This window comes from Schistocerca cancellata, chromosome 6, assembly GCF_023864275.1.
Source record: "Schistocerca cancellata isolate TAMUIC-IGC-003103 chromosome 6, iqSchCanc2.1, whole genome shotgun sequence".
Lineage (NCBI taxonomy): Eukaryota > Metazoa > Arthropoda > Insecta > Orthoptera > Acrididae > Schistocerca > Schistocerca cancellata.
The window spans coordinates 691,984,563-692,056,651 of record NC_064631.1 but is presented as its reverse complement, the minus strand read 5'-3'; the positions used below and the strand labels follow the sequence as shown (position 1 = coordinate 692,056,651).

At 43.5% G+C, this 72,089-nt stretch overlaps 1 pseudogene; it reads right to left on the bottom strand.

The window, feature by feature from the left end:
* Positions 1 to 38,578: 38,578 nt before the first annotated feature.
* On the bottom strand, positions 38,579 to 38,696 carry LOC126089703 (5S ribosomal RNA; annotated as a pseudogene).
* Positions 38,697 to 72,089: the final 33,393 nt, after the last annotated feature.

Below are 72,089 nucleotides of genomic sequence, written 5' to 3'. Positions count from 1 at the left end.
TCACATTAAACAATTTCTGCAATGTATATTAACAACAATTACCCTCTTGTTGAGACTTTAAATGCTAAACAAATACCACAGTATGATATTTAAACACATACGCCTTTAACCTTGCTACATGTCAGATCTATGTTATCCCTACATTACTAGCATTTGATGTCATAATGCAGGTGCTAAAATGGGTCCATTGTTTTGCTGGCAAAATGCAATAATATAATCACATTATTGTGTTTTTGTAAGCACTGCACAGCATGACCTGCAAATAGTATTCCAAAAACACATATACAGGGTGGTCCATTGATAGTGACGGAGCCAAATATTTCACGAAATTAGCGTCAAACAAAAAAACTACAAAGAACGAAACTTGTCTATCTTGAAGGGGGAAACCAGATGGCGCTATGGTTGGCCCGCTAGATTGCGCTGCCATACGTCAAACGGATGTCAACTGCGTTTTTTAAAAATAGGAACCCCCATTTTTTATTACATATTCGTGTAGTACGTAAAGAAATATGAATGTTTTGGTTGGACCACTTTTTCGCTTTGTGATAGATGGCGCTGTAATAGTCACAAACATATGGCTCCCAATTTTAGACGAACAGTTGGTAACAGACAGGTTTTTTAAATTAAAATACAGAACGTAGGTACGTTTGAACATTTTATTTCGGTTGTTCCAATGTGATACATGTACCTTTGTGAACTTATCATTTCTGAGATCGCATGCTGTTACAGCGTGATTCCCTGTAAATACCACATGAATGCAATCAATGCTCAAAATGATGTCCGTCAACCTCAATGCATTTGGCAATACGTGTAACGACATTCCTCTCAACAGCGAGTAGTTCGCCTTCCGTAATTTTCGCACATGCGTTGACAATGCGCTGACGCATAATGTCAGGCGTTGTCGGTGGATCACGATAGCAAATATCCTTCAACTTTCCCCACAGAAAGAAATACGGGAACGTCAGATCCGGCGAACGTGCGGGACATGGTATGGTGCTTCGACGATCAATCAACCTGTCATGAAATATGCTGTTCAACACCGCTTCAACTGCACGCGAGCTACGTGCCGGACATCCATCATGTTGGAAGTACATCGCCATTCTGTCATGCAGTGAAACATCTTGTAGTAACATCGGTAGAACATTACGTAGGAAATCAGCATACATTGGACCATTTAGATTGCCATCGATAAAATGGGGGCCAATTATCCTTCTTCCCATAGTGTCGCACCATACATTAACCCGCCAAGGTCGCTGATGTTCCACTTGTCGCAGCCCTCGTGGATTTTCCGTTGCCCAGTATTGCATATTATGCCGGTTTACGTTACCGCTGTTGGTGAATGACACTTCGTCCCTAAATAGAACGCGTGCATAAAATCTGTCATCGTCCCGTAATTTCTCTTGTGCCCAGTGACAGAACTGTATGCGACTCTCAAAGTCGACGCCATGCAAATCCTGGTGTATAGAAATACGGTACGGGTGCAATCGATGTTGATGTAGCATTCTCAACACCGACGTTTTTGAGATTCCCGATTCTCGCGCAATTTGTCTGTTACTGATGTGCGGACAGCAGCTAAAACACCTACTTGGGCATCATCATTTGTTGCAGGTCGTGGTTGACGTTTCTCATGTGGCTGAACACTTCCTGTTTCCTTAAATAACGTAACTATCCGGCGAACGGTCGGGATACTTGGATGATGTCGTCCAGGATACCGAGCAGAATACATATCACAAGGCTGTTGGGCATTTTCATCACAATAGCCACACATCAACACTATATCGACCTTTTCCGCAGTTGGTAAACGGTCCATTTTAACACGGGTAATGTATCACGAAGCAAATACCGTCCGCACTGGCGGAATGTTGCGTGATGCCATGTACTTATACGTTTCTGACTATTACAGCGTCATCTATCACAAAGCGAAAAAAGTGGTCCAACTAAAACATTCATATTTCTTTACGTACTGCACGAATATGTGATAAAAATGGGGGCTCCTATTTTAAAAAACGCAGTTGATATCCGTTTGACTTATGGCAGCGCCATCTAGCGGGCCAACCATAGCGCCATCTCGTTTCTTCCATCAAGCTAGACAAGTTTCGTTCTTTGTAGTTTTTTCGTTTTTGAAACGTCCTCTTAGAAAAATTAATGAATTACTGTGCTTAAACTGACACACAATATTTTTTAGCGCAACGCAATCTGACTTTTAATAATCCCTCCAAAAGAATGGCCCTGACTAACAATAACCTATACCTTTCACAAATCACTTACCTCACAAAACTCTTCGTTACTCGAACTACTGCAATACAGCGAGTGCCCGTACTGCTAGCTAAGTAAACACATAAACACATAAAGACAGGAAGAACACAAATACCCAATGGTACACAAACACATAGTGGGATAACACAGGAGGAAAGGACAGGGTTTGTTTTCAGTGTAACATTTGGTACTGCAGTCCAACCCAAAACGTTATTCCATAGACCTTTCCTCTTATTTCAACATTTGTTTCCACCAAAAAAAAAATCCTATCCAAGCATGCTTTCTGTATTCTGTTCACATCCTCTTTCAAAAATAGTTTTTCTCCACTGTACACTCCTTTTTTGCCAAACCATTTTCTTATAGCTTCTCAATGCATTTCTTCCAATTCATCATAACTCATTCTCTTATATAGTCTACCCCCTCTTAAGCTAACTTAAATCTACTGAGCTCAGATGCTAAACTAAGGGACGAGGCAATGCAGCAGCACAAAACAATTAATACAAACAGCAATGACAAAAAAATTCAAATTGGCAAAGCAAGCAGCAGTAAAATAAATTAGCAGAGCAATTGCAATATGACAACTAATATAAGGCAATGTGCAGCAAACAATAAAAATAAATCAGTGGTCAAACTGGCTTAACAGAGTAATACAAAGGCAAATTCAGTAACACTATGCCTGGCAAACAGCAGCAGCAAATGAAATAACTTATACCTAAACATGACATAGCTCAAGCAGAAAAAATATTACACTAAAAATTGCCATGACTAATACCTATGTCACATCTTAACACTAGAGTGATGCATCACAAAAACTTACTCTGCAAGAAAGTTACCAAGTCATTAAAAAAATTATTTATGCAATACCTGTGAGGGGAAATGTCTATTTGTGCTCTCGTTTCGACGAAAGTACATCATAAAATTATTCTTCTGGGTCTGTAGACAGAAAATAGTGATATTAGTACATCTATTAAATTTTATTTTAACCAATGCTGCAGTGCAGTTAGAAACTAGATATTAAACAAAATGAGCAATCTCTCAACTACAAAGTCAATAGATGTAAAATGTTTCTCATCATTTCATTAGACATTTTAGTAAATATCATAGATTAAGAGCTCCACAGTGTAATCATATGTTTTCAAGTTTGAGCATGTCGTATTTGCGATGCTTCCTACAAAGAAATGTCAATAGCAAGGATAATGGCCTCTTTTTTTTTCTCCACCTGTGCCTCTGAAAGGCACACACTAATGGCTTTTTTCCAGGCGACTGTCACGCAGCTGGGTGCCCACCACGCATTACGTGAAGGTGGTCACTTAACTTTTTTACCGAAACATTTAAGACATCAGTTTCTGCTACAGTGACAGTTTGATACAAATAAAATTTCACAGGTCGAAATATTTGCGTTACGAATGTGTAGAAACAAAATCCTATAAATATAACAGCGTCCAAACAATTTTTGCCAGCATGTACACACATTTTACGCATGTACACACATTTCATAACTCTTAAAGTACGATTCTTGGTTTCCAACATCCTTTTTCACAAATCAGAGTCCCTAACCACTACTCATTATTCCTTACCTTATTACACGTATACATATTCGTCGACATTCTTCAATATTTCATCATTATAAATATGCAGCATAATCAAATTCCTCATATAACATCAGCTTATTGATCATAAACATACCTCAACAGCATGATACACATCGTCATCGTAAAAATAACATCATAACACCTCAGTCAAATCTCAAAAACGTCGTAGCTTTCTGCAATAATTTCAAAACCTAAAAAAATTCTCTGCTCATTTCAATAGTGTCATCTAACTCAATCGTACTTTAAAAATCATGATCCCATACCAAACACATCATTCAAAGCTCTCATAGTATCACAATGGTTCTGAAAAAAATATGGACAGTTCACAAAGTACAGACAAAATACAATTTCATAAGTGTGAAGTTATCCAACTGCATAATTGCGTAAACATGTGTCACTGATGTATTAAAAAAGAATATTTGTCTCTCTCAATTCAATGATCAGATAGCTGTGTGATTTATGTGTTACAGAAATATGGTACCGATGTGTATAGTTGTATAAGCAAATACCATATTAGCTAGGGCTCCTTGTGCTAGCCATACACATGATATACAAAGGAAGCATGTACCCCCGTGAGGATTAATGTAATTATACTCTCAGGTGTTACAGATTACAGCAATGGAATGAAATGTATCACGGAAAACCTTTGTATCATTGTAATTCAAAAATCTTTAAAAATAAATGTTGTAAGTACAAAATTAATCACTCAAATACGTGTCCTGTAGCGCTAAATGTGCGTCTTGCTGTAAGATAATTCTGTGGAAGTGTCGTAGTTACCGTCCTCCGAAATCTAAGTTCTGCAGAAGTCAATGTACTTACCTCATCATAAACAAAAGTGAAATGCTATGCATATAGATATCGTAGTTATTACGTACATTAGGCATGATCAAGAAAGTACTACACTGAAACGAAGTGGAAGTGTCGTAGTTACCGTCCTCCGAAATCTAAGTTCTGCAGAAGTCAATGTACTTACCTCATCATAAACAAAAGTGAAATGCTATGCATATAGATATCGTAGTTATTACGTACATTAGGCATGATCAAGAAAGTACTACACTGAAACGAAGTGGAAGTGTCGTAGTTACCGTCCTCCGAAATCTAAGTTCTGCAGAAGTCAATGTACTTACCTCATCATAAACAAAAGTGAAATGCTATGCATATAGATATCGTAGTTATTACGTACATTAGGCATGATCAAGAAAGTACTACACTGAAACGCATTGTTGTGCTACAAAAAAGGCTGTCTCACTGTAGCTATACCACAAACATTACTACTAAAACATGCTTTCCTTTCCAGAAGAACTCAGAAAAACTGTGCAGATATAAAACAGGTACAACATAAAAGCAACAATGTAAATTTTGTCACACATTAGTAGCGTCGTGATATAATCGTGTAGCTGTCAAAGAAACCAAATACTAAGTCATCTTTAATCTCACAGAAAGTACTTCAAATAAAGAATGTCTTTTCAAGTAAACCAAAATGTTGCATTAAAATCTCATTAGCAGTATATGTTCTAAGTATGTAAGCCCTATAGCCGTTATGTAATTGTGCAACTAACAAGCAAGAATGTACACATGCAGTAACGCTGTGTCCTCTGTTCACTATCACAATGCAGTGGTAATTACTCTCTAAATATGTTCCATAGGTTCTAGATTGGATAGTTAGCTTCAAAACATTGTTGCATGTTAACAGTTTCTCAGAGTGACAAATTGTACTAGTAGTGTGAAGTGAAAAGTTTTATGGCAAAGACTAAGTTAAAAAACAGATTATCTTTCAATAAACGGTTTTACATGTGAAATGTGGTGTAAACTTTTACTCTTCCTAGTGCGCAGAGTTTCAGCTTCAAAGTAATTTTCATGTTGTACACGTCGGTAAGGAATGCTAAAATTTTTCTCAAAGTTAGCGTCTATGTTATTTTTCTCTGAGCCAGCCGGCGCACGTGGCTGCCTGCGGTGCAAGTCTTGTCTGTCTCTTTGTTGGCGCGCGTCGTTATTGGGATTAGGAGACCTAACTTCTACAAATTCACCTTGTCGAAAGGGCCCTGCCCTGTTTGAATCCCGCCAGTTCTGATGAAATTCAGGTCTGTCGTTATGATTATATCGTCTGTCATTACGTCGGTAATTCCTGTAGTTTCTTTCTTGTCGGTTACGTGGTGGAGAATTTCTCCCGGAATCGTAACTGCGCGCTGGACCGTTGCGTCTGAAGTTATTCTGGCTGCCTTGATAATAATTATTTTGGTTTCCATATTCTCTGTTTCTCTGATTGTCTCTGTGATAGTCATCACCGCGGAGAGGTGATCTTTCCCTGTAATTATTACTACTCTGCCAACGGTTGTCATATGGGTGGTGTCTGTTTTGGTCACGATTTATGTTGTAAGAATAGCCTTGTCGTGTATTATTTCTGTCATCGCGGAATTGTGACAGATGTGACCTGTAATTGTTGTGTTCCTGTTTTCGCGTTCTGCGATTGTCAGTGTCAATTTCCAATTCTTGTAACTGTCCCTGAAAAGCTTCAATGTCGTCTTTGCAATGTCCTACTAAAATAATATGTCGTAAATGTTCTGGCTATTTGATTAAACAAATGCGGATGAGTTATGTTGGGCTGTATGGGTTTGAAAGATACTGATTCTTATGCAACATGTCTTCAAAATATTTCACAAGACTGGAAAATTCAGATTGTTCGAAATGTTTCACCATTATGATGCTATGTTTTACTCGGCCTTGTGTAGCTTGAGACCAATACGCTGAGAGGAAGGCATGATAAAATTCTTCTTCACTGTGACAATCTTGAATGACCGATCGCATTCTTACAGCAGGTTCATTCTCTAAACAGCCACACATAAATTCTAATCTGTGCTCCAATGATCAGTTGGGAGGAAAACAATGAGAGAATTGATGAAGCCATGCTTGTGGATGAATGTCGTTGCCAGAATTCTTAAATGTTTTGAATTTACGTGTAGTAATGAACAGCTTATAGTCAAAATCATCGTGTCGGCGAGTCGCACATCGCTCATTGTTATTTCGTTTCGGCGGTTCCATCTCAAAATTCAATGCGCCTTGCCAATTTCTTTCATAATTTCCAAAGTGTCCTGTGTTATTATTTTGTGGTTGTTCCGTATTTCTATATCCCTCTTCCAGTAGTGGAGTGCGAGTGTCCTCTGAAATATGTAATTCTTGTATTACTTGTGCCAAATGATCTTGTACTTCCCGGATTTCTCTTTTGTTCAGTGTATTGATTTGATTTTGATTTTGTTTGAATTTTCTAATTTGTTCATACTCTTCAGTGTCAGTGAAGGCTACAGGTCTTGTGTCATTCAGATCATCATCTACCATTGTAGATAAGTTAGTGAACTGATCTGAAAGTTCGGCTACTTTAGCCGATAGTGAAATTATTTCCTCTGTGTGCTTTTCTGAACCAAGTTTCAGAGTGTCCATTTGTGTTGAAATCGTATCTACTGTGCCCTTTAAGTTTTCCTAAGTTTTTGCAAGTTGCGTAACCAAATTGGTAGATGCAACTGAGTCAATTTTAGCTTGCAAGGTGTCGTGATTTTCATGATCAATAGTTTGCAGTTCTTTTATGGCTGCTTCGTGATTCTGTAATGCATTTTCATGACGCGAAAAAATAGGTTGGAAATGCTCACAAATTTGTGTTTTTACATCATTACAGACTTTTTGACATTTCGATTCGATTTTATGTAACTCAGTAGTTAAATCTTCACGTGTTTGTTCAAGCGTATGTTCCACTGAGTCTAACTTTTGAAGCTTTTGTTCCATTGCGTCTAACTTTTGAAGGTTTTGTCCCATTTGTTTCTGATTTTGTTCAAGCGTTGTGTCTAACTTTTGTAGCCTTTGTCCCATTTGTTGCATTAACTGTAATAACAATGCACTGGTGTCTGAAACATGTTCCTCAGTGCTATTCGGCAGTGCATTTGAACTGGCAATATTTGCATTTTGAAAAGCAGAAAATGTGTCTTGACTTATTTGAGAAAACGGTGAGGACGCAAAACCTGAATCTACAGTATTTGCAATATTGTGTCCTGTCATTTCAGAATCCTGAGGCGAGCTGTTGCCGACCGATCGATCGATAATGGTTCCCTGTTCATTAATTGTTTCACTGTCTACGCCATTATTTGCAGCCCGCTCCATTTCCCTATGCACAATTACCAAATTACTACTTTGAACATTAGTTAAATCATTACATGGTGGCACTAACACACTGCTTTCGTCTTCACTGTCATTTCTGAGTTTACTTTGGAGCCTAGTGTTACGTTTTTCACACGCCATTATTGTCACAATATTTCACACGATAACACAGAAAAGCACAATTTGAAGAGCAAAAATAAGAGAACACATTAACATAGCACTGAAAATAATATCTAGTTAATTGCAAGCGCAGCTGTGAAATACTTGGCGCAAATCTACATGAACGTCACAACTGTTTTACTGTACAACAATGAAAGTCTACAACTACAAAGGAGATTCTCTCTACAATTATGCGCTAGCAATAAATAAAAGCTACACTAATTACACAAACTCCAAGAAAAAAATCAGAAGATTCCAGGTTCGAATCCTGGCAGGGTCGCCATATGAAACGTCCCCTTAGAAAAATTAATGAATTACTATGCTTAAACTGACACACAATATTTTTTAGCGCAACGCAATCTGACTTTTAATAATCCCTCCAAAAGAATGGCCCTGACTAACAATAACCTATACCTTTCACAAATCACTTACCTCACAAAAATCTTCGTTACTCGAACTACTGCAATACAGCGAGTGCCAGTACTGCTAGCTAAGTAAAAGATTCAAACTACTGAAGGCACTAACTACTGATAGGCATAGTTAGAAAATGAAAGATTTTGATAGAGAACAAACAATGTATTTACCTTAATATTGTTCAAAAGTCATATTATATATATCAGTTCATGACATCCAGTCTTACAAATGTACTGTCTCTGATGGACACACGTCCAGATCATCCGCTCTCAAAAATCTGCCATCTCACTTCCCCACATCCACCACTGCTGGCGGCTCACCTCCAACTGCGCAACGCTACGCGCTGTTAACATCCAGCTGCCCAACACTACAATGGCAGACAACAATGCAAACTAGCCACAGACTGCACACAGCACAGCCAGTGAGTTTCATACAGAGCGCTTCGTGGCGTTACCAATAAGAAAACCTAAACAGCCTACTTACACCTCCATCAAGCTAGACAAGTTTCGTTCTTTGTAGTTTTTTCGTTTGACGCTTATTTTGTGAAATATTTGGCCCGGTCACTATCAATGAACCACCCTGTATACATAGAAGACATTTGAAAGTTGAGCAATTTTCACAGTGCTTTATTTAACAACAAGTACACTCTTGCTTAGCATTAGCTTTACATTATCCCTACATTAGTAGTGTTGTGGTGCCATAGTAGACCCATAAAAAACTATGGAAACATCCGAATATGTACACCCCCATCGCCAAATGTACACTGCAAGAAATTGCCACCACAAGTGTCAAAATGATGTAAGACTGGCGATAGAATATGTAAGCACTTTATTTATAACTAACTAAAAATATGGTGTGAAGTACTGTTTTTAATCAGCTCCACAGTCCACACAAATCTCACCAATGCATAGCACTGTGCAGTGACCCCTGGGGAAGTACTAGCACGCTTGAACGCTCTCCACACAGTTGTACCTACGTACCTGACACAGCCTACGCCTCTACACCTAGAATATATGCACCTTCTAGACGGGAAACGTGCCAGCACGCCTGTACCAGCAACTTCTGACCCTCCACTCCTCTTCACATTCGTCAGACATCAGCAAAAACACCCCGTGAGTGCGTTAGCGTCACTTGAATAAATTACTGGAGTTAGGAGTGGACCCTTATTCTATGACAGAGCGCATCGATGTTTAGCTGTACAAAATTTGTTTAATTTCTGTACTATTGTCAAGGAAGCACATGGGTTTACATAGATTGTGACATGACAATTTCAGGACAAATGGTTCAAATGGCTCTGAGCACTATGGGACTTAACATCTATCGTCATCAGTCCCCTAGAACTTAGAACTAATTAAACCTAGTAACCTAAGGACATCACACAACACCCAGTCATCACGAATTTCAGGACAGTTGTCAAGACAACGTATTACGTCCTGATTAGCAGATATAACACTGAACACAACAATATCACATTTAAATAGAAGGTTCCCTACAGGATTTTTCTTACATCAACACAGTGAGGCACTGTCTGAGTTGGCAAATATTATTAGCTATCGGAGCTCAACGACTCTTCAGCTAATTTCTAGCCGAATGTCAGCCAAAGTGAACGCAGTGTTGACACAAAATTCTGTTTTTGCGTCGTACAGAGCGTGTTCTACACTTGAAGCTGTTTCAGAGGAGAGTCCCCGAAGTTTTCGGTATCCTGAAGTTTGCTACAAACTTTCCTCTACGTGTGTCCTTATGTGTTTCACATCACGGCTTTTTCAGACCAATGGGAGCGTTCCTTCCATCTCATGGAAACTACCCCTGCCAATCGCAAAAGGGCTTACCTTTAAACTGAGTCGAAATATCGCCACTTCTACTCCTTCCAAGTTTATTTGCCAGTCAGACATTTTGTGCCCGCTCCTGACGCCTAGAAGTCACACGCATACGTCATGAGAGTACCTCGGACCTTTCACATGATCAGTAACTGTGTTTTTGGTCTGTTTGTATTCATCTGGAAACACCCCAGTGCAGTGTTCTAAAGAATTTCTCCGCCTCAGGCAGCGCTTGGCCGCTACGTGCTCCCCTCGATCTATCGCCCGTCGCGTTCGTTGTCTCTCTCTCTCGCTGCGGGTCACCAACCCCTGTTAGAAGCCTTTCGTTGTACGCGGGCCATGACTGCGCAACTCGTGTCTGTCCCCAAAGTAATGTGTTTCTTCCAGCAGCTTTTTCACCTTTTGCTCACTGACATGCAGGATTTGGGTTCGGTGTGTTGATACCGTCGAATCGGGTGTCATCCCTTTTGGCATTACCTACTGTACCTTTTGATAGGCAAATGTGCTCACTATCACTGAAGTACCGGGTGATCAAAAAGTCAGTATAAATTTTAAAACTTAATAAACCACGGAATAATGTAGATAAAGAGGTAAAAATTGACACACATGCTTGGAATGACAAGGGGTTTCATTAGAACAAAAAAAAAAAGAACAAAGTTCACAAAATGTCCGACAGATGGCGCTGCACAGCAAAACGTCAGTGCCTGTGCATGACAATCGTGTATAAAAGGAGCTGTAATGAGAGAGAGAGAATCAGATGCGCCAGCAGTCGCAGCATGTTGACGTTACCTGAAAAGGCGCTTTTGTGAAGCTATATTATCAAAATGGGGAATGTGCTGGTTCAGCCTTTCGATACTATCGCCATAGGAAGGGGATTCGAACGGGTAAAGGTCCGTTGACAAATGCAGCTGTGGCGAGAATGATTTCAAAGTTCGAAGCCACGGGTTGTTTAAACGATAGACCCCGTAGTGGCCGACCGAGCACAAGGCGTAATGCTGCTGAGACAGTTGAGGAAGAAATGGAGACTGTAGCGGGTTCGTCAATGCACGCGGAAGTCAGCGCTCGTGCAGTCGCACGTCGCACCGGCATTCCATACACTACTGTTTGGTTGGCACTGAGGCGTACCCTCCGATGATATCCGTACAAAATCCATCGGCATCATGAACTGTTAGCTGGCGATTTAGTGAAGCGGAAGGCATTTGCGGTGTGGGGGTTTCAAAAGATGGCGGAAGATGATGATTGGTTCAGTAACGTGTTGTGGACCGACGAAGCTCATTTCACTCTCCGAGGGTCTGTCAACGCCCACAACTGCAGAATTTGGGCTACCGAAAATCCTAGAACTGTCGTGGAAATTCCATTGCACGACGAGAAAGTCACGGTATGGGTTGGATTTGCCGCATCTACCGTTATCGGGCGTTTTTTCTTCGAGGAAATGTGTGATTCTGGTTTTGTAACTGCTACGGTGACGGGTGAGAGGTACGCCGATATGTTACAGAATCGCATCATCCCCAGCCTGACTGATAAACACCTGCTGGAACGTACGATGTTTATGCAGGATGGCGCTCCACCCCATATTGCTAGACGCGTGAAAGATCTCTTGCGCGCGTTGTTTGGTGATGATCGTGTGCTCAGCCGCCACTTTCGTCATGCTTGGCCTCCCAGGTCCCCAGACCTCAGTCCGTGCGATTATTGGCTTTGAGGTTACCTGAAGTCGCAAGTGTATCGTGATCGACCGACATCTCTAGGGATGCTGAAAGACAACATCAGACGCCAATGCCTCACCATAACTCCGGACATGCTTTACAGTGCTGTTCACAACATTATCCCTCGACTACGGCTATTCTTGAGGAATGATGGTGGACATATTGACCATTTCCTGTAATGAACATAATCTTTGCTTTGTCTTACTTTGTTATGCTAATTATTGGTATTCTGATCAGATGAAGCGCCATATATCGGACATTTTTTGAACTTTTGAATTTTTTTGGTTCTAATAAAACCTCATGTCATTCCAAGCATGTGTGTCAATTTGTACCTCTCTATCTACATTATTCCGTGATTTATTCAGTTTTCAAATTTATATTGACTTTTTGATCACCCAGTATGTCAGGTGACATAGCCATTTACTTGTTATGACATATAAAATCTCAAGTAAGGTGTGAAATTAACATTCATTCAAGCTGGCACCTTACAAACTGATAGGTTTCAGCTTGAGAACAACATACAAGTAATGGCCACCAGTAACTACTGAAAAACATCCTATGCATACCTGATAATTGAAAAGTCCCCCACCCGGTGAAAGTCTCAAAAATCGTTGAAATAGCTCGGGGCACTATGGTACTCAACATCTGAGGTCATCAGTTCCCTAGAACTTAGAAGTGCTTAAACCTAAGTAACCTAAGGACATCACACACATTCATGCCCGAGGCAGGATTCGAACATGCGACCGTAGCGGTCGCGCGATTCCAGACTGAAGCGGCCAGAACCGCTCGGCCACTCCGGCCGGCCTAATTCACACAATTAGCAGCAAAGTGCCGGGCTTTTTGGGCACAGTCTGAAAAACGACTATTACTCTTAGCGTCATTTAAGAGATGAAACTCTTTGACATTACAGACTGTGATTGAATTACTAGATAATTTAATGACATTATGATAGATTCTGCAAAATGATGCTAAATATTAATCCTCTAGACGAATTGTGTGACAGTCTTAAAATGGTAGCCAATATTACCATAATATGACCACTTGCAAATTCTGTATCTTAATTAATACTATTAACTGCAAGTTTTTGGGAATTTTATAGATATACTCCACTTCCCACCCCTGTTTAGAAATTTAGCTGATTTTTTTCCACAAATACTCACTCTAAGTACGAGACTGAACAGTTACCATGTACTCGAAGTACGCGACTGAGCAGTTACCACCACGCGATATTTAAACAAATTACATACACTCCTGGAAATGGAAAAAAGAACACATTCACACCGGTGTGTCAGACCCACCATACTTGCTCCGGACACTGCGAGAGGGCTGTACAAGCAATGATCACACGCACGGCACAGCGGACACACCAGGAACCGCGGTGTTGGCCGTCGAATGGCGCTAGCTGCGCAGCATTTGTGCACCGCCGCCGTCAGTGTCAGCCAGTTTGCCGTGGCATACGGAGCTCCATCGCAGTCTTTAACACTGGTAGCATGCCGCGACAGCGTGGACGTGAACCGTACGTGCAGTTGACGGACTTTGAGCGAGGGCGTATAGTGGGCATGCGGGAGGCCGGGTGGACGTACCGCCGAATTGCTCAACACGTGGGGCGTGAGGTCTCCACAGTACATCGATGTTGTCGCCAGTGGTCGGCGGAAGGTGCACATGCCCGTCGACCTGGGACCGGACCGCAGCGACGCACGGATGCACGCCAAGACCGTAGGATCCTACGCAGTGCCGTAGGGGACCGCACCGCCACTTCCCAGTAAATTAGGGACACTGTTGCTCCTGGGGTATCGGCGAGGACCATTCGCAACCGTCTCCACGAAGCTGGGCTACGGTCCCGCACACCGTTAGGCCGTCTTCCGCTCACGCCCCAACATCGTGCAGCCCGCCTCCAGTGGTGTCGCGACAGGCGTGAATGGAGGGACGAATGGAGACGTGTCGTCTTCAGCGATGAGAGTCGCTTCTGCCTTGGTGCCAATGATGGTCGTATGCGTGTTTGGCGCCGTGCAGGTGAGCGCCACAATCAGGACTGCATACGACCGAGGCACACAGGGCCAACACCCGGCATCATGGTGTGGGGAGCGATCTCCTACACTGGCCGTACACCACTGGTGATCGTCGAGGGGACACTGAATAGTGCACGGTACATCCAAACCGTCATCGAACCCATCGTTCTACCATTCCTAGACCGGCAAGGGAACTTGCTGTTCCAACAGGACAATGCACGTCCGCATGTATCCCGTGCCACCCAACGTGCTCTAGAAGGTGTAAGTCAACTACCCTGGCCAGCAAGATCTCCGGATCTGTCCCCCATTGAGCATGTTTGGGACTGGATGAAGCGTCGTCTCACGCGGTCTGCACGTCCAGCACGAACGCTGGTCCAACTGAGGCGCCAGGTGGAAATGGCATGGCAAGCCGTTCCACAGGACTACATCCAGCATCTCTACGATCGTCTCCATGGGAGAATAGCAGCCTGCATTGCTGCGAAAGGTGGATATACACTGTACTAGTGCCGACATTGTGCATGCTCTGTTGCCTGTGTCTATGTGCCTGTGGTTCTGTCAGTGTGATCATGTGATGTATCTGACCCCAGGAATGTGTCAATAAAGTTTCCCCTTCCTGGGACAATGAATTCACGGTGTTCTTATTTCAATTTCCAGGAGTGTATATGTATCTTACTTATAAAACTAGCTCAACGTCATATTTTAACAAATACACCCTGTCCCACATGAAACAAGTAGCACACTTCGACAAATACCTACCAATTCTGTATTATCCTTACATTATTAGTGTGTGACCTCTCTATAAGGATGCCTTAACGGTGCCTGACTCTATAGAAGCCTCGTCCAGACTGTGCCCCTGGGGCGCTAGCGCCCGCGATCGCCCATGGCGGTGGCCGGCCGCTGTGGCCGAGCGCTTCTAGGCGCTTCAGTCTGGAACCGCGCGGCCGCTACGGTAGCAGGTTCGAATCCTGCCTCGGGCATGGGTGTGTGTGATGTCCCTAGGTTAGTTAGGTTTAAGTAGTTCTACGTTCTAGGGGACTTATGACCTAAGATGTTGAGTCCCATAGTGCTCAGAGCCATTTGAACCATTTTTTTTCTGTAATTTGAAAACTATTTGAATATTTTTACTGTTGACTCCCCAAAATATTTATCCATAGGTAATAACAGAGTGGATATAAGAAAAATATACAGATCTGACACATGTAGTATCACACACTGCATTAAATCGCATCGCACAGACATAAGGAAAAGTTTCAGGAGCGTTATTTTTTGCCACTATCTGAAAAGCGGTCACAAACGCTGCCTCGGACAGCAAAGTGTCATTAAGAGTCATTCTTTGTTTTTGTGTATTTGTGTTTTGATGGATGCGAAAACATATGTTGCAGTTTGATCTATGTTTTCAATTAATTAAAACGCATATATTCTAATAGGTAAAAATTTATTTTGTGACCATATTTCGCTGTTCTTGTTAGTGCCTATGACGGCTTTTCAGAGGAACTGGGAGAAAACACATCTAAAACTAATCTTTTTTGTTATGTTTATAAATCAGGCTACCTTCCATTCGGAAAGCGGATGCACTCAGCGACTGATGTGACATAGTGTACAGAGTGCAGCGATCAGTCGTCCTCTTTAGATTTTATTATACAAATCCAGATTTCGGCTAGTAGCCATTCTCAATGCATGTAAGTCCCTGTTGTTCGGGCGTCAGTCACTTTTTTGTTAGTTTTTTATTTGGGCTTCAATGAATGAAACAATTACTCGTTAAAATGATAAAAGTGTTTTAAAAACAGGGTTGTAGAAAATTAATTGTCAGTTTTTTTTTGCCGTGGTAGGAGCAGGAAACAGGTGAGCAGAGCTTGCGCGCAAGTTACAAATGCTCGCTGAAGCAGGGAAATGTGCGGCTGGGAATCTCATCAAGGATTGCCTGGTCGACTCAACGCCTTGTATTTTGTGCAGCAGACCTCACGGAAAAATTTGACAAAATAGCTCTGTCTCCTCAAACTTTGCTCGCCGAGTCGAAGATATGGAGCAGCAATTAATGGAGAGAGCGGCAAACTTAGTTTCATTTTCTATCGCCCTTGACGATTCCACGGACGTTGCGGACATATCTCAGCTCATCGTATTCATACGCGGTGTCGACGACAATCTGCATGTCACCGAAGAATTTCTCGACCTAATAACATTAAAAGATATAACCATCATCATCATCATCATCATCATTTAAGACTGATTATGCCTTTAAGCGTTCAGTCTGGAGCATAGCCCCCCTTATACAGTTCCTCCATGATCCCCTATTCAGTGCTAACATTGGTGCCTCTTCTGATGTTAAACCTATTACTTCAAAATCATTCTTAACCGAATCCAGGTACCTTCTCCTCGGTCTGCCCCGACTCCTCCTACCCTCTACTGCTGAATCCATGAGTCTCTTGGGTAACCTTGCTTCTCCCATGCGTGTAACATGACCCCACCATCTAAGTCTGTTCACCGTGACTGCTACATCTATAGAGTTCATTCCCAGTTTTTCTTTGATTTCCTCATTGTGGACACTCTCATGCCATTGTTCCCATCAACTAGTACCTGCAATCATCCTAGCTACTTTCATATCCGTAACCTCAACCTTGTTGATAAGGTAAACTGAATCCACCCAGCTTTCGCTCCCATACAACAAAGTTGGTCGAAAGATTGAACGGTGCACAGATAACTTAGTCTTGGTACTGACTTCCTTCTTGCAGAAGAGAGTAGATCGTAGCTGAGCGCTCACTGCATTAGCTTTGCCACACCTCGCTTCCAGTTCTTTCACTATGTTGCCATCCTGTGAGAATATGCATCCTAAGTACTTGAAACCGTCCACCTGTTCTAACTTTGTTCCTCCTATTTGGCACTCAATTCGTTTATATTTCTTTCCCACTGACATTACTTTCGTTTTGGAGATGCTAATCTTCATACCATAGTCCTTACATTTCTGATTTAGCTCTGAAATATTACTTTGCAAACTTTCAATCGAATCTGCCATCACAACTAAGTCATCCGCATATGCGAGACTGCTTATTTTGTGTTCACATATCTTAATCTCACCCAGCCAGTCTATTGTTTTCAACATATGATCCATAAATAATATGAACAACAGTGGAGACAGGTTGCAGCCTTGTCTTACCCCTGAAACTACTCTGAACCATGAACTCAATTTACCGTCAGCTCTAACTGCTGCCTGACTATCCATGCAAAGACCTTTAATTGCTTGCAAAAGTTTGCCTCCTATTCCATAATCTTGTAGAACAGACAATAACTTCCTCCTAGGAACCCGGTCATATGCCTTTTCTAGATATATAAAGCATAGATACAATTCCCTGTTCCACTCATAACACTTCTCCATTATTTGCCGTAAGCTAAAGATCTGGTCCTGACAACCTCTAAGAGGCCTAAACCCACACTGATTTTCATCCAATTGGTCCTCAACTAATACTCGCACTTTCCTTTCAACAATACCTGAGAAGATTTTACCCACAACGCTGATTAAAGAGATACCTCTGTAGTTGTTACAATCTTTTCTGTTTCCATGTTTAAAGATTGGTGTGATTACTGCTTTTGTCCAGTCTGATGGAACCTGTCCCGACTCCCAGGCCATTTCAATTATCCTGTGTAGCCATTTAAGACCTGACATTCCACTGTATTTGATGAGTTCCGACTTAATTTCATCCATCCCAGCCGCTTTATTGCACTGCAATCTATTGACCGTTTTTTCCACTTCCTTAAATGTGATCCTATTTCCATCATCATTCCTATCCCATTCTACCTTGAAATCTGAAACATTATTGATCACATTTTCATCTACATTGAGCAACTCTTCAAAATATTCCCTCCATCTGCCGAAGGCATCCACAGGATTCACCAGCAGTTTTCCTGACCTGTCCAAAATACTTGTCATTTCCTTCTTACCTCCCTTTCGAAGACTGCTAATTACACTCCAGAATGGTTTTCCAGCAGCTTGACCCATAGTCTCCAACCTGTTTCCAAAGTCTTTCCACGATTTCTTCTTAAATGCTGCAATGGTTCATGGTTCATGGTGTGGGTTCCTGTAGTCATGTCCTAGTTCATGAACCACGGGCAACGTATGAGTGGCCAAGTAAGTGGTCCCGACAGTCGGGATACCAGTTACTTTGGAATAAGGCTGGGCATCTCGGACATATTCTGATGTGTGGTCACCTTTGTGCTCATACGGCAAAGACTTCCAAATCTACCGGTTAGTCCCTCAGCCGTTAGGGGTAAAACCCAATAGGACTCGGGACAAGTAAGGCTAGCAACCTGCTTCCCTGGTACTTTAAATATGATGCTGGCAATAATCAGATATAACCATGGGTTTGGATATTTTTCCAATCGTGGGAAACGTGTTCGAGTCAATGGCTTTAAAATGGGAACGCGTGACCAGTGTTAACAACGGATGGAGCCCCTGCGCTACGGGGGATACGTACTGGATTCCTGGGTTACGTCAGGCCAAAAATGGCTGACATCGGCTTTTCCTTATTCGCGGTAGTCCATTGTCTGAGACACCAGGAGGCACTTTGTGCCAAGATTGTCGACATAAAAAATGTTATGGACACATTTGTTCGAATGGTTAATTATCTTCGCTCGCATGGACTCAATTTAAACAACTCCTGGCTGATATCGAAGCGGAATACCCGGATATCCCCTACCACGCCGAAGTGAGATGGCTGAGCGGAAGGAAGGTGCTTCACCGATTTTTCTCCTTAAGGGACGATATCAATACCTTTTTGTAAAGTAAAGGATGTCCGAAAGAATTACTTCGTGATCCTAAGTGAGAGTCAAATTTGGCTGTTTTGAGTGATCTAACTGGTCATTTGAATATTTTGAACATTTCACTCCAAGGCGAAAATCACTCTGTCATTGATTTAGTGTAGACGATTCAAGCATTTGAAAAAAACTTACTTTGCGAGAAAAACAGTAGCGTGAGGAGAATTGTGGACACTTCCCTGCATTAGACAGTGTTAAATAAGATGAGGATTTTTCAGATTATGTTCAAATCATTTGTGAATCACAAGAAGAGTTTGAAAACAGATTTTTGGAGATAAATGAGCTTCAACCGGTCTTAGATATACTTGTTCTCCCGTTTTCCCTTCGGGCCAAGTACTTCTCACAAGTTTTTCAACCAGAGCTGATTGACCTGCAGTGCGATATCCGCCTGAAGGACCGCCTTCTTATGTGTAAAACTTTGGATGACTTTTACAGCAATTTTCCACGATGGAAGTATCTTCTTTTGCACAAGCATGCGGCCAAAGTTCTCTTAATGTTTGGTTCCACGCACATTTGTGAGCGCTTTTTCTCTCTTTTAAAGCTTGCGAAAACGAAGAACTGTTCACTACTTAGCGGTTAAAATTTGACTAATTCTTTGAGGTTAGCAGTCTCGCGGAATATTGTACCAAACATAGACAAAATCATTTCCTCGAAAAAGAAAAACGTGTAAAATTTTAATTGTCTTCTTTAACAATGCTTATTGTAAGGATTAAAGATCTTTATAACTTTAATTCTATTTTTAATAAGTTTTCAAACTGGGTCAATTAAAATTATTGCGTACAAAACAGCAAACTAAGAATCTGATGTCTAAACTCTGAAAAGGGATACAAAAAGCTGTAGCATGAAGTAAAATAAATATATGTACTTGTAACTACTAACAATAAGAATGAGGCCATACATCCTTTACGTAAAATTATTTCTAAATAGAATATTTATGACAATGGTTCATATAGGAAAGTGTTATATCTTTCAGAGGACCCCTACTGTACATATGACGAGTCTGCATGTGCAATACCAATAGAATCAACCTGTGGGAAAGAAAACTTCTAAGTTGTTCCTCGATTCTTGTTTTGGATATTGTTTTCTAAGACTTTGCGTAGTAATTATGTCACACGAACACTAATTGTTACCTGATAAGTAAATGGTTTGCTTGTTTTACCGCTCATCGACCACTTTTACAGAGCTGCGCTTCCTCTGTTGTTTTGCTTACGTTGGATCTGACCGCGGGACGGTCCAGCGCAGAGCAGTGCTGTGCGGTCTCACTCGCTCCGCAGCGATTCCTGTCAGTCATATGCCGACACTAGCGACACACGGTGGCGTATGGGAGCACTGAACTACACTGCCTTGATGAGCCTGCTCTATAGGATTACTACGTACTTGTAAATATTGACAAAAAGCCAAGTACGAACAACCACAACACATCCCTAAACTCACACTGTAAGCAAGTTGCCCATGGCTATGGGGTGGGATAGGATAGACAAACACATTATTTTAAAAAAGAAATTACCTAAATATTGCAAGATAAAGTCTCATTTGTAGCCATCCACGTGCGAAGTCACTGGAGTCTTGGATGGCTGAGACATTTCCATGTTCTGACGTACTGCGCCAGGTTCCTCCCAATCATAAGAATCCACGGTGTATTGAACTCACTCATTACAGACAATTTTTGACGAGTTGTGCCACCAGGATGAGAGAAAGTTGGGGAGGAGGGAGTGATTCTGTCTCCATAGGTTTCCAAATCGTGATCCCGTCACCCACCTGCATGCAAGTGGGGGTACGACAGTGGAGGCCATAACATAGCACAGAAGGCAAGGGCGAAGGGTGACCCTTGCATCTGTCCATGAGGCAAGCAAGGGGTTGACAACCGCAATGGCAGTTGCGGCCAGAGTTAGCGCTGGTTTTGTTTACTGTGCAAGTGAACACCACCAGCCTCAACGTCGAACAGCTGGCGACCCCTTTAGTCCACCTGACGTGCTGCCCGAGCGTGCAGGCCCATACACAGGAACCCTCATATAGAAGAAGAAGACGCTACACTGGCTGCAGGAGGTCTAACAGGATGGAAGGAGTGTGTCATGTAGAATTTATGCCAGACTAACCCCATTTGCAGGGGTCGACCGAGATGTCGCAAGAAATGTGTGCAAGCCATCCTCAATTGACATTGTCTGCAAGGTTTTCTACATTTCAGTCGTGAAGGAACGCACAATTTATTCAGCCTCCGTATTGGAGGAGGGATGGAAAGGTCAGAGGGTCGATGCCTTTGCAGTGACAGAAGGCCTGTAACTGAGTCGACGTAAATTGGGGCACATTTTACAAGGTGCCCACTCAGAGGTGAAAATGCTATCAAGGGCACAGGTGGTGGCTAAGGAGGTAGTAGACACTACATGTGGGAAATTGAAAACTCGATGAAATGGCCCAGCAAACGATGTGGACCATGTCTCATGGGTGGTTATTGTGGAGCCATGGCGAGAAACGTTGTGCTGGGGACACCTGGTTGAGGAAGCAGACACAGCAGGACTGGAAATGTCGACACTGGCAGAGGGAAGAAAACCAGAAGAGGGAATGCCATACAGCAGTGGTCTCGTTGATGGCATCCAGTTTGTTAGTAGTTGCAGTAGCCTACTATTTGTTGCTCAAATTGCAATAGATTGCTACTCTCATATGCACTGGTGTCCGTCCCTGGTAGCTGAGTGGTCAGCGTGACAGAATGTCAATCCTAAAGGCCCTGGTTCGATTCCTCGCTGAGGCCGGAGATTTTCTCCGCTCAGGGACTGGGTGTTGTGTTGTCCTAATCATCATCATTTCATCCCCATCGACGCGCATGTCGCCGAAGTGGCGTCAAATAGAAAGACTTCCACCCGGCGAACGGTCTACCCGATGGGAGGCCCTCATCAGATGACATCTGTACTGGTGAATCATTTCACTGAGCATGCAGTACAGCTGAATCCATAAAGGAGGTAACCGATAGCGGACACTAGTTTGTGGAGGGGTAGCATCATCATAGCCTCCATATTGTCCACTGCATACCAAAAATTGCTCGTGAATTTTCTTCTTATTTGAACGAAACACTGTACCAGTGGCCTCCAGTGTCATAGCAAAGTCACTTAAGACCTCTGGTAATGAATTTCTTTTATTGCTTTAAGAAATATAGCAATCAGCCACATACCCACAGCCACGGAGCTCAACAAACACTAAAATGGATAACTTAAAGAGTGTTCTTCATTAGGGACGGAGAGAAGTTGGATTGGTCAAGGAAATCGGAAGTGTCCTTTTCATATGAACCATCCAGACTGCATTATCGATTTACAATAACTACGGGAAAGCTAAATCTAGATTGTCAGGTGGTTTTTTGACCCACCGTCCTCTCGAAACAGAGTCCAGTGTTCTACCACTACGTGTGGATCTTTGCTTGCTGTCTGGTCACATCAAACCGAGCAAAGAGGTGCAACGGCTAATGCGCTACACTTGAAGCGTCTGCATTCCCATCTCGTTATTCTGAATTTATTTCTCCGCAGTTTATGTAACTCACTCCACACAAAAACTGGAGTTCCCCAACATACATTTTTGTAATCTGTTTGTACTCTGTTTCAATTGACAACGTCTTTCGTCCTCAAAGATCAACAGTCCTTCCCTCGTCTGGACATACCCTGCGAGACAAGTGAGCTGCTGCCTGTATCAGCCCCAGACGACACACTGATAATTCTGGCTATAGGACACTCAACGGATTGGTTGTCAGCGCCCTAGCTGAATTTGAATATATCCATGTTTTTTTCGGCCTTTTTTTTAGCAGTTGCAGATATACAAATTGTATAGGTTAAATATTGTTTTTTGCAACTGTAATGAGGCTTGTAATGCCGGAAATGCACATCCTCCTATTTCCATCTATTGTACTATAAATTTTTTTTCCTTAGTTTGTTACCTGAAGATATGACATTTCTGTGTCTTTATATATTGTAATTGTTTTACTATATATATATATATATATATATATATATATATATATATATATACATTTATGCATTTATATCGATGTATAATTGGTTTGTTTTGTAAATATTATTTGTATTTTTACGCTGGGTCTGGCCTAGGGAAAACTACGCTATCGGTTACATCGATAGGTCGTGTGGAGAACCAAAGTGTTTAGGATCTTTGGTACTGTTGGCTCTGCCGCGTGGAGCGCGGGCAGAGCAGAGTCTGGCTGGAGTAGGGCGGTGGAGCAGGTGTGTTGTGTGACGCTCCCGCGAGTTGCCGCGCTTTCGGGGTTTGGCAGCATGTAATTGCGCTCGACTTGCTATGATAGTTTCTGATACGGTGTCGCGGACGGGAAGCATTAGCTGGCGTACATCAAGAGCCCCTTTCGCCTGGTGACCGTGTCGAGAAGAAGGCGCGCCAACATCCAGCTTCTGCAACAGCGACGGCCGACAATGAGTGACTGTCGCCACCTCCTCGATCGACGGCTTCAAACCTTCAATCAACCAACAAGGAAGACTGGGAGCACGTAAAGTTTTAGAACTGTATGGCAGACCTCAGCTTTTAAAACTTTTGCATCACAAAAATACAGCAACTTAGCATGAACCTTTGTTGCTCATTGTTCCAATTGCATTACCAAGCAGGGTCCCTTCCTTTTCTGGAATGAACCCGAGTGTCGTAGAAATTCATACGCCATCATTAAAGTAATCTCATTCCATTTCACTGCTTTAATTTCAAAGTTCAGTTAAAGTATTCATAGCTGGCTACAGTATTTAGATTACACAAGCACAAATTAAGAGTGCGAGTTTTGTTACCATATTTTAGCTTACCTGTGACTGCAGCTCAGCTTGGTACGTACTAAATTTTACTATTATTAATTGTTCAGAATCATTTAATTCAAGTTCAAAGTTAAATCTCTTATTTCTAAATTGTGTAGATTCAAGTAGCTTTTGAAATGATTGTTGAGGTAGCCCAAGACTAACCTTATTTTATTGAATTTCGTAGTGCTTCAGAAACAAAGTTCACTATTAATTTCAGTCACTAAATTAACTTTCAATTTTCCGGTTTTATTAATTCTTTTGCTAAATTAAGTCAGAGTGTACCGAAATTTATTACTTCTGACAAACGATCAGTTTTCACACAACACGTGTCAACCTTCAGTTGCCACGCCTTTAGTGCTAATTATATGTGCATTAATCTTTAATTTTCAGTTATTATAGCAGTTGTCCATAGGACTGGCGACCGTAATTTCTCCTAATCTCAAATATCTAATTAACGCCAATTAATTGTTAACGTAACGACCGCACATTTACTTTCTTTATTAATTTTACCCTTTGCTCAAAATTAATTTCCACCAATTTCATTTGCATTTTCCCTTTCATTTAGATGTAACTCTTTCCTCCCTCTTTGCCAACAAATTATCTTCGGTGACGATTGCTTTTCCCAAATTTCCATTAGGTGCCTGCGGTTAATTTTTCACTGTCATTAAGGTCGATAAGTGAGGGGGAGGTTACAGGCTCTTAAGACCAAACGCACTTCGCTTTATTCTAATGCATCTTCAGTTGACACTGTAACAATATGGTTCTTATAGTGCTCAGAGCCATTTGAACCATTCTTTTCTTACTGATTTGTTTGCTAGGATAATGAACAGATAGCATGCTTTAACTTACTACCATAAACCACATTAATTCTCATCGTTATTAATTCTTTTATGTTGTTGACGTCATTCTACCTGTTCTTCCACATATATGTAGAAGTTTTTAGCACACAGCACTTTCACTGCACTAAATATATTATATATGAGAACTTCCAAATTCAAAAAGCAATAGCAGACAAGAAACACGTAATAAATGACAGACATCAACAGTGAGACAAGAAAACTAGTGCAACATTTGTAGAGAAAGAACAACCCCATGGACAACGCAAAATAATACCACAAATTAGGCAGTAGCACCACCTTTGACCAGTCACCGCTGTACCATAGTAAACCAATAATTTACACACACCATACTTAGGACATGTTAAGCTCCCTTTAAACGCGCGCGCGTTGAAAAATAAAAACACCCACACACACAAAGCAACAGTAAACACTCCTACAGTACCAAAACAAAAGACGAATGCACCTCGGAATAGCAAAACAAATCACACGATATGGCGGGATGACAGTGGTTCTTTACAACACAGAAACGTGAATATAGTTAGTGGTAGTGGAAGTGATGTGTGCTAAAATCTAACACAGATACGTGGAAGAAGAGGAAGCATGACGTTAACAACATAGGAGCGCTGGTAGCGATATTAATAAATACTGTTTATGGTAGTAAATTAAAGCATGCGAACTCTTCATGAACCTAGAAAACAAAATTCTAAGAGGAAAAAACCGTAATCTTACAGCGACCACTGAAGATGCTTTAGAATGAAATGAAACGGATTTGGTCTTATTAAGACTCTCTTTATAGTTGCAAAAGACGGAATTTAACCTATACAACTCGTATTATATGAATTCAGCAAAGAAGTCTTTCCTTGCAATATTACAGGACTATGTACCGTAGAAATATATTAGTAGTTTCTTAAGTGCCTGTGATCTGCTCGTGTAGTGTAACGCGCACCGCTCGTTTGTTGCGAGCCAGGCTGAGCCACACCCAGATTGCAACCGTGTGGCAGATTAAGAACGGTGTCTGTTGCACTGGTCAGACCTAGTGTTTTGTTTTGGCTGTTTCTCACGTTCGTTTAGGGAAATGCTGGGCTGGTCCTCACTTTTCGCCTCAGGAGGTGCGTTACACAAAAAATGGTTCAAATGGCTCCGAGCACTATGGGACTTAAACATCGGAGGTCATCAGTTCCCTAGAACTTAGAATTACTTAAACCTAACTAACCTAAGGACATCACACACATCCATGCCCGAGGCAGGATTCGAACCTGCGACCGTAGCGGTCGCGCGGTTCCAGACTGTAGCGCCTAGAACCGCTCGGCCACCTCGGCCGGCTGCGTTACACGGTCAGTTGAAATACCATCTCGTACAGAAAAACGTTTCCACAATTCACAGACGAAAAGCACTCTCGACTTCCCTCCTTTAGGTAAGTGTGGCATCTGGAAGGGCATCCAGCTTCAAAGTTAAATAAAGATACATTTCCCAAATCTTTAAGTACAGCGAGACCTGTACGGAATTCACGCTACGTAAAAGAAAAAGAAGACTTTTCCTTAGGAAAATTTGATAAATTTTTATTTTGACCGTCTCAGTTGCACGAATATAACGGGTGTACAAAAAGTCTCTCCGCAGTGCCGTATGATTGTTCGCCGCGCGTGCCGTACGCCGCAGTGAATATACCGAAATGAAACTCAGTGAAACACAAATTATTAATTTATTGAATATTCATTTTTACTTACAAATTTTCACATTAAATGTCGAAAGTGTCCCCCCCCCCCCCCCTGTTGTTGAAAACACAATTCAATTCGTCTAATAATGTTTCCGAACACAAGCTGTAACATTTCTTCTGTAACAGCAGTGAAAGTGATTACTACAGTTTTCAATTCATCGATGGATTTTGGACGGTTGCCGGCAGCTGTGACGGAGCGGTTCTAGGCGCTTCAGTTCGGAACCGCGCTGCTGCTAAGTTCGTAGGTTCGAATCCTGCCTCGGGCATGGATGTGTGTGATCTCCTTAGGTTAGTTACGTGTAAGTAGTTCTATGTATAGGGGACTGATGACCTCAGTCGTTAAGTGCCATAGTGCTTAGAGCCATCTGAACCATTTTTTTGGACGGTTTTTATAGACAGTTGCTTTCGCTGCACCCCAAAAGAAAAAGTCAGGTGGTGTTAGGTCAGGCGATTGAGGAGGCCAAAGTCGCTGTGAAATTATGCGATCACCAAAAAACATCAGCAAGCAGTGACACTGAAACCCGAGCTGTATGCGCGATTGCACCATCTTGTTGAAAATAACCGTTCAGTATTTCACTTAATCCAAGTTCTATGAATGGGTACACAATATCACTGCAGTATCTTTGTGCGTTTATTGTTTGGTTGAAAAATATGGGACCCACAATCCGACGTATAGAAATTGCAATTAAACTCCTATTTTCACAGAATGAAGTGGTTCCTCATGAATACACAATGGATTTTCAGTACTCCACTTACGAGAATTTTGCGAGTTCATATACCCGGATAAATGAAACCATGCCTCATCAGTGAAAACGTGTCATTAAGAATATTCCTTCCATTTTGCTGAACGAAATTTTTGAACCATTTTTGAACCATGCAGTCTCTTGCCATGTCACTTTGTATGGGAAAAGTTCTAATTTTTTCCTTACAGCTGTGTGGGCCGTTCCGGCACTAACATCGATTTCCTGGGCGTGTTTTCTTACTGACTTATTCGGACTCATGGACATTTTATCGGAAATATCGAGTAGTATGTAGACTGGCAATGGCAAGGAAAGCGTTTCTGAAGATGAGAAATTTGTTAACATCGAGTATAGATTTAAGTATCAGGAAATCACTTCTGAAAGTATTTGTATGGAGTGTAGCCATGTATGGAAGTGAAACATGGACGATAAATAGTTTGGAGAAGAATAGAAGCTTTTGAAATGTGGTGCTACAGAAGAATGCTGAAGATTAGTTGGGTAGATCACATAACTAATGAGAAGGTATTGAATAGAATTGGGGAGAAGAGGAGATTGTGGCACAACTTGGCTAGAAGAAGGGATCGGTTGGTAGGACATGTTCTGAGGCATCAAGGGATCACCAATTTAGTATTGGAGGGCAGCATGGAGGGTAAAAATCGTAGAGCTAGACCAAGAGATGAATGCACTAAGCAGATTCAGAAGGATGTAGGTTGCAGTAGGTACTGGGAGATGAAGCTTACACAGGATAGAGTAGCATGGAGGGCTGCATCAAACCAGTCTCAGGACTGAAGCCCACAACAACATCGAGTAGTTTATCCTCAGACAAAACATTAGGACGTCCACTTCACGGTGCATCTGTCACTGAACCTATACTTCGAAATTTGTTAATCAAATCTCGCACAGTATCGCGATGTGAGAGTATTGTCTCCGGGAAAACTGAATTAAATGTTTGCCGAACTGAAACTGTGTATATACCGCCAGCTTTGAACACTTGTTCGACTAAAAACACACGTTTTTAAATGGTTAGCATTTTAACAGTGACAAAAACGAAACAAACGAACAAAGGAACTAAACTTAAACGTTCACGTCAGCACGTAACGACACACACCAAAGATACTACTGACGCGATAAACGAAACAGTGGAATGTTGGGAGGATCCACTTTAAGGGAAGTAACCCAAGCAGGCGAACAATCATACGGCACTGCGGAAAGACTTTATGAACACCTCGTACTATTATACACTCCTGGAAATTGAAATAAGAACACCGTGAATTCATTGTCCCAGGAAGGGGAAACTTTATTGACACATTCCTGGGGTCAGATACATCACATGATCACACTGACAGAACCACAGGCACATAGACACAGGCAACAGAGCATGCACAATGTCGGCACTAGTACAGTGTATATCCACCTTTCGCAGCAATGCAGGCTGCTATTCTCCCATGGAGACGATCGTAGAGATGCTGGATGTAGTCCTGTGGAACGGCTTGCCATGCCATTTCCACCTGGCGCCTCAGTTGGACCAGCGTTCGTGCTGGACGTGCAGACCGCGTGAGACGACGCTGCATCCAGTCCCAAAAATGGTCAATGGGGACAGATCCGGAGATCTTGCTGGCCAGGGTAGTTGACGTACACCTTCTAGAGCACGTTGGGTGGCACGGGATACATGCGGACGTGCATTGTCCTGTTGGAACAGCAAGTTCCCTTGCCGGTCTAGGAATGGTAGAACGATGGGTTCGATGACGGTTTGGATGTACCGTGCACTATTCAGTGTCCCCTCGACGATCACCAGTGGTGTACGGCCAGTGTAGGAGATCGCTCCCCACACCATGATGCCGGGTGTTGGCCCTGTGTGCCTCGGTCGTATGCAGTCCTGATTGTGGCGCTCACCTGCACGGCGCCAAACACGCATACGACCATCATTGGCACCAAGGCAGAAGCGACTCTCATCGCTGAAGACGACACGTCTCCATTCGTCCCTCCATTCACGCCTGTCGCGACACCACTGGAGGCGGGCTGCACGATGTTGGGGCGTGAGCGGAAGACGGCCTGACGGTGTGCGGGACCGTAGCCCAGCTTCATGGAGACGGTTGCGAATGGTCCTTGCCGATACCCCAGGAGCAACAGTGTCCCTAATTTGCTGGGAAGTGGCGGTGCGGTCCCCTACGGCACTGCGTAGGATCCTACGGTCTTGGCGTGCATCCGTGCGTCGCTCCGGTCCGGTCCCAGGTCGACGGGCACGTGCACCTTCCGCCGACCACTGGCGACAACATCGATGTACTGTGGAGACCTCACGCCCCACGTGTTGAGCAATTCGGCGGTACGTCCACCCGGCCTCCCGCATGCCCACTATACGCCCTCGCTCAAAGTCCGTCAACTGCACATACGGTTCACGTCCACGCTGTCGCGGCACGCTACCAGTGTTAAAGACTGCGATGGAGCTCCGTATGCCACGGCAAACTGGCTGACACTGACGGCGGCGGTGCACAAATGCTGCGCAGCTAGCGCCATTCGACGGCCAACACAGCGGTTCCTGGTGTGTCCGCTGTGCCGTGCGTGTGATCATTGCTTGTACAGCCCTCTCGCAGTGTCCGGAGCAAGTATGGTGGGTCTGACACACCGGTGTCAATGTGTTCTTTTTTCCATTTCCAGGAGTGTAGTTATACAACATGGTGCCAAAAGGCAACAAATACTCTCAGTGGTTAAGACATGCTAGGTGTCTAGTGTTATACCTAAGTCTGGGTGTGTCGATCAGTGTAACACTAGATACGTAGGCTGTATTACCAGTGAGACTTTTTGCTGCTCGCAGTTTAACATTCTTGTGTAAAGCTATTCGTTCCTTTTGCATCATGTGTTATAACTAGTTGCGGTTAATAACAAAGTGTGCGGTTTAAGAAGGCACGAGTCAGTCCGAAATCAGTAGCCACTGCAGCACCATAAATTGAATATTCATGCAACTTTGATGCAAAAAATAAAAAAAATTATCAAATTTTCCTCAGTACTGTACAGTTGCAGACCTATCATGTGAAAACTCTTACACCTTTTTAAATAAAACAGGTGTTATTAACCTTCTACATCTTTGTCCTTCATGTCTACATGTTTGTTTCTCATCATAGTCGCCTTGGCGACGAACACATTTCTCCCAACGAGAGACTAGTTCCTAGATATCGTCACTGTAGAATGTTTGACATTTTTGTCGAAGCCACAACCTCACATCTACTTGCAACACTTCATCTCTATCAAATAAGTTCTCGAAGGTGTTCTTCAAGCTTTGAAAGCAGATTAAAATGGGAAGAGGGCCACGTCGGGACTTATGGTGTGTGATTGTTGACCGTGAAGCCAAGACATCAGATTGTTGCAGACGTCGCAGCCCTCGTCTGTGGTCCGGTATTGTCATGCTGAAGGAAAGAGTGCTCCATGTGTTGACGAACTCTTAGAATTTGAATCTCGATTACAGTGTGCTGTATCGAGCGAGGTGGCGCAGTGGTTAACACACTGGACTCGCATTCGGTAGGACGACGGTCCCAGGTCCGGCCATCCTGATTTAGGTTTCCCGTGATTTCCCTACATCGCTCCAGGCAAATGCCGGGATGGTTCCTTTGAAAGGACGCGGCCGACTTCCTTCCCCATCCATCCCTAATCCGATGAGACCGATGACCTCGCAGTTTGGTCTCTTCTCCCCAAATCAACCCCCCAAAAGTATGCTGTTTCTCACACATCGACATAGGTACGTTGCACGCCGCCATGTTAGACGCTACAATTCGGAGCGTTCTAGCGGCAGATGGCTGCAGATATGAAGAACAAAGATGCAAAATGTTAATACCGTTTTTTTTCATTTAAAAAGCTTTAAAGGTTTTTCACATAAACTATTCAGAGATATTACTTTTCAGCACGCCCTCGAACGAATGATTGCGTGTATGGTATCACACATGTTCCAGCAGGCTATATTTACTCACCACCAAATAAAAATGTAGTAGTCTTAGCTTAAAACACTGCTTTGTGAAACTAAGATTGCCTGGATGCAAATGACTAAAACTTTTCTCCAGTTACGTATGACTTGCTGAGCACAAATATAAATAACGGAAAGGAGCCAGCGCTCATCGTTAAAACTGCTCCCTGAGAACTTGCTAACAGTCTTGATTCTGCACAGATTTTTAAAACCCGTGCTACACTCGGTCAGTAGTTGCTTAAAATACGGAGCATACCTCCAGCAAAAGCATACAAGCAAATTTCATTTAAAATGAAACATCGAACATCAAAGACGCTGAATCCTGCTGGTAGGCTAAATCTTATAAATTGCGAATGAAAAGTACAGTATTTTCAATGTCCTACAGTATCACTCTATTTTGGTAACCGGATTTCTGTTTACAAGCCATCATCAGACTAACTGGCTATCGTCGTCAAAGACGGTACAATATTCGTGAACAATGTTGAGAGAAATGTTAAAAAAATACGTAAATATAAAGTAAACAAACCAAAGAAAGTTTAATTAAATATAGAGACAGTAAATAAATATAAAGGTAAGAAACGAGAAGAACATTTGTTTCTTGTACATTTATTTGCTCTTTAACTTTAACATTTTTAACTGTATAACCACTGCTCTTCCAAAGATGACATTTACTCCGTCTTCCTGTAGTCAATTAATGTTCGATGATGGTCTTGTAAGCCGAAAACCTGTCAACAAAATAACTTAATAGTGTAGAACATAACAATACTCTGGTTTTCCTTTGCAATTATGAAGCTGTTCTACCAAGAAGCGACGGAGTAGTCAGTTAACACTAAATCTTAACGACGTTGAATGAGAAGACAAACAACAGCCTACTAGTTTTCCTTGCTTGGAGCCATCTACTTAAACGACCTGAGTGGACACTTGTGCGCCTTTTTCAGACAGTACTTTATCATAAGTAACTGTATCTTTTGCAAAAGGTCTGAGATTACTGTTAATGTTGTCTGGCAATTCATTAATATACAACATGGACTAGAACGGTCCAAACACACTTCCCTGGGCCACACTTGAAGTTGCTTCTGCCTCTATCGTTGAGTAAGCATCCAAGATAAGGTTGGTTTCAGGAGAATTCAACACGTCGCTCTTAACGGAACAAACTCGACAAATGTAAAGGTAATTTCAGGAGTACCCCACGGAAGTATGATAGGACCGTTACTGCCTAGAATGTACGAGGGTCATTCAATTATTAAAGAGACAAATTGGTCTGGAGAAGCCGGCCGCGGTGGTCTAGCGGTTCTGGCGCTGCAGTCCGGAACCGCAGGACTGCTACGGTCGCAGGTTCGAATCATGCCTCGGGCATGGGTGTGTGTGATGTCCTTAGGTTAGTTAGGTTTAAGTAGTTCTAAGTTCTAGGGGACTTATGACCTAAGATGTTGAGTCCCATAGTGCTCAGAGCCATTTGAACCATTTGGTCTGGAGAAAAAAGCGTTTATTTTTACAAAATTATACTTTTTCTACTTTTCAATATAATCCCCTTGAACATTTATGCACTTGTTACAATGGGCTACAAGCTTTTTTATTCCGGCTGCAGAGAACTCTTTATCTTGATGTTTGAACCAATTTCGCATAACTTTTTCACGTACTCGTTGTCCTGGAACCTCTTCCCACGTAATGCCTCCTTCAGTGCACCAAACAAATGGAAATCACTAGGTGCTAAATCAGTACTGTAAGGGGGAGGTTTCACGGGTTAGTTGAGCAATATGACGAGCGTTGTCTTGCTGGAAAATCACACCTCTCCTCTGAGATCCACGACGTCTCTCTCTCTTCGGTGGCTTCACCTTCTTTAAAAGCAATCCGAGTAATATTGGCTGGTCATTGTACGCTGCTCTTAGAGATAATCACAAAAAACTGGATCTTCAGCATGCCAAAACACCGTCAACATAACTCTTCCTGCTGATGCTTGGGTTTTGAATTTTTTTCTTGACAGTTGAGTTGGTGTGCTTCCACTCCCTATTTTGTCTCTGTCCTTTTGATTCTGGCACATAATAGTGAACCCAAGTTTCATCACAAGTTAAAATTTTGTTGAGGTAATGCTCACCTTCTCTTTCATAACGTTCCTTTAAATGGTTCAAATAGCTCTGAGTACTATGGGACTTAACATCAGAGGTCATCAGTCGCCTAGAACTTAGAACTACTTAAACCTAACTAACCTAATAACATTACACACACCCATGCCCGAGGCAGGTTTCGAACCTGCGACCGTAGCGGTCGCGCGGTTCCAGACTGTAGCGCCTAGAACCGCTAGGCCACAGTGGCCGGCTAACGTTCCTTTAGCTCTGTGCACAATGTCAACTTTGTTTCCTTGTGTAGCCGCGTCAACTCCTTTGGGACCCATCTTGCACATGTTTTGCGGTACTTTAGCTTGTTACAGATAATGTTATGAACTGTACCACTACTAACTTGACCATTATCAACTATCATTTCAACAGTCACACGGCGTGCGGCACGAATAATGTCATCAATTCGACCTTCAAGTGAGAGAGTTGAAACTGCAACTGGTCGGCCAGAACGGTGTTCGTCAGTCACTGAGTCCCGACCATTTTTGAACTTCTCTACCCACTTGTAAAAATTTGCACGATTCAAGCAACCTTCACCATAAACTTTATACATTCTACAGTATGTATTCACTGGTTCCTGGCCTCCAGAAAGTAAAAAATGAACGTTTTTTCAACTAATGTGGACGTTTCAAGTGGAGTCGCCATCTTGAAATGTATTTTTAAGGTTATAAACAAAACAATGTTGATACATCAGCTGATCAGAACTCATCCCAGTGATGCCAACTTAAAGCCATAAAAGTTCCAAGCTTGCCCTACAAACAGTTTTTTCCCCAGACCAATCTGTCGTTTTCATTACTGAATGAACCTCGTATATAAGCGATCTGGTAGGAAATGTCGAAAGCTGCATAAGGTTATTCGCAGTCGATGCGGTTGTCTACAAGAAGGTAGCAACGGCAGAAGATTGTAGCGATTTGCAAACGGATCTGCATAGGTTTGATGAATGATGCACTGACTGGCACTTGACCCTGAACGTAAATAAATGTAACGTACTGCACTTAAATAGGGGAAGAAATCCACTACTGTACAACCACACTATTGATGACAAATTTCTGGGAACAGTATCTGCCGTAAAATATCTAGGAGTAACCATCGGGAACGACCTTAATCGGAATTAGCACGTAAAACGAGTTGAAGGGAAATCAGATGCTAGACTGAAATTCATAGGAAGAATCTTACGAAAATATAACTGATACACGAAAGTCAGATTGCTGCTTATGTAAAGAAGACACATTAAGTTCCAGACAGGCACAATTAAAATATGCTTATATTAAGCTTTCGGCCACAGCCTTCCTCAGCAAAAGAGAAACTCACACCATTCATACACAAAAGCAAGCACACGTCATGTCCATTTGACAGCCAACTTCAGCATCTCGGGCTGGAACACAACTTTAACGTGAGATGCAAGCAGCAGCCTGGAGGGGGTGGGAAAGGGGAAGGGATGGTAGTGTACGGGTGGAGACAGAGACGAATGTTGCCCGGTGTGCAGGCGCAGCGTCAGGAGCTGGTGGGGCAGGGAGGTGGGGAAAAAGGGAGCGAAAAAGGAGAGGAGCGGAGAAAGAGTGGCGGTTGCTTTGGCAGCTGCCGACGAATAAAGTGCGGGAGACGACAGTGGGGAGGAGATGACCCTCACAGACGGTGTAGAAACTATTGATTGGAGGGTGTGGGGACAATATGTTACCGTAGGTTGAAGCCAGGATAATTACGGGAGCGGAGAATGTGTTGTAAGTATACTCCCATCTGCCCAGTTCAGAAAAGCTGTTGATGGAGGGAAGGAACCAGATGGCTCGGGTGGTGAAGCAGCCGTTGAAACCAAGTATGTTGTGTTCAGTGGCATTTTGTGCACAGGATGGTGTACTTTGCTCCTGGCCACAGTTTGGCGGTGGTCATTCATCCTGGTGGACAGGCTGGCTGGTAGTCATACCCAGAGGCGGATGCTGTGTAAGAGCACAAGAGTATGTGAACATCCTAACTTTCGATACCTTGCGGGTTTATTGGTTATTTTTCTTTGAATACTGCTCAATGTAACATACAGGGTGGCGCACGAAATGTGTTACCATTTTGTTTTCGAATATAAACCTTATTGTCAATACAATCTGAAAGGAACATATGATACAATGAAGAGCCGTCCATGGCGATTTGTTCTAACTCAGCACATGCTCAATATGTCCACCATTTCGTTTCCTAACTTCCTTCAAACGAACACTGAAGTTAGTGATTACCCTACGGCATATGTCTTCCGTAATTTCACTGCAAGCTTGAACAATAAGTCTTCTGAGCTCCATTAAATCACTTGGACGTTTCGGGAAAAATTTTTCCTTTAGGTACCCCCAAAGAAAAAAGTCACATGGATTGAGGTCTGGACTATTGGGGGGCCAATTTTGTCCGTCATTGAAGCGACCTGGAAACCTGAGTGAAATGATCCGCATGTCAAACTGCTCGTGTAAAAACTCCAACAGAGTGTTTGCAGCATGTGGCCTTGCTCCATCTTGCATGAACCACTGCGTGTTGAAGTACAAGGCAGTAACAAGAAGCTGTGGAATGAAGCTATTGCGAAGCATGCTCAAATAACGCTCGCTGTTCATAGTTTCTTCGAAGAAAAAGGGTTCAATAAGTCCGTGATTGGAAATTGCTGCCCACGCTGTAATCCTCGGAGCATAATGTTGTCGTTCATGAAGCACTTGTGGGTTTTCAGTGGCCCAAAAGCGTACATTTTGTTTGTTAAGCACACCGTCTAAATGAAAATGCGTCTCGTCTGAAAACCAAACGTTGTTGAGAGTTTCTTCCCTATCCTCCGCCCAGTCAGCAAACAGCAGTCTCTGCTGCTTGTGTTCTTCAATGAGCTTCTGTGCACAGGTCATCCTGTATGGGTACATATGGACGCCACTTTTAAGAATGCGTTGAACGGAGCGTCTGGATATTCCCAGTTGCACTGCTGCCTTTCTACACGATTTCCCGGGAGTTCTCTGTACAGCAACTCGTACCGTTTCAATATTCTCCGGCGAATAACAGGCTTAGGCCGAGGTCGCTTCGCTTCCAATACTGTTCCTTCCTGTACAAATTTATCGGGCAACCTGTGGATGGTCTTCTTGCAAGGGACCCATCGTGTGTTAAACTGTTGTCGAAAACGCCTCTGAGTCACAAGAAGGCTTTTCGTTTCATGAAAAAGTAACACAATTGCCGATCATTGCTGTGTCGTCAGTCTTTCATTGTCAGCCATTGCTACTTACTAGTCTCCTAGCGGCAGTATCGTGAATTACACGTCATTTCGTAACTCATTTGTTTTTCCAAGCTCTGCTGGTATGTCTGTAGAGATCCCAGCGAGATATCTAATGTGCGTCGTAAATTGTGAAAGAAACAATTTGTAACACATTTCGTGCGCCACCCTGTAGATGCTGCAATCTGAAAGATACGGCACTTTAATTTACCACGCTACTGCTCCTCTAGACTCTGTGAAACTTGGCGTCGGGATTGCGAACACACCTTCAGTTGTGTACGTTTTAAGGAGCTTTTGAGCATGCACAACTGGCGTGATGTAATTGCCTTATGGACCAAACACATAGGGATTTGATAAACAGCGCGCACGGTTCACGGCGTGCACAGCTAGTTCTTGCCACCCAACCAGAAGTTTACATCATTGCCACCAGAAGTTAGCCTACCAGCAGACTTTTGTCCCCGTTCACACGGCATAAATCTTTCTAGATGATAGCACACTCCTCAGATATGCTAATTTACTCACTGTAGTAAAATTAGATTGGACGTCAGTATATGTGAAAGTTGTACTGACAGTAAACCTATATTGTGGGTTTCTGAATGAGCTATAGTATATTAACTTATGAATTTTATCATACAGTATTCCGTTTGAGGCACAGAGGGTCTAAAGCCCATCACCGCCGATTGTGAGACTGTAGTATTTTTTAATACTTCTGAAATCTGTTGATCTTATGGTAAGCCAGCTTTATCTGTGCTGTAGGCCCACATTACACACATGAAAATTCACGAGAGCTGTCTCACTGGTTTCTCTGATATTCGCTTAAAGCTGGGACCGACGGTGGTGTGCTTTAGGCCCTTATGGATCTCAGCGCCTCATTTGTATTCTAGTCAGTTGACCATGTTGATAGACATTACTACTTGAGTTTAATCATTTCCTCAAATGGCACTTTGTGTTTGGAGTTGGTTGTTTACTGTGTGGGAATCGGCTTTTGTGTGCAGTGTGAACATGAACTATGATGAATCTATTTCAAATGCTAACAGAAAAGTAAAGCCGTGAGGAGGGGTCGTGAGTCATGCTTGAGTAGTTCAGCTGGTAGAGCACTTGTCCGTGAAAGCCAAAAGTCTCGAGTTCGAGTCTTGGTCCGAAAAACAGCTTTTATCTGCCAGAAAGTTTCATATCAGTGCACACTACGCTGCACAGTGAAAATCACATTGTACGACCCGAAAAGTAGATTACCAAGAAAAGTTAGCGGCAAAGGAACTGGGGCCTTCGAGAACAGATCTTTTGGTTGAGAGAGTGCTCTGTGGCCGAGCGGTTCTAGGCACTTCAGTCGGGAACCGCGCTGCTGCTACGGTCGCAGGTTCGAAGCCTGTCTTGGTCATGTATGTGTGTGGTGTCCTTAGGTTAGTTAGGTTTAATTAGTTCTAAGTCTAGGGGACTGATGACCTCAGATGTTAAGTCCCATAGTGCTCAGAGCCATTTGAACCACTTGTTGAGAGAGTGACGAAATCAAATAAGGGTGCCTACAAGCGAACATTTAACAAGGAAAAGTACAGTTAGCACAAGCTGTTGCGTGGGTGCAGCGTAGGAATATCTGATTTTTATTCCGAAGTAAATTCGTGAACTAATACATCTGTTAGGGATCTTGCACATTTGTCTGAGAAAATGGAATATCACGAAAACTCGCATCTACACAAAAATGCGAAATGGAGAGTTGCGAAAGCGTATACATTATTTCGTTATTACCCTAAACTGTCGCCGATACGTACCTCATGCAGTGCTCATCCGTCTCCAAAACATCGCATGCGACGCACAACGTAGTGCCCGTAACGTGAAGTCCATGAAGGCGTGACCAGCATACTTGCTTCCCATTGACCGTCAGTGGCAAGATAGGTAGTGTACACCGATCGCCATACGGCGCGCCAGTCGAAGTGAGAATGCTTCCTCTGAACCACATTTGGTGACTTGTTCTGCTGAAGAAAGCCATAGATTGCCTTCGTGGACATCAAGTGCATTGGCTGTATCACAGAGTACGGACATAGCTCATTTCGAGCAGAAAATGGCGGAACTAAAATAAGGGCGGCTGTACGTCCGAAAGTTTGATAACTAACTAACTCCTCGCGAACAGGCCATAAAGGCCCAACGGTAGCGACCGGCCGCCGTCTCATCCTCACCCAACAGGCGTCACTGGATGGGGATATGGAGGGGCATGTGGTCCACACACCGCTCTCCCGGCCGTACGCTAGTTTCCGAGACCGGAGCCGCTACTTCTCAATCAAGTAGCTCCTCAGTTTGCCTCACAAGGGCTGAGTGCACCCCGCTTGCCAACAGCGCCCGCCAGACCGGATGGTCACCCATCCAAGTGCTAGCCCAGCCCGACAGCGCTTAACTTCGGTGATCTGACGGGAACCGGTGTTACTACTGCGGCAAGGCTGTTGGCGCGCAAGCTTGATAGGGGCTGAGAAAGTGTGGTGTAAGCGCTTCCAGCATCCGACTGGCAAGGTACGAGGTGCATTCAAGTTCTAAGGCCGCCGATTTTTTTTCTAATGAACTATTCACCCGAAACCGATGAAACTGGCGTTACTTCTCGACGTAATCGCCCTGCAGACGTACACATTTTTCACAACGCTGACGCCTTGATTCCATGGCAGCGGCGAAGGCTTCTTTAGGAGTCTGTTTTGACCACTGGAAAATCGCTGAGGCAATAGCAGCACGGCTGGTGAATGTGCGGCCACGGAGAGTGTCTTTCATTGTTGGAAAAAGCCAAAAGTCACTAGGAGCCAGGTCAGGTGAGTAGCGAGCATGAGGAATCACTTCAAAGTTGTTATCACGAAGAAACTGTTGCGTAACGTTAGCTCGATGTGCGGGTGCGTTGTCTCGCTGAAACAGCACACACGCAGCCCTCCCCGGACGTTTTTGTTGCAGTGCAGGAAGGAATTTGCTCTTCAAAACATTTTCGTAGGATGCACCTGTTACCGTAGCGCCCTTTGGAACGCAATGGGTAAGGATTACGCCCTCGCTGTCCCAGAACATGGACACCATCATTGTTTCAGCACTGGCGGTTACCCGAAATTTTTTTGGTGGCGGTGAATCTGTGTGCTTCCATTGAGCTGACTGGCGCTTTGTTTCTGGATTGAAAAATGGCATCCACGTCTCATACATTGTCACAACCGACGAAAAGAAAGTCCCATTCGTGCTGTCGTTGCGCGTCAACATTGCTCGGCAACATGCCACACGGGCAGCCGTGTGGTCGTTCATCAGCATTCGTGGCCACCACCTGGATGACACTTTTCGCATTTTCAGGTCGTCATGCAGGATTGTGTGCACAGAACCCACAGAAATGCCAACTCTGGAGGCGATCTGTTCAACAGTCATTCGGCGATCCCCCAAAACAATTCTCTCCAATTTCTCGATCATGTCGTCAGACCGGCTTGTGCGAGCCCGAGGTTGTTTTGGTTTGTTGTCACACGATGTTCTGCCTTCATTAAACTGTCGCACCCACGAACGCACTTTCGACACATCCATAACTCCACCACCACATGTCTCCTTCAACTGTCAGTGAATTTCAATTGGTTTCACACCACGCAGATTCAGAAAACGAATGATTGCACGCTGTCAAGTAAGGAAAACGTCGCCATTTTAAGTATTTAAAACAGTTCTCATTCTCGCCGCTGGCGGTAAAATTCCATCTGCCGTACGGTGCTGCCATCTCTGGGACGTATTGACAATCAACGCGACCACATTTTAAAACAATGCGCATGTTTCTATCTCTTTCCAGTCCGGAGAAAAAAAATCGGAGGCCTTAGAACTTGAATGCACCTCGTATGTGGGACAACGGCACCTTAGCACAATTTAAGAGCTGACGAAAAGGGCTATCACTCTGTCAGGACCCTCTCCCTGCACCGCGGGAGGCAGAGGGTCTCGTACCGTATCTTGCACAGCATGCCATAGCAAACATATGAACCCAATACTGCTAGCATGCAGCCGGCCATATATGCAACTGTGTGCCAGGCCGAGACTACTGAGTACATTACCCTCTACACCTCCACAACTTGTAACCATTTCTTGTGTCATAGGGCTCCTGAAGCCTTTAAAGGCTGATAACACATCTGACATTTAAGATCCACAAACTGTACCTTTCTGGGACTTCCACAGTGTGCTAGTATTTTGGAACACCATTTATTTATAGGACATATGTTATAATGTGGTAATAATATACAGTCCCGGATCTACGCTATTTCCAAGCCGGGGCAAAAACTTGATAGTTGCGACCCCCCTCCCCCCCTCCCGCCTTCCCCACCTACCGCCACTCGAGCGTTTGAGATAGGACGTTAAAATCGATTGTTCAGAAAATGTTCATCTGGTAGTGCACATCTATCTGTAGAGTTTGATACATAAGACGTGTATGTTCGAGGAAATGTAAGACATGTTATTTGGTCTTTGTCGTTGTTGTCCAGTCCAGAGACTGGTTTGATGCAGCTCTCCATGCTACTCTGCCTGTGCAAGCTTCTTCATCTCCGAGTAACTACTGCAACCTAAATCCTTCTGAATCTGCTTACAGTATTCATTCATTGGTGTCCCTATACGAGTTTCACTCTCCACACTTCCCTCCAATACTAAATTGGTGATCCCTTGATGCCTTAGAACGTGCCCTACCGACTGACCCCTTCTTCTAGTCAAGTTGTGCCACAAACTTCTCTTCTCCCCAATTCTATTCAGTACTTCCTCATTAGTTACATGATCTACCAATCTGATCTTCAGCATTCTTCTGTAGCACCACGTTTCGAAAGCTTCTATTCTCTTCTTGTGTAAACTATTGATCGCCCATATTTCACTTCTACACATGGCTACACTGCATACAAATTCAGAAAAGACTTTCTACCACTTAAAATTATACTGGATGTTAACAACTTTCTCTTCTTCAGAAACGCTTTCCCTGCTAGAGCCGGTCTACATTTTATATTCTCTCTACTTCCACCATCATCAGTTATTTTGCTCCCCAGATAGCAAAACTTCTCTACTACTTTAAACCTTAAGTGTCTCATTTCTTAAACCAATTCCCTCAGCATCACCTGATTTAATTTGACTGCATTACATTACCCTCGTTTTGTTTTTGTTGATTTTCATCTTATATCCTCCTTTCAAGACACTGTCCATTCCTTTCAACTTCTCTTCCAAGTCCTTTGCTGTCTCTGACAGAATTACAATGTCATCGGCAAACCTAAAAATTTTTATTTCTTCTCCATGGATTTTAATTCCTACTCCAAATTTTTTCATTTGTTTCCTTTACTGCTTGCTCAATATACAGATTGAATAAATTCGAGGAAACTCTGCAACTCTGTCTCACTTGCTTTTCAATCACTGCTTCCCTTTCGTGCCCCTCGACTCTTATAGCCGAGCGGTCTAAAGCGCTGCAATCATGGACGGTGCGGCTGATCCCGGCGGAGGTTCGAGTCCTCGGGCATGGGTGTGTGTGTTTGTCCTTAGGGTAATTTAGGTTAAGTAGTGTGTAAGCTTAGGGACTGATGACCTTAGCAGTTAAATCCCATAAGATTTTACACACATTTGAACATTTTTTGACTCTTATAACTGCCGTCTGGTTTCTGTACAAATTGTAAATAGCCTTCCACTCCCTGTATTTTACTCCTGCCACCTTCAGAATTTGAAAGAGAGTATTCCAGTCAACATTGTCAAAATCTTTCTCTAAGTCTACAAATGCTAGAAACGTAGGATTGCCTTTCCCTAATGTCTCTTCTAAAATAAGTCGTAGGGTCAGTATTACTTCACGCATTCCAGTATTTCTACGAAATCCAAACTGATTTTCCCCGAGGTCGGCTTCTACCAGTTTTTTCATTCGTCTGTAAGGAATTCGTGTTAGTACTTTGCAACCGTGACTTATTAAACTGATAGTTCGATAGGTTTCACGCCTGTCTACAAATGCTTTCTTTGGGCTTAGAATTATTATATTCTTCTAAAAATCTGAGGGTATTTTGGCTGTCTCATACATCTTGCTCCCCAGACGGTATGAGTTTTGTCAAGGCTGGCACTTCCAAGGCTATCAGTAGTTCTAATAGAATGTTGTCTACTCCTAGGGCGTTTTTGACTTAGGCCTTTCAATGCTCTGCCACACTTGACACGCAGTATCATACCTCCCATTTCATCCCCATCTATTTACTTTTCCATTTCCATAATATTGTCCTCAAGTACATCGCCCTTGTATATAACCTCTATGCACTCTTCTACTTTTCTGCTTTTCCTTCTTTACTTAGGACTGGTTTCCCGAGCTCTTGATATTCGTATAGGAGTTTCTCTTTTCTCTAAAGATTCCTTTAATTTTCCCTTAGGCAGCATCTATCTTACCTCTAGTGGTATATGCTTCTACAGCCTTACATTTGTCCTCTAGCCATTCATGCTTCACCACTTTACACTTCCTGTCAATCTCATTTTTGAGACTTAGTATTCCTTTTGGCCTGCTTCATTCACTGTTTTTTATATTTCCTCCTCTCATCAATTAAATTCAATATCTCTTCTGTTAGCCAAGGATTTCTACTAGACCTCGTACTTTTACCTACTTGATCCTTTGCTGCCTTCACTATTTCATCTCTCAAAGCTACCCATTCTTCTTCTACTGTATTTCTTCCCCCTGTATTTGTCAGTCGCTCCCTAATGCTCTCTCTGAAACTCTCTACATCCTCTGGTTCTTTCAGTTTATCCAGGTCCCGTCTCCTTGAATTCCTACCTTTTTACACTTTCTTCAGATTTAGTCTACAATTCATAACCAATAAATTGTGGTCAGAGACCACATCTGCCACTGGAAATGTCTTACACTTTAAAACCTGGTTCCTCAATCTCTGTCTTACCATTATATAATCATATAATCTATTTGAAACCTTCCAGTAACTCCAGGCCTTTTTCACGTATACAGCCTTCTTTCATGGTTCTTAAACCAAGTGTTAGCTATGATTAAGTTATTCTCTGTGCAAAATTCTACCAGGCGGCTTCCTCTTTCATTCCTTACCCCCAGTCCGTAATCACCTATTACTTTTCCTTCTCTTCCTTTCCCTACTATCGAATTCGACCCCCATGACTATTAAATTTTCGTCTCCCTTCACCATCTGAATAATTTCTTTTACCGCATCATACATTTCTCCAATCTCTTCATCATCTGCGGAGCTAGTTTACATATAAACTTGTACTACTGTGGTAGGCATGGGCTTCGTATCTATCTTGGCCACAATAAAGCGTTCACTATGCTGTTTGTAGTAGCTTACCCACACTCCTATTTTTTATTCATTATTAAACCTACTCCTGCACTAACCCTATTTGATTTTGTATTTATGACCCTTAAGTCACCGACCAGAAGTCTTGTTTCTCCTGCCACCGACCTTCGCTGGTTCTCACTATATCTAACTTTAACCTATCCATTTTCCTTTTTAAGTTTTCTAATTTCCCTGCCTGATTAAGGGATCTGACGTTCCAAGCTCTGATCCGTAGAACGCCAGTTTTCTTTCTCCTGATAATGACGTCCTCCTGAGTAGTCACCACCCGGAGATCCGAATGGAGGACTATTTTACCTCCAGAATATTTTACCCATGGGGATGGCATAATCATTTAACCACACAGTAAGGCTACATACCCTCGGGAAAAATTACGGCTGTAGTTTCTTCTTGCTTTCAGCCGTTCGCAGTACCAGCACAGCAAGGCCGTTTTGGTTAATGTTACAAGGCCAGATCAGTCAATCATCCAGACTGTTGCCCCTACAACTACTGAAAAGGCTACTACCCCACTTCAGGAACCCAACGTTTGTTTGGCCTCTCAACAGATACCCCTCCGTTGTGGTTGAACCTACGGTACGGCTGGCTGTATCGCTTCGGAACGCAAGCCTCCCCAACAACAGCAAGGTCCATGGGCCATGGTCGTAAGTTTGTCAGAATGCAGTGCCACGCCTCTTCACACAGCATTCTTCTATCGCACGCCACTGTATTTCACTGTGTGGAATTCAAACGTGTACATTTTGTAATGGAAGCCATCAAACCTTTATTTAGGACAGCGAAAATTAAAATATCTTGTGGTGCCTCTCCTGCTTCCAGTCAGCGGTTTGACATCCTAACCCCCTAAAAAAAAAAGTTCACAATTAATGCATCTTCCTGGCAGATTAAAACTGTGTGCTGGACCGAGACTCGAACTCGGGACCTTTGCCTTTCGCGAGCAAGTGCTCTACCAACTGAGCTACCCAAGCACGACTCACGCCCCTTCCTCACAGCTTTACTTCCGCCAGTACCTCGTCGCCTACCTTCCAAACTTCACAGAAACTCTCCTGCGGACCGTGCAGGACTAGCACTCCTGAAAGAAAGGATATTGCGGAAACATGGCTTAGCCACAGCCTGGGGGTATGTTGCCAGAATGAGATTTTCACTCTGCAGCGGAGTGTGCGCTGATATGAAACTTCCTGGCAGATTAAAACTGTGTGCCGGACCGAGATTCGAACTCGGAACCTTTGCCTTGATAGAGCACTTGCCCGCGAAAGGCAAAGGTTCCGAGTTCGAGTCTCGGTCCGGCACACAGTTTTAATCTGCTAGAAAGTTTCATATGAGCGCACACACCGCTGCATAGTGAAAATCTCATTCTGCTCACAATTAATACTGGATGTGATTATTTGTAACCGGGAAAATAAGAACTATTCAGAAAATTTGCACTCTTTATTGTCTATAAGGTAATAAGTTTCTCTTTTGTGTGACATAACATCAATTAGAGGAAACATCAAACCAGTAAAGACAAGAGACAACGAAGACAGTACACACCTCTTCACTCCATAGGTCCCAGCATTTTTGTCTCTCTAATCTTGCCATAACTTTACACAGCGTGCTTTCCTTTTTGCGAAAGAATCTATTACCTCATCAAAGTTCGTCAAACGTTTTACTACATGAAATATCAAAATTTCGTTACCTAATACTGAAAAAGCTGTTGATACGAATAGTACCCAAGACTGGTGTGGTTTCTTGATTTGATTACATTTATTTTGTCACTATCTGCTAAATAAAACGAAACAGGCCTTTCTAATATCGCAGCAATTGTAACACACGCCAAATAAGGGAGCTGTTTTGGAACAAATGGTCGTTTTTATCTACCTCATTTACATAAACAACAAGACAGAATATAATTCACGAAGTACTAATATTAGATGCCTATTAGGCCCACTACAAGCAAAAAGTCTTTATGTTAGCAAATAGTTTCACATTCTATTCGTAGGCTGCAGTTTCTCAAGCATGAGATCCAAAAGAAGCAGTACGAAATTTTGATATAAATTTGGAATCTTTATATTCTTCCATATAATTTGTATGATGTGCCATTTCTTCTCCTTCCTCGTTCTAACAAACGATCTTGTCATCACTAATTCTGTAACTATTCGTGCCACTGTTAAAACTTCCTCCAATTAATTTCACTAATCCTGCCAGAATCACCAGTTTACTTATCCCGCGTTTATTCACAGGCTAGGTGTTACGTGTCCGCACAACACATTTTCCGCGCTATTCCGAGAATAGAACTTAAACGGCTGCTAACCGGAGACTGTACAAATGGCGCTTAGTAATGTAGCTATCTGGCAAAAATTCTCCGTAAAAATTTCATTTTCTTGGAAACACCGAGAAGATTAATATGTAATCTTTCTCACCTGTTATTCCTGTTAGTCGTTTATTTCCACTCAGGTAGCCTGAATCTGCGGATCTCGCTAACAATGCTGATCATTCTCACAAGAAATCAACCACATAAAAAAACAGCGATTCGCTTTCACCCGTTCGGGTTTATTCGGTTCAAAATGGTTCAAATGGCTCTGTGCACTATGGGACTTAACTTCTGAGGTCATCAGTCCCCTAGAACCTAGAACTACTTAAACCTAACTAACCTAAGGACATCACACACATCCACGGCCGAGGCAGGATTCGAACCCGTGACCGTAGCAGTTGCGCGGTTCCGGACTGAAGCGCCTAGAACCGCTCGGCCACTGCGGCCGGCGGTTTATTCGGCTCAGGCCGTATAGCCCCGTCCCCTTTTGTCTGCGGGGAAGTTTTTTATTGCTGGATGTGACGAGGATTCCCTAGGCAGAGACATCACGTACATTATGTGCGCATTCAAAAATTAACTTAAGACTGGTTCAGAAATCAATTTAGAATGTGTTTAAAAACCAACAGGGATGCATCTCAAAACCACATGAATAATCAATAGAGCAACGTGTGGTGGATACTAGGCGCTTTGTGAAAAAAGCTTTTTTTTTCTTTCTTCAAGAATATGAATTTGGCGCCCTCTGAAATTTCCGCACGGGGCAGATACCCCGGTTTGCTGTCCCCCACCCTAGATCCGTGCCTGATGATATAAATCACACCAAATACGAACTTGACAATATCCAGAATGACCTTACCCAGGTGCTTGAACGAAAGTATATCTTTGAAAGGAGAGCAGCCAGGGTACCTCTCGTAACGTATATGTACACTACTGACCATTAAAATTGCTACACCAAGAAGAAATGCAGATGATAAACGGCTATTCATTGGACAAATGTATTATACTAGAAGTGACTTGTGATTACATTTTCACGCAATTTGGGTGCATACATCCTGAGAAATCAGTACCCAGAACAACCACGTCTGGCCGTAATAACGGCCTTGATACGCCTGGGCATTGAGTCAAACAGAGCTTTGATGGCGTGTACAGGTACAGCTGCCCATGCAGCTTCAACACGATACCACAGTTCATCAAGAGTAGTGACTGGCGTATTGTGCCGAGCCAGTTGCTCGGCCACCATTGACCAGAGGTTTTCAATTGGTAAGAGACCTGGAGAATGTGCTGGCCAGGGCAGCAGTCGAACATTTTCTGTATCCAGAAAGGTCCGTACAGGACCTGCAACATGCGGTCGTGCATTATCCTGCTGAAATGTAGGGTTTCGCAGGGATCGAATGAAGGGTAGAGCCACGGGTCGTAACACATCTGAAATGTAACGTCCACTGTTCAAAGTGCCGTCAATGCGAACAAGAGGTGAGAGAGACGTGTAACCAGTGGCACCCCATACCATCACGCCGGGTGATACGCCAGTATGACCATGACAAATACACGCTTCCAATGTGCGTTCACCGCGTTGTCGCCAAACACGTATGCGACCATCATGATGCTGTAAACAGAACCTGGATTCATCCGAAAAAATGACGTTTTGCCATTCGTGCACCCAGGTTCGTCGTTGAGTACACCATCGCAGGCGCTCCTGTCTATGATGCATCGTCAACGGTAACTGCAGCCACGGTCTCCGAGCTGATAGTCCATGCTGCTGCAAACGTCGTCGAACTGTTCGTGCAGATGGTTGTTGTCTTGCAAACGTCCCCATCTGTCGACTCAGGGATCGAGACGTGGCTGCACGATCCGTTGCAGCCATGTGGATAAGATGGCTGTCATCTCGACTGCTAGTGATACGAGGCCGTCGGGATCCAGCACGGCGTTCCGTATTACCCTCCAGAATCCACCGATTCCATATTCTGCTAACATTGGATCTCGATCACCGCGAGCAGCAATGTCGCTATACGATAAACTGCAATCGGGATAGGCTACAATCCGACCTGTATCAAAGTCGGAAACGTGATGGTACCCATTTTCCCCCCTTACACGAGGCATCACAACAACGTTTCACCAGGCAACGCCGGTCAACTGCTGTCTGTGTATGAGAAATCGGTTGGAAAGTTTCCTCAAGTCAGCACGTTGTAGGTGTCGCCACCGGCACCAACCTTGCGCGAATGCTCTGAAAAGCTAATCATTTGCATATCACAGCATCTTCTTGATGTCGGTTAAATTTCGCGTCTGTAGCACGTCATCTTCGTGGCTTAGCAATTTTAATGGCCAGTAGCGTCCGTTCGACCATGGCTTGCCAGCTTCGAGCATTCAATATGGCGCACGCCATGCCCGAGCGCGATTCGCTCGAGCGACAGTGAGAGAGCGAAATGCCCAGTCTGCAGACGCCTGGTGGAAGAGGTCCGCCAGGTGACCGGGACCCGGTGCGGCCACGTGGCAGACACCTGTGCTTCTGCTGACTGCGCGCCGCTTCCAGACCAGATCGATGGCGGGGCCGCGGCGGTATCTGCGCCGACGCCGACATCGATTGGCCGTGGTGTGGGTGGGGGGATTGGGGGGGGGGGAGGGCGACGTGATTCGGGAGGCGGTAGTACCTACAGCTGGGCGCAGCCTGCAGCGGAACCGTAACTGAGGGCACACGCCCAGTGTGCTCCCACTGAGGCTAAAGACCCTTTTACGCGATCATCAATTTCCCCTTTCAGTCGACTACGCGTGACAAGTGGGTTTACTGTGGCGCCCCTGGTACATTATCCCTGTGCTGAGACTCGTTTCTTACGAGAGGGTGTCTGTGTTTGCCCCTACATCCACATCTACATACATACTCCGCAATCCACCATACGGTGCGTGGCGGAGGGGACCTCGTACCACAACTAGCATCCTCTCTCGCTGTTCCACTCCCAAACAGAACGAGGGAAAAATGACTGCCTATATGCCTCTGTACGAGCCCTAATCTCTCTTATCTTATCTTTGTGGTCTTTCCGCGAAATGTAAGTTGGCGGCAGTAAAATTGTACTGCAGTCAGCCTCAAATGCTGGTTCTCTAAATTTCCTCAGTAGCGATTCACGACAAGAACGCCTCCTTTCCTCTAGAGACTCCCACCCGAGTTCTTGAAGCATTTCCGTAACATTCGCGTGATGATCAAAGCTACCAGTAACAAATATAGCAGCCCGCCTCTGAATTGCATCTATGTCCTCCCTCAATCCGACCTCAATCCGACCTCAAGACCGCAAAGTCTAGTGCGTGCACAGAACACCCCGTACGCACTTTGGTAGCCACAGTTTATATTTTTACCAATATACTTCCGATTCTTTAAAAAATCGAACTCCCATGTGCAAAACAGCTCCAAACGTCAGATTACTTTACAAAGGAAATAATGTGTTTAACTCTAGCAATACTGAGGCATTTTCGATAATGCAAATTACGAAGAAGTAGGGGAAGAGATATTTTATGCCAGCCTCCCAAAAAATAAAAATAAAACAAAATTCTTTAATTGTTGTTGAATTACATGAAAAACATAATTTTTAAGAGCAACCGATGTGTCGGTAGGGGCCAGAACCTGAAAATGTCTTCTAGCACTATCTTATCATCAATTCATTTTCAAGAATATCTTCTACCGACTTTATGGCCATCAAAAATATTTAAAAGAAACGCAAATTTCGTTTACTGTTGTTGAGTTTCACTCTTGACACAATTTTTAAAGGGATATTGATGAGTAAGCAAGGCCCTGAACCTCGACATATTGAATACGGTATTCACTGGGGAAAGTGACATCTGCTACAGAGAGGGATTTTGTAGTAAAATTCATTAACACAATAAATATTTTTTCAGAATTTTAAAATACAGAGCGACTGACTTGATTACATTTTTTTTCAAAAGATGGGCATAAAGTATCCATCTCCCCGTCTCTTGCTATGACAAGGGTTAATATTTGGTTCAAATGGCTCTGAGCACTATGCGACTTAACTTCTGGGGTTATCACTCGCCTAGAACTTAGAACTAATTAAACCTAACTAACCTAAGGACATCACACACATCCACACCCGAGGCAGGATTCGAACCTGCGACCGGAACGGTCGCTCGGCTCCAGACTGTAGCGCCTAGAACCGCACGGCCACTCCGGCCGGAAGGTTAATATTTGCCTTTAAGCATGTAAGCCAGAAAAATTTTAGAAAAGGCTTGAAGTTATGCTTAAAATTGTTGGATATCGGTAAGTGCTCTCATTATGAAACACTGGATGAATATGAACTAGGAAATTTGCGCTCCATTTTAAGCAAAAACTAGCTTTTCACGCATGTAAATGTTTATGACGTCAGATCTCCTGAGCTATGTAAACTATGCTACCGCCAAGACACAATCAATACCTTTTCTGCACTATAGCAATGGAAATCGATGACAATCCTGCTAAAGCAGAGTTATTAAACAGAGTCTTCCGAAATTCTTTCGCCAGAGAAGACGAAGTAAATAGTCCACAATTCGAATTAAGAACAGCTGCCAACATGAGAAGGAGGTATCCTTGGAATAGTGAACCAACTTAAATCACTTAATAAAAGCAAACCTTCCGGTCCAGACCGTATACCAATCAGATTCCTTTCAGAGTTTCCTGATACAACAGCTTCATACTTAACAACTATAAACAACCGCTCGTTAGACGAAAAATCCGTAGCCAGAATGAAAAGTTGCACAGGTCACACCAATGTTCAAGAAAAACAACAAGAGTAATCCGCTAAATCACAGGCCCGTGTCATTAACGTCGAGATGCAGCAGGATTTTGGAACATACATTGTGTTCGAACGTTATGAATTACCTCGAAGAGAACGATCTATTGATACACAGTCAACACGGACTTAGAAAACATCATTCTTGTGAGACACAACTAGCTCTTTACTCACACGAAGTGTTTGAGTGCTATTGATAAGGGATTTCAAATTGATTCTTTACTTCTGGATTCCCAGAAGGATTTTAACACTCACAAGCGGCTTGTAATCAAATTGCGGGCTTATGGAATATCATCTCAGTTATGTGACTGGATTCCTGATTTCCTGTCAGAGAGGTCGCAGGTCGTAGTAATTGACGGAGTCATCGAGTAAAACACGAGTGATTTCTGACGCTTCCAAAGGTAAGGTTATAGGCCCTCTGCTGTTCCTTATCTATATAAACGTCTTAGGAGACAATCTGAGCAGCCCTCTTAGGATGTTTGCAGATGATGCTGTCGTTTGTCGTCTAGTAAAGTCATCAGAAGATCAAAACCAATTGCAAAACGATTTAGAATAGGTATTTGTGTGGTGCGAAAATAGGCAGCTGACCCCAAATAACAGGAAGTGTGAGGTCGTCCATATGAGTACCAAAATCAATCCGTTAAACTTCGGTTTCACGATAAATTAATCAAATCTAAAGGCCACAAATTAAACTAAATACTTAGGAATAACGATTACAAAGAACTTAAATTGGAAGAACACACAGAAAATGTTATGGGGAAGGCGAACCAAAACTGCGATTTATTGGAAGAACATTTAGAAGATGCAAAAGATCTACTAAAGACTGCCTACACCGTGCTTGTCAGTACTGCTTCGCGGTGTGGGATCGTCACCACATAGGATTAACGGAGTACATCGAGAAAGTTCAAAGAACAGCAGCACGTTTTATATTATCGTGTAACAGGGGAAAGAGGTCACTGACATGATACAATAATTAGGTGAATATAATTAAAACAAAGGCGTTTCTCGTTGCGACTGGATATTCTCAAGAACTTTTAGTCACCAACTTTCTCCTCCGAACGCGAAAATATTTTATTGACACCGACCTAAATAGGGAGAAATGAGCACCGTAATAAAATAAGGGAGATCGGAGCTCGCATGGAAAGATATAGGCGTTAGTTATTTCCACGCACTGCTAGAGAGTGGAATAAAAGAGAATTATTGTCAAGGTGATTCGATGAACCCTCTGCTAGACACTTAAGTGTGATGTGCAGAGTACCCATGTAGATGTAGACGTATGAGCTCTACTATGATATACACTCCTGGAAATGGAAAAAAGAACACATTGACACCGGTGTGTCAGACCCACCATACTTGCTCCGGACACTGCGAGAGGGCTGTACAAGCAATGATCACACGCACGGCACAGCGGACACACCAGGAACCGCGGTGTTGGCCGTCGAATGGCGCTAGCTGCGCAGCATTTGTGCACCGCCGCCGTCAGTGTCAGCCAGTTTGCCGTGGCATACGGAGCTCCATCGCAGTCTTTAACACTGGTAGCATGCCGCGACAGCGTGGACGTGAACCGTATGTGCAGTTGACGGACTTTGAGCGAGGGCGTATAGTGGGCATGCGGGAGGCTGGGTGGACGTACCGCCGAATTGCTCAACACGTGGGGCGTGAGGTGTCCACAGTACATCGATGTTGTCGCCAGTGGTCGGCGGAAGGTGCACGTGCCCGTCGACCTGGGACCGGACCGCAGCGACGCACGGATGCACGCCAAGACCGTAGGATCCTACGAAGTGCCGTAGGGGACCGCACCGCCACTTCCCAGCAAATTAGGGACACTGTTGCTCCTGGGGTATCGGCGAGGACCATTCGCAACCGTCTCCATGAAGCTGGGCTACGGTCAGGCACACCGTTAGGCGGTCTTCCGCTCACGCCCCAACACCGTGCAGCCCGCCTCCAGTGGTGTCGCGACAGGCGTGAATGGAGGGACGAATGGAGACGTGTCGTCTTCAGCGATGAGAGTCGCTTCTGCCTTGGTGCCAATGATGGTCGTATGCGTGTTTGGCGCCGTGCAGGTGAGCGCCACAATCAGGACTGCATACGATCGAGGCACACAGGGCCAACACCCGGAATCATGGTGTGGGGAGCGATCTCCTACACTGGCCGTACACCACTGGTGATCGTCGAGGGGACACTGAATAGAGCACGGTACATCCAAACCGTCATCGAACCCATCGTTCTACCATTCCTAGACCGGCAAGGGAACTTGCTGTTCCAACAGGACAATGCACGTCCGCATGTATCCCGTGCCACCCAACGTGCTCTAGAAGGTGTAAGTCAACTACCCTGGCCAGCAAGATCTCCGGATCTGTCCCCCATTGAGCATGTTTGGGACTGGATGAAGCGTCGTCTCACGCGGTCTGCACGTCCAGCACGAACGCTGGTCCAACTGAGGCGCCAGGTGGAAATGGCATGGCAAGCCGTTCCACAGGACTACATCCAGCATCTCTACGATCGTCTCCATGGGAGAATAGCAGCCTGCATTGCTGCGAAAGGTGGATATACACTGTACTAGTGCCGACATTGTGCATGCTCTGTTGCCTGTGTCTATGTGCCTGTGGTTCTGTCAGTGTGATCATGTGATGTATCTGACCCCAGGAATGTGTCAATAAAGTTTCCCCTTCCTGGGACAATTAATTCACGGTGTTCTTATTTCAATTTCCAGGAGTGTAATTTTGCAGGTGCATTCAGCTATACATGTAGATACTGTCTGCATACTGTCTCGCGAATATTTATTAGTAAAGAAATAAGAAAGTAAAACATCATACCTGATGCTGAAGTGTGACTGCGTGAACAACGAGAATGTAAGTCATAAACTTTTTTTTTTCTTTCATCATATTTTGGCTGGTGTCAGCGAGATAAAGTTTCGTTAATGTTTGAAATTATGTGCAAGCTTTGAACGAAGCCGCTAAGTGCTCTGATCCTCATATACGAGTAAAGAATGAATGAAGTTGGTGTATTTGCGAACCACCACTTTCGCTGCCTCGAGACAAACACACAGTTTCTACCTGTAACACTTGCTTTACTGTGTTAAACATTCAACATAAGATTGTGTTTTTGAGTAGATTATAAGAACATTTCAAATTTTGAATTTTTTGGTCACTCATCACGATCATTTCCATCATCAAGGAAAATGTTGAAAACTGAATTTTTGTTGCCCATTCGCTGCAACTGGTACCGGTTTCTGGGATAGCGTTTTACTAGTATAAGTAGCCACTTTTTCAAGTATTTTCATTTATGCCAATACTGGTTACGCTTCAACTAACGTAACATATTTGAAATCTTTAGTTACCACATCGTTAAAAACATCTACTGCAGTGTGGATGCTGCAGATGCTTTTGTTTAACCACTACTTCGCAAGTTGTATATTTACGATGTATTACACTTTTTTATTTGCTTGTTTGTTTCCTTTTTTCTTTTTTTGCACAAAAAACGCAGAATCAGCCATGTTACCGACTGGCATGTTTGTTTACATCGCAAAATTATGTCTGTGATCAATGTGACATTTTCCTTACAGTTTCTGAAAGCACTGATGAAGTCAATTAGCTGAATACATTAAATATTATAAATTTAAGCGTCTGAATGACAAAAAACTGAAATCACTTAAGTGAATGTACTGTGTGTTATACGCAGTTATTTATTAAGTGTCATAGTGACTGATTAATTAAACTATATTGAATATTACAAAAATAATACAGTAAATTTTATACAAAGGTATTAATATTACGTATTTCACCCACGGTTAAAAAAACTGACATACTGGAGCGGCAAGTATAATGAATAAAGGCAGAACAACTGACATACATACTGCAGAGATACTACATACAATGAATGGGCTCACACTTGATATAACAATAGAAATATATGGTCTTATATTTATTATTAATTTTATGTTTTTCACCACTATTTTTGATGTGTGGTTGTATAAGTTGGAAGTTTATTAAGAATATTTTGTTACATAACGCTCTTTGGTCATTTAGAATGACCTTAGGAGATGAACATTTGTGAGAATTAATTTAAGTTTCTTCATATAAACACATCAAAATTTTTTTGCATCATCTCGGTTCCGAGAGTTCCAGAACTAGTACAGGAAATTGGAATAGAGATCAACATAAACACCATTTCGCCCTTTTTATTGCTCATGAAAACCTCACATTGCATCCTGTAACACCATACAAAGGGACCTTCAGAAGTGGTGGTCCAGATTACTGTACACACCGGTACCTCTAATACCCAGTAGCACGTCCTCTTGCATTGATGCTTGCCTGTATTCGTCGTGGCATATCATGCACAAGCTCATCAAGGCACTGTTGGTCCAGATCGACCCACTCCTCAACGGCGATTCTGCATAGATCCGTCAGAGTGGTTGGCAGGCCACGTCGTCCGTAAACGGCCCTTTTCAAGCTATCTCAGGCATGTTCGATAGGATTCGTCTGGAGAACATGCTGGCCACTCTAGTCGAGCAATGTCGTTATCCTGAAGGAAGTCATTCACAAGATGTGCACGATGGGGGCGCCAGTTACCGTCCATGAAGACGAATGCCTTGCCTTTATGCTGCCGAATGGTTGCACTATCATTCGGAGGATGACATTCACGTATCGTACAGCCGTTACGGCGCCTTCCATGACTACCAGGGGCGTACGTCGGCCCCACACAATGCCACCCCAAAATAGCAGGGAACCTCCACCTTGTTGCACTCGCTGGACAGTGTGTCTAAGGCGTCCAGCCTGACCGGGTTGCCTCCAAACACGTCTTCTACGATTGTCTGGTTGAAGACATATGCGACACTCATCGGTGAAGAGAATGTGATGCCAATCCTGAGTGGTCCATTCAGTATGTTGTTGGGCCCATCTGTACCGCGCTGCATGGTGTCGTGGTTGCAAAGATGGTCTGACACTCTACTCCTTTTCGCAGTTTGTCAGACATCAGCAAAACACCTTGTGAGTGCATTAGCGTCTCTAGAATCAGTGACTGGGGTTAGGAGTGGACCCTTATTCTAGGACAGAGCACATTGATGTTTAGCTGTACAAAATTTGTTTAATTTCAGTACACGAATTTACATAGGTTGTGACATGACAATGTTAGGACAGTTGCCAAGATAACGCATTACGTCCTGTTTAGCCGAAATTACACTGAACACAACAATATCAAATTTAAATACAAGGTTCTCTGCAAGTTGAAGTTGGCCAATATTACGACAAATCATTCGATTCCGGTTCTATGGTCGGTACTATTTGGGATGACAATCAAATCTACGGAGGATGGTTATTTTTTGTACAAGATGAGCAAAAGATTACTCAAGGTTGCTTGAGTACACAGTGGACTGGTGAACCAACAAGTTTACGACTCTGCTAGTGGCATTTACCTTAGCTGCGATGAGCTGTCAGCTGCTGGGCTTCTCATGCCCTCTAAAAATCCTATGAAAAAGCTAATCAAAATCTTTGCTGATTTTATCAGCAGACACTGTTCTATGTTTCTCGTTAGGCTAGAAAACATGCACTCATCCCTAGTCTGGAAAATATGGCTATATACACGTGCGTAGATGGAGCAGCATGAATACTACAATGCCCTCACAGTCGCAGGTTCGAATCCTGCCTCGAGCATGGGTGTGGGTGATGACCTTAGGTTAGTTAGGTTTAAGTATTTCTAAGTTCTAGGGACTGATGACCTCAGCAGTTAAGTCCCATAGTGCTCAGAGCCATTTTGAACCAATTAACTACGTAGCTGCTTCGTTTCTCCTCTGTTGGAGCTCCACAACTCTTCAGCTAATTTCTAGCCGAATGTCAGCCAAAATGAACGCAGTGTTGACACAAAATTCTTCTTTTGGCGTCGTACAGAGCGTGATGCGCCCTGTTCTACACTTGACGCTGGTTCAGAGGAGAGTCCTCGAAGTTTTTCGGGCTTGCGTCTTTCGTAACAAACTGTTCCCCACCTGTGTCCTTTTGTGCTTCACGTCACAGCTTTTTCAGACCAATGGGAGTCTTCCTTTCGTCTTGTGGAAACTACCTCTGCCAATCGCAAAGGGCCTACCTATAAACTGCATCGAATTTTCGCGCCTTTCTACTCCTCCCAAGTTTATTCCAGCCAATCGGACATTTTGTACCCACTCCTGATGCTTAAAAGTAATACGCGTGCATAACGAGCGCATCATGGGCATTTCACGTGATCAACTGCATTACCGGTCTGTTTGTATCCATCTGGAAATTCCCCTATGCAGTTTTCTAAAGAATTTCTCCACAGCAAGCAGCGCTGGCCCGCTACCTGCTCTGGTCAATGTATCACCTGGTGTGTTCGCTGCCACTCTCGTCACGGATCACCAACCCCTTTTTGAAAGCGTTCCATTGCAGTTGGGCCATGAAGGCGCAACTTGCGTCTGCCCCCAAACTAAAACGTTTCCTCCATCAGCTCTCTTCATCTTTTGCTCATTGACACGCAGGATTTGGGTTCGGTGTTCTAATACTGTCGAATCGAGTGTCATCCCTTTGCATTACATACTGTACATTTTAATAGGCAAATCTGCTCATTATCGCCTAAGTATGTCAGGTGACATACTCATCTACTTCTACATCTACATCTACATGGTTACTCTGCAATTCACACTTAAGTGCCTGGCAGAGGGTTCATCGAACCATTTTCATTCTACTTCTCTACCATTCCACTCTCGAATGGCGCGTGGGAAAAAGGAACACCTAAATCTTTCTGTTCGAGCTCTGATCTCTCTTATTTTATTATGATGATCATTTCTCCCTACGTAGGTGGGTATCAACAAAATATTTTCGCATTCGGAATAGAAAGTTGGTGATTGAAATTTCGTAAGTAGATCTCGCCGCAAAGAGAACCGCCTTTGTTTCAATGACTGCCACCCCAACTCGCGTATCATATCAGTGACACTCTCACCCCTATTGCATGATGAAACGAAATGGCTGACCTTCTTTGCACTTTTTCGCTGTTCTCCTTCAATCCTACCTGGTAAGGATCCCACACTGCGCAGCAATATTCCAGCAGAGGACGGACAAGTGTAATGTAGGCTGTCTCTTTAGTGGGTTTGTCGCATCTTGTAAGCGTTCTGCCTACAAAGCGCAGTCTCTGTTTCGCCTTCCCCACAATCTCAAAAAATGGTTCAAATGGCTCTGAGCACTATGGGACTTAACTGCTGAGGTCATCAGTCCCCTAGAACTTAGAACTACTTAAACCTAACTAACCTAATGACATCACACACATCCATGCCCGAGGCAGGATTCGAACCTGCGACCGTAGTGGTCTTGCGGTTGCAGACTGTAGCGCCCAGAACCGCTCGGCCACCCCGGCCGGCTCCCCACAATCTATGTCGTCTTTCCAATTTAAGTTGCTCGTAATTGTAATTCCTAGGTATTTAGTCGAATTGACAGCCCTTAGATTTGTGCGATTTATCGTATACCCAAAATTTATCGGATTTCTTTTAGTACCCATGTGGATGACCTCGCACTTTTCTTTGTTTAGTGCCAATTGCCACTTTTTGCACCATTCATAAATTCTCTCTAGATTATTTTGTAGTTGGAATACATCGTCTAATGATTTTACTAGACGGTAAATTACAGTATCATCTGCAAACAATCTAAGGGGGCTGCTCAGATTGTCATCTAGATCATTTATGTAAACGAGGAACAGCAGAGGGCCTATGACACTACCTTGCGGAATGCCAGATATCAGTTATGTTCCACTCGATGATTTACCGTCTATCACTACAAACTGTGACCTCTCTGAGAGGAAATCACGAATCCAGTCACACAACTGAGACGATACTCCATATGCACGCAATTTGATTAATAGTCGCTTGTGAGGAACGGTATCAAAATCCTTCTGGAAATCTAGGAATATGGAATCGATCTGAGTTCCCTTGTCGACAGCACTCATTACTTCATGGGAGTAAAGAGCTAGCTGTGTTGCACAAGAACGATATTTTCTGAATCCGTGTTGGTTATGAATAAATAAGTCATTTTCTTCAAGGTGATTCATAATGTCCGAGTACAGTATATGATCCAGAATCCTACTGCAAATTGAGGTCAGTGATATGGGTCTGTAATTCAATGGGTTACTCCCATTTCCTTACTTGAAAATTGGTGTGACCTGTGCTACTTTCCAGTCTTTAGGAACAGATCTTTCGTCAAGTGAGCGGTTGTATATGATTGCTAAGAAAGGCGCTATTGCGTCTGCAGTCTCTGAAGGGAAGCAGTGGTTGTAAAGAGAGTGATACAGGGTTTGTAGCCTACCCCTATTCAGACTGTACATTGAGCAAACAGTAAAGAAAACCAAAGAAAAATTTAGAGTAGGAATTAAAGTCCACGGAGAAGAAATAAAAAGATTGAGGTTTGCCGATGGTAATTCTGTCAGACACAGCAAAGGACTTGGAAGAGCAGTTGAATGCAATGGGCAGTATCTTAAAAGGAGGATATGGGATGAAAATCACAAGGATAATCGAATGTAGTCGAATTAAATTAAATGATGACGAGGGAATTAGATTAGGATACGAGACACTTAAAGTAGTAGATGAGTTTTGCTAACTAAACAGTAAAATAACTGATGATAGCAGAAGTAGAGAGGACATAAAATGTAAAATGGCAATGGGGAGAAAAGCATTTCTGAAGGAGAGAAACTTGTTAACTTCACATATAGTTTTATGTGTTAGGAAAGCCTTTCTGAAGATGTTTGTCTGGAGTGTAGCCTTGTTTGAAAATGAAACGTAGAGGCTAAAAAGTTCAGAAAAGAAGAGAATAGAAGATTTTGATGTGTGGTGCTACAGAAGAATGCTGAAGATTAGATGGGTAGATCATGTAATGTGGCGCACCACATATCGATGGTCTAATGTATCCTGAGTGATTAGGTATTAATTCACCAACAGTCCATACGAACTTGGTTGCACCACGAATTTTTTGTGGAGCTGGGGAGATACCACACGAGAGGGGCCTGAGCTAAATTCCCTAATAAATATTTGAATTACCTGGCTACATATCTCAGGATAGAGAGAAAGCCACGGCTAATAGGATTGCTAAAAATTGCTACTTCCACGGAATCTATAGCTCTTCCTAAGAATAAACAAAGCCTCACTCTCATGCAAATATTTTTTTACACAATAAAGAATGTAACTGATCAACATTAAGCTTCAAGGGCAAGCTTAGTTAAAGCAGCACTTCAGATAACATTTGTTCCACAAGCACATCTACAAATCAGAAAGTGGTGAACTTCTGTACTGTAGGATTGATGCATTCTTCATTAAGGTACAGTTCTTGCGCCGTGATTGCCTACCTAGCTTCAACTGTTCAGATTTCAATCAGTAACATATTACATAAGGCTTCGCCTGGCGCAATGATCTAGACTCTATGCAATGCGTGACTTTGTTCAAGACCAATTTTTAGCAATATAATCAAATGCACTCTAAAACAAAAAAACGAAATAATTATCCGCATGGGGCGGAAATAGATAGGTGTGATGCACATGTACAGACAAACAAGTTCAGAAAAATTGGATGACTTATTCATGATGTAAAGTGGCAGAATAAATGAAGGTCAGATTCACACCTTACATGAGAGCTTTATATATCACAACAGGAAGGTGAATAAGACACCTGTCTTAATTCGGCGGAAATGAGAAAATTTGCCTATCAGTATGTAATGTAAAAAGGGATGACACTCAATTGACAGCAATTAACACACCATTTCTAGAATACATGTTTGAGCGGAAGGTGAAACAAGCAGAGGAATTCAGAGGGGAGAGGGCAGAGGCAAGTGCACGCCCCAGGGGGTACCACAGAAACCACTTAAAGGGGTGTCCCAGACGGAAAGTCAACGACCGACCAAGTGACTCAGATGGGGAGAGCGTGTATAACGGCCCATCTGAGGGAGGTCAGGAAAGAAAGCTTTTAGAAAACTGCATTTTGGGATTCCAAATGGATACGAAACAAGACCAGTGACGCATTTTCGATCAAATGTCCAGCCAGTGGTACACATGTGAGAGAGTCAATGTACGCATTTAGGCGTCTGGAACGGGCACAAAACGTCCAATTGGCGGAAACGTGCTAGGAAGAAGAAAATAGCCAAAGTTTTGACGCAGTTTGATGGTAGGGACCTTGCGATAGATAGAGAGAGTTTCCACAAAATAAGACAAACTGTTTTAAATTCTTAAAATGGCGACGTTTTCCTTACTTGAACAGCGTGCAATCATTCGTTTTCTGAATTTGCATGGTGTGAAACCAATTGAAATCCATCGACAGTTGAAGGAGACATGTGGTGATGGAGTTATGGATGTGTCGAAAGTGCGTTCGTGGGTGCGACAGTTTAATGAAGACAGAACATCGTGTGACAACGAACAGAAACAACCTCGGGTTCGCACAAGCCGGTCTGACGACATGTTCGAGAAAGTGGAAGGAATTGTTTTGGGGGATCGCCGAATGACTGTTGAACAGGTCGCCTCCAGAGTTGGCATTTCTGTGGGTTCTGTGCACACAATCCTGCATAACGACATGAAAATGCGAAAAGTGTCATCCAGGTGGGTCCCACGAATGCTGACGGACGACAACACGGCTGCCAGTGTGGCATGTTGCCGAGCAATGTTGACGCGCAACGACAGCACCAATGGGACTTTCTTTTCGTCGGTCGTGACAATGGATGAGACGTGGATGCCATTTTTCAATCCAGAAACAAAGCGCCAGTCAGCTCAATGGAAGCACACAGATTCACCGCCACCAAAAAAATTTCGGGTAACCGCCAGTGCTGAAAAAATGATGGTGTCCATGTTCTGGGACAGCGAGGGCGTAATCCTTACCCATTGCGTTCCAAAGGGCACTACGGTAACAGGTGCATCCTACGAAAATGTTTTGAAGAACAAATTCCTTCCTGCACTGCAACAAAAACGTCCGGGAAGGGCTGCGCGTGTGCTGTTTCACCAAGACAACGCACCCGCACATCGAGCTAACGTTACGCAACAGTTTCTTCGTGATAACAACTTTGAAGTGATTCCTCATGCTCCCTACTCACCTGACCTGGCTCCTACTGACTTTTGGCTTTTTCCAACAATGAAAGACACTCTCCGTGGCCGCACATTCACCAGCCGTGCTGCTATTGCCTCAGCGATTTTCCAGTGTTCAAAACAGACTCCTAAAGAAGCCTTCGCCGCTGCCATGGAATCATGGCGTCAGCGTTGTGAAAAATGTGTACGTGTGCAGGGCGATTACGTCGAGAAGTAACGCCAGTTTCATCGATTTCGGGTGAGTAGTTAATTAGAAAAAAAATCGGAGGCCTTAGAACTTGAATGCACCTCGTACCAGAATTGTGTTATGTTGCTTGTTGTATAACCCAGTAAATGTTTGTTAAGGAGTCATTCGTATTCAAGAAAGATAGTTGTTATTAGTTATGTTCCTGGAGTGCATTAGAAGGACAGAGTTAAGTAAGAGTTATTTACTAAAGTCTAGTAATTACCATAGAATGTTCCAGATTCCTACAACCACACCACTCGAGCTGTCCTCTATCATCCTCCTGCAAATCACAGGGGTAGTGATTGAAAAGCATCCTGCATTTGTGTGAGGTCATGACATGCTGCTATCGACCTTCGCATCACTGCCTCTTGTCTTCGTGCTTGCCAAACCTTACATTGGCCAGCGAGGTCACCGGATCTCTCCCCAATGAGAACGTCTGGAGCGTCATCGGCCAGGGACCTCGAACTGTCTCGGGTTTTTTACTCTCTAACGCGCCAATTGGACAGAATTTGGCACGTTGTCCCTCAGTTGGATATCCAACAACTCTATCAATCAATACCAAAGCGAATAACCGCTTCCATAACGGCCAGAGGTGGACCAACGCGTTGTTGACTTGCTCAATTGTTAAGCCCTTTCACTTGAATGAATCATCCAGTTTTCCTGAAACTGTGACCATTTGCTTGTCTGCACACGTCCATCACATCTGTCGATTACCGCACCATTCAGATAATTCGGTAGTGGTGCATCTTTTTTTGTCTTTTTGTGTATTATGAGACATCCGCGGACGCAGTCTGGCGTCCGTTGACCACTGCCGCATTATTGCTGCGAACGGTCAGTAACTGTTGCTACACCCGTTGCTTCAGCGACAGCGTAGCTCGATCAGTTACAACATTTTGAAACAGTTTTCGTTCCTTTAACACACAGAAAATCCCACATGCTGGTAGATCGTTGGCCTCTCACCAGATGCACTGTTGTTCAAAAACCTGGGAACTACACTCCTGGAAATGGAAAAAAGAACACATTGACACCGGTGTGTCAGACCCACCATACTTGCTCCGGACACTGCGAGAGGGCTGTACAAGCAATGATCACACGCGCGGCACAGCGGACACACCAGGAACCGCGGTGTTGGCCGTCGAATGGCGCTAGCTGCGCAGCATTTGTGCACCGCCGCCGTCAGTGTCAGCCAGTTTGCCGTGGCATACGGAGCTCCATCGCAGTCTTTAACACTGGTAGCATGCCGCGACAGCGTGGACGTGAACCGTATGTGCAGTTGACGGACTTTGAGCGAGGGCGTATAGTGGGCATGCGGGAGGCCGGGTGGACGTACCGCCGAATTGCTCAACACGTGGGGCGTGAGGTCTCCACAGTACATCGATGTTGTCGCCAGTGGTCGGCGGAAGGTGCACGTGCCCGTCGACCTGGGACCGGACCGCAGCGACGCACGGATGCACGCCAAGACCGTAGGATCCTACGCAGTGCCGTAGGGGACCGCACCGCCACTTCCCAGCAAATTAGGGACACTGTTGCTCCTGGGGTATCGGCGAGGACCATTCGCAACCGTCTCCATGAAGCTGGGCTACGGTCCCGCACACCGTTAGGCCGTCTTCCGCTCACGCCCCAAGATCGTGCAGCCCGCCTCCAGTGGTGTCGCGACAGGCGTGAATGGAGGCACGAATGGAGACGTGTCGTCTTGAGCGATGAGAGTCGCTTCTGCCTTGGTGCCAATGATGGTCGTGTGCGTGTTTGGCGCCGTGCAAGTGAGCGCCACAACCAGGACTGCATATGACCGAGGCACACAGGGCCAACACCCGGCATCATGGTGTGGGGAGCGATCTCCTACACTGGCCGTACACCACTGGTGATCGTCGAGGGGACACTGAATAGTGCACGGTACATCCAAACCGTCATCGAACCCATCGTTCTACCATTCCTAGACCGGCAGGGAACTTGCTGTTCCAACAGGACAATGCACGTCCGCATGTATCCCGTGCCACCCAACGTGCTCTAGAAGGTGTAAGTCAACTACCCTGGCCAGCAAGATCTCCGGATCTGTCCCCCATTGAGCATGTTTGGGACTGGATGAAGCGTCGTCTCACGCGGTCTGCACGTCCAGCACGAACGCTGGTCCAACTGAGGCGCCAGGTGGAAATGGCATGGCAAGCCGTTCCACAGGACTACATCCAGCATCTCTACGATCGTCTCCATGGGAGAATAGCAGCCTGCATTGCTGCGAAAGGTGGATATACACTGTACTAGTGCCGACATTGTGCATGCTCTGTTGCCTGTGTCTATGTGCCTGTGGTTCTGTCAGTGTGATCATGTGATGTATCTGACCCCAGGAATGTGTCAATAAAGTTTCCCCTTCCTGGGACAATGAATTCACGGTGTTCTTATTTCAATTTCCAGGAGTGTAGATCCCGTACTTACGTGTATGTATTAAACATAGATTATGACAGTCGATACAGGCGGTGCGTTACATTAAGTAATAAGGAGGTATTGAACAGAATAGGGGAGAAAAAAATTGTGGCGCACCTTGGCGAAACAAGAGATCGGTTGGTACGATATTTCTGAGGCACTAAGGGATCTTCAATTTAGTACTGGAGGGAAGTGTTGTCATCAGGGAGAGGGATATCTTCAGGAGTGGCCCAGAGAAGTGTGATAGGACCGCTATTATTTTCTGTAGTTATAAATGCTCTGGTGGACAGGATAAGCAGCACACTCAGGCTGTTTGCTAATGATGCTGTGGTGGACGGGAAGGTGTCGCCGTTGAGTGACTGTACGAGCATACAAGATGACTTCGACAAAATTTCTAGTTGGTGTGATGAATGGCAGCTAGCTCTAAGTGTAGAATAATCGACGTTGGTGCGGATGATTACGAGAAAAAAATCCGTAATGTCCGGATACAGTATTAGTAGTGTACTATTTGACAAAGTCACGTCGATTTAATATCTAGGCGTAACATTGCGAAGCAATATGAAATTTTAGGAAAGTGTGTTTCATCTGTAAAGCTGACCACATATAGGACACCAGTGCGACCCACTGTTGAGTACTGTTCGGATGTTCGGGATTTGCACCAGGTCGGATTAAAGGAAAACGTCGATGCAGTTCAGGGACGGGATGCTGTATTTGTTACCAGTAGATTCGAACGACACGCATGTATCACAGAGATATTTCGAGAACTCAAATGGAAACCACTGGAGGAAAGGCGACATTCTTTTCAAGATTTTTATGTGTCCATCCTTTTGACTGGAGGTCTTGGGGACCACGGCCGTTCACTGTCGTAACAGAATGAAACGCCTACAGCCATCCTTATGATATTTATTATGTAGCTACCAGTTTCGCCGCTTCAATGAATAGTAGTGAGAAAACTTAGACAACTGGTATTTGAGTCTGACTGCATAGTGATTCTTCTGCCACGACACACATTTTACGTATGGACCAAAAACATAAGATTAGAGAGATCAACGCTCCTATGAAGGCATTTATAGACTTAGAGAAAGCTTTTGACAATGTTTACTGGATTATTCTCTTTCAAATTCTGAAGGTGGCAGGGGTAAAATACAGGGAGTGAAAGGCTATTTACAATTTGTACAGAAACCAGATGGCAGTTATAAGAGTCGAGGAACATGAAAGGGAAGCAGTGGTTGGGAAGGGAGTGAGACAGGTTTGTAGCCTATCCACGATGTTATTCAATCTGTATGTTGAGCAAGCTGTAAAGGAAACAAAAGAAACATTTGGAGTATGTATTAAAATCCAGGCAGAAGAAATAAAAACTTTGAGGTACGCCAATGACATTGTAATTCTGTCAGAGACAGCAAAGAACTTGGAAGAGTAGTTGAACGCAATGGACAGTGTCTTGAAAGGAGGGTATAAGATGAACATCAATAAAAGCAAAACAAGGATAATGGAATGTAGTCGAATTAAATCGGGTGATGCTTAGGGAATTAGATTAGGAAATGAGACGCTTAAAGTAGTAAATGAGTTTTTGTATTTGGGGAGCAAAATAACTGATGATGGTCGAAGTAGATAGGATATAAAATGTAGACTGGCAATGGCAAGGAAAGCGTTTCTGAAGAAGAGAAATTTGTTAACTTGGAGTATAGATTTAAGTGTCAGGAAGTCGTTTCTGAAAGTATTTGTATGGAGTGTAGCCCTGTATGGAAGTGAAACGTGGACGATAAATAGTTTGGACAAGAAGAGAATAGAGGCTTTCGAAATGTGGTGCTACAGAAGAATGCTGAAGATTAGGTGGGTAGATCACGTAACTAACGAGGAGGTATTGAACAGAATTGGGGAGAAGAGAAATTTGTTGCACAACTTGACTAGGAGAAGGGACCGGTTGGTAGGACATATTCTGAGGCATCAACGGATCACCAATTTAGTATTGGAGAGGAGCGTGGAGGGTAAAAATCGTAGAGGGAGACCGAGAGATGCATATACTGAACAGATTCAGAAGGATGTAGGTTGCAGTAGGTACTGGGAGATGAAGAAGCTTGCACAGGGTAGAGTAGCATGGAGAGCTGCATCAAACCAGTCTCAGGACTGAAGACCACAACAACAACAATGAAGGCATATAGGCTGTTGTTTTACCCTCGCTCTATTTGCGAGTGGAACAGTAAAGGAAATGACCAGTTGTGGTACAGGGTACCCTCCGCCACGCACCCTGCGGTGTTTTACGGAGTATGTATGTAGATGTAGATGTAAAAATTGTAGAGGGAGATCATGAGATGAACACAGTAAGCAGGTTCAAAAGGATGTAGGTTGCAGTAGTTATTCGGAGATGAAGAGTCAAAAATGGCTCTGAGCACTATGGGACTCAACTGCTGTGGTCATAAGTCCCCTAGAATTTAGTACTACTTAAACCTAACTAACCTAAGACATCACACACATCCATGCCCGAGGCAGGATTCGAACCTGCGACCGTAGCAGTCGTGCGGTTCCAGACTGTAGCGCCTTTAACCGCTCGGCCACTCCGGCCGTCCGAGATGAAGAGTCTTGCACAGGATGTAACAGCATGCAGAGCTGCATCAAACCAGTCTCCGGACTGAAGACCACAATAATAAGTATCGCTGACTTTGGGCAATACAGCACGAATTTTCAGTTAGAACTTTTGTCTGTAGAGACAATTGTTACCATTGCGCCTTAATGGAGTTCTGTATGATAGTGTCTGCCAGGCCTTTGACAGTGGTAACAAACTCTGGACCCCTTATCTCACGAGCACCAGTGATGTGTGGTGTTGCTACAGTATCTGTACACGCTTTTCCTGCTGTCTTGACCCGCTTTGTGACGGCTGTCAACAAATGTTCTGAGTGTTCACAAAGCGCGCGTTCAGGCGGAGCGAGCACTGTGCAGCTGCCACACTCTAGACAAAGCGGGGTCCGATCGCGATAAGGTGCGAAGGCGGCGGGAGGGCAACTTTGTGGCAGCGCCGAGCGGACCCCGGCACGGGAGCGGCCGTGGCTCGCAATCAGCTTAACCCTGCAGTAGCAGCGTGCAGTTTCGTTATGGGGTTAGGCGCGTTGGGGCCTCCTGACCCCATTTATGTTTCTTAATTGCTCATTGCAATGATTATCAAATGTTCTTTAGTTGCTTTTTCTATGTTTGTATATGTATAGGGATGTTGTTGTTGTTGTTGTGGTCTTCAGTCCTGAGACTAGTTTGATGCAGCTCTCCATGCTACTCTATCCTGTGCAAGTTTCTTCATTTCCCAGTACCTACTGCAACCTACATCCTTCTGAATCTGCTTAGTGTATTCATCTCTTGGTCTCCCTCTACGATTTTTACCCTCCACGCTGCCCTCCAATGCTAAATTTGTGATCCCTTGATGCCTCAAAACATGTCCTAACAACCGGTCCCTTCTTTTTGTCAAATTGTGCCACAAACTCCTCTTCTCCCCAATTCTATTCAATACCTCCTCATTAGTTATGTGCTCTACCCATCTAATCTTCAGCATTCTTCTGTAGCACCACATTTCGAAAGCTTCTATTCTCTTCTTGTCCACACTATTTATCGTTCATGTTTCACTTCCATACATGGCTAGACTCCATACAAATACTTTCAGAAACGACTTCCTGACACTTAAATCTATACTCGATGTTACAAATTTCTCTTCTTCAGAAACGCTTTCCTTCCCATTGTTAGTCTACATTTTGTATCCACTCTACTTCGACCATCATCAGTTATCTTGCTCCCCAAATACAAAAACTCATTTACTACTTTAAGCGTCTCATTTCCTAATCTAATTCCCTAAGCATCACCCGATTTAATTTGACTACATTCCATTATCCTCGTTTTGCTTTCGTTGATGTTCAGCTTATATAATCCTTTCAAGACACTGTCCACTGCTTTCAACTACTCTTCCAAGTCCTTTGATGTCTCTGACAGAATTACAATGTCATCGGCGAACCTCAAAGTTTTTATTTCTTCTCCATGAATTTTAATACCTACTCCAAATTTTTCTTTTGTTTCCTTTACTGCTTGCTCAATATACAGATTGAATAACATCGGGGAGAGGCTACAACCCTGTCTCACTTCCTTTCCAACCACTGCTTCGCTTTCATGCCCCTCGACTCTTATAACTGCCATCTGGTTTCTGTACAAATTGTAAATAGCCTTTCGCTCCCTGTATTTTACCCCTGCCACCTTCAGAATTTGAAAGAGAGTATTCCAGTTAACATTGTCAAAAGCTTTCTCTAAGTCTACTAATGCTAGATAGGGATATGAAACACAAATATCCAAAAAAATATTTCATTTATTTATTTTAGAGACAGTTAACACATACGCTTTGCAAATGAGGCGAACACCTCCACCTTTCACGTTTATGACACCATTTTCTAGTTGACTTGTCTTTCTGCCTTCCACACTCGTAGCAATGTCCTTTGGAACCTTCTCTGGGATCGTCTTGTGGTATAACTGTTGAATTTATGCCCAGTGGAACACGTGCACCTCGCCATAATTCAGTGTTTCTTATAGAACTTCTTAGGGTTCCTATTGGGTAGAGTATACTGGAAAGTGCTCTTATTTCAGTCTCATCAGTGAATATAGCATCTCTATGTCTCTGAAATTTGCTTTTCAAGTTTCTTACGAGGTGCATTCAAGTTCTAAGGCCACCAATTTTTTTTCTAATTAACTACTCACCCGAAATCGATGAAACTGGCGTTACTTCTCGACGCAATCGCCCTGCACACGTACACATTTTTCACAACGCTGACGCCATGATTCCATGGCAGCGGCGAAGGCTTCTTTAGGAGTCTGTTTTGATCACTGGAAAATCGCTGAGCCAATAGCAGCACGGCTGGTGAATGTGCGGCCACGGAGAGTGTCTTTCATTGTTGGAAAAAGCCAAAAGTCACTAGGAGCCAGGTCAGGTGAGTAGGGAGCATGAGGAATCACTTCAAAGTTGTTATCACGAAGAAACTGTTGCGTAACGTTAGCTCGATGTGCGGGTGCATTGTCTCGGTGAAACAGCACACGCGCAGCCCTTCCCGGACGTTTTTGTTGCAGTGCAGAAAGGAATTTGTTCTTCAAAACGTTTTTATAGGATGCACCTGTTACCGTAGTGCCCTTTGGAACGCATTGGGTAAGGATTACGCTCTCGCTGACCCAGAACGTGGACATCATCATTTTTTCAGCACTGGCGGTTACCCGAAATCTTTTTGGTGGCGGTGAATCTGTGTGCTTCCATTGAGCTGACTGACGCTTTGTTTCTGGATTGAAAAATGGCATCCACGTCTCATCCATTGTCACAACCGACGAAAAGAAAGTCCCATTCGTGCTGACTTTGCGCGTCAACATTGCTTGGCAACATGCCACACGGGCAGCCGTGTGGTCGTCCGTCAGCATTCGTGGCACCCACCTGGATGACACTTTTCGCATTTTCAGGTCGTCATGCTGGATTGTGTGCACAGAATGCACAGAAATGCCAACTCTGGAGGCGATCTGTTCAACAGTCATTCGGCGATCCCCCAAAACAATTCTCTCCACTTTCTCGATCATGTCGTCAGACCGGCTTGTGCGAGCCCGAGGTTGTTTCGGTTTGTTGTCAAACTGTCGCAGCCACGAACGCACTTTCGACGCATCCATAACTCCATCACCACATGTCTCCTTCAACTGTCGGTGAATTTCAATTGGTTTCACACCACGCAAATTCAGAAAACGAATGACTGCACGCTGTTCAAGTAAGGAAAACGTCGCCATTTTAAGTATTTAAAACAGTTCTGATTTTCGCCGCTGGCTATAAAATTCCATCTGCCGTACGGTGCTGCATCTCTGGGACGTATTGACAATGAACGCAGCCTCATTTTAAAACAATGCGCATGTTTCTATCTCTTTCCAGTCCGGAGAAAAAAAATCGAAGGCCTTAGAACTTGAATGCACCTCGTACTTAAATATTTATACAGTTAACTATAATTTTGTAAATACTGCTGTCTAAGAAAAGATCTAATAACTCTCTGATATTATCGCTGATGCTTTTGCATCTTGGGGCCAGGAAGATGAGTTATTATGTTCTCTGACCTTGTTCTCACAGACAGACCATTTTGTTTTACTGTCCTTCCCAAGATAATAGGAAATACTAGACTCACAGTTCTTACTATCGTATTAATCTGCAGATTGTTCAGTTTCAGTATCACGTTCGCTTTAAATTACTTGATCATCTCCATTTGAATCGGATTCTTCAGAATCAAATACGTCATTTTCATCACTCTCTGCATCTTCTTCGAGCCACCTCATCCACACTTCAAGGTCGGAACTTCGCATCTGACATCACTAAAATAAAAACATATTTATGAGTATCAGTTTCTGTAAATTATAGTACATGTCGAAGACTGAATAAGTAATCACTTAAGTTAACATAGTTATTTTATTCAGATTAATAAAAATTTTAAATATTGTACTTCCAACGAATGTAGTATGAAAAATGCTAAAAAAAAAGAAAACACCTACCTTAAGAAATTGTTACGTAGAGACGCGCGTGGTGGACAGTTGTATCCCAACTCACTTCAACGTCCTGCTGCTCTGTGTTTAGCTGTCCAACTGACGTTAACTGTAAACAGATCTTCAACAATGCATCCATTTGAAAGGTACTGAGCGTGGGAACGCTGCAACTTTAAATGTAACGGAAATAATCACAATGTAAAACCGCTGGGTGACAGGTGTACCCCACGCGCCCACTCCAGTGTTAATGTAACCCATGCTCAGTGTCTGTGTGGATTAATGAAAGCTGCGTCTCAAAGCCGTCCATTTTCCTTGTGCACTTTACAGCAGCCCATTCGTGGCTACTGTCAAATTAGTCCTCTTTGCAGATGATACAAGTTTTGTTGTTAAGCCAAGCAAAGAACCATCAGAAGTGAGAATTATAGCTGGTGCTTTTGTTACAGTTATTAACTGGCTTCGATCAAATGAGATCCACTTCAACTTTGAACAAACGCAATGTACCTCGTTTTTACTGTCAAAGACATCCCGTCTCCTAGTGGAAAAGTTAACTTACAATTAACTTAACAAGTTAACTTATCAATGGGTAGAACTAAAACCAGAAAAGAATAACCTGGAACGATTTTAATATTAGATTCTATGGAACAACGTGGCACATTAAAATTTCATTTAAAGTCCACAATGAAGAGGTAGTGAGACAAGCTAGGAGAGAGATCAGCAAGTAATAGCAAGAGTGGACAGGAACATGTACCAAGGCTCTGCCGATGAGGGTGGCGGTAATGTAGGTGACGCCTCTGTGTCGATCTGGCCAGCGGTAGTGTGTTCCTATTTTTTTACTGATTATTACACCTACTTCTGCATTACTCCTATTTGTTTTTGTATCTATAGCCCTGCACTCATCTGACCAGAACTCCTGTGCATGCGTCACAGCACTTCATTAATTCCCACTGTAGCTAAATTCAACATAATCATTTCCCTTCTTAAATTCTCTAGCCTACCTACTCGATTAAGGAAACCAAAATTTCACTTTCCGACCTTTAGAAGATAAGTTTTGTTTTTCCTTAATGACGACATCCTCCTGAGTAGTCTCCACTCAGAGATCCGAATGGGAGACTATTTTATCTCCGACATATTTTACCCATGTGTAATGTCATTATCATTTAACAGTACAATATAGCTATATACCCTCACGAAAAATAACAGATGTAGTACCCCACTGCTTTCAGCTATTCAGATTACCAATAGAGCAAGGCCATTTGGCTAATGTGACAAGGACAGATCAGTCAATCATCCAGACTGC